This window comes from Nycticebus coucang, chromosome 22, assembly GCF_027406575.1.
Source record: "Nycticebus coucang isolate mNycCou1 chromosome 22, mNycCou1.pri, whole genome shotgun sequence".
Classification (NCBI taxonomy): domain Eukaryota; kingdom Metazoa; phylum Chordata; class Mammalia; order Primates; family Lorisidae; genus Nycticebus; species Nycticebus coucang.
The window spans coordinates 6,324,401-6,385,348 of record NC_069801.1 but is presented as its reverse complement, the minus strand read 5'-3'; the positions used below and the strand labels follow the sequence as shown (position 1 = coordinate 6,385,348).

Here is a 60,948-nt window from a genome sequence, read left to right as displayed (position 1 = left end):
GGTTACAGCAAGTGTGGAGGTGGGGGACCCTGCCTGTCTTGTTCACAGCTGGGCACCCACCACTCACCACCGTACCTGGCACTCAGTAGTTCCTTGCTGAATGAATGAATGAACCACTCTGTGATGGGGTGGCAGCACAGCCTCTCCCCAGTCAGAGACCCTGGGCTGACTCCCCAATGCCCCAAACCTCCCCAGCCCATCGCAGTGGGAGTCACTTTCAAGTAGCTTGTGTTTTATATTTGAAAGGAATGGAATTTTGCACTCTGCTTCAGATTTGCTTTATCGTAAAAATAATATTTTCTTTCAACTCTTGGGGTACAGTGTTCTGGGAAGTGGTGTCTCATTTGCCTCGTGGCTTTAGATTCCCCCAACTCTATGGAAGAATCCAGGCTGAAAAGCTGGGGCTCACCCAGGATAACATCTGAGCTGACTTTCAAGGCCTTAGGGGCTGGCTTAGAGTCACCAGCCTTCTCTCTCTTTCTCTTGTAGCAGCTGGACTCTGGTCCACAGTCAGCCTCTGTGTCACCTGGGGTCCAGCTCAGGGGGCTTCCGCCTCAGGTGACCAACCTCTTGGCATATGTGGCAGACTGTGGCTGGTCCATTTGCGTCCAAGTTGGGCTGAAATTTCACTTTCATCCAAGACACGACACCCTCTTCCCTGGCCCTCTGTACCACATTTTAGGATTTTGTGAAAACCCTCCACAGCAGTGCAAGAAGTCATAATATTTATAAGGAATCAAACCATGGCTGAATGCAGAAAGGCTTGGTGGTCCTGGAATTTTTGAGGCACTAGGAGCAATTTTAGCAGTTTATTGCGGGGGTAGCTAAGTCATGCGCTGCAGCCGTGTTGATTTTCAAGAACAGGAGGTGGCTTCTTCCCCCCCGGCTCCCCACCTCTCTCTCTCTCCTCCTGACTTTGGTCTTGAACACTGGTGGGCGGCGGAGCAGACTGTATGCAAGACTCTGGTTGTAAGCACACTCCTCGGATGGGTTTTCTTGAGGGGTGACTTGCTTCTGAAATAACTTTTATGATTAGAAAAACTTTTGGGTGGATGTTCCCTTCCCTGGAAATGGAATAACAACTGCTAAAGTTATTATTTCCACTAAACTGCCTTCTATGGACCAGTAGACATTCGGCGAAAAGTTCCAAGACCTTCCGTGTGGTGGACCCATGTGGCCCTGTGCCACTACTTCTCTTTCTGGGAGCACCCCACCTTGGGGGTACAACACCCCTGGGATGGATGACCAGCCCCCATCTCCATCCAATGACTGATCAGAGAGAGGCCCCGCCGGGATCCTCACAGAGAGAGACCGTTGAGGACGGACTAGGAGAGGATGGGTGGTACTTGCCTTCAAGCCTGAAACAAAGTTAGAGAAAGTCTCAATTGTTCCTATCTGAGACGTGGCAGGGCACAGGGAGGCTGCTGGAGGTGGGGGAAGTGAGAAGGTTCCCTGGGTGCTTCCTGGTGTTGCTACCACGGCGATCCACTCTGGACCTGACAAAGACATCCCTAGGATGTCATGGGCAGAGCCATGAAGCCCCGTGCTCTCTCTTCCTCTGGCATCTGGGGTCATCAGGATGCTGTTGATGACCTTCCCTCACAGGAACAGCCAACATTGAGGCCAACACACACAAGGCAGCCAAAGAAAACCCAGGAACCCAGGTAAACCTGCGTTTCAAAGAAACAACAGAGACTTTTTAGTATAAGTATGTCCCAAGTGGTGCACAAGACATACTTATACTAAAATCTCATTTGTTCTTTATCTGAAATCCAAATTTAACTGGGCATCCTGAAGATGTATTTGCTAAATCTGGCAACCCCAAGTGCAAAGGGAGCTGAACTCAAAGTTTCCTGGCTCTGTTGCTGACTTCCCTGGATCCAGTCACGCTGAAGCTGTTTCCACCCCCAGGACCTTCCAAGGAGATGAGCCAGGGCACTTCCTTCTTCTTTTCTCTCTCTCTCTCTCTCTCTTTTTTTTAAATCTAGCTCATGTTGGGTTTCTGTCCCTTGCAACCAAAGGAGTCCTGGTGAATATAGCAAGTGATGCCCAAATGTAATATGCAGCATGAAAATCTAGTACTTAGAGACCCAAAGTTTACAATCAGGGGCTCCAGAGCCCCTGTGGCCTCCATCCCTGGGAAGCCTCTTCTTTCTTCTGTCCTGTGGTGGCTCCCCTGTACCCCGCTGCTGCCTCCATAGTGTGGGACCCAGATGGACCACATGGTTCACGCCTCTTTGTCCTGAACCAGCACTTTCCTGGCCTCCTCCTGTGCCTGGATATACCATGTCTTCTAAACTCTCCCTTTCTTTCTTTTCTAGGCCATTGGTTATTATTGTGGTAAAAATCATCAGGACATCCATGTTTTTTTCCACTACAAAGTGGAAAATGACCATTTGCCAGGTCATTTTAAAACTCACACTTCCATCATTTAAAAAACAATAAAAAGGCCAGCAAGGGCTCATGTCTGTCAGCCTAGCACTCTGGGCGTCCAAGGCAGGTAGAGCCTTTGAGACCAGCCTGAGCAAGAGTGAGACCCTGTCTCTACTAAAAATAGAAAAACCAACCGTTATGATGGGCACCTGTACTCTCAGCTACTCGGGAGGCGGAGGCAGAGCATCACTTAAGCCCAAGAGTTAGAGGTTGCCGTGAGCTAAGTCATCATAGCATTGTAGTTGGGGTGACAGAGTGAGACTTTGTCTCAAAAAATAAAAAGATAAAAAAGGGTTTTTGGCCTATAGATGCCTTTTGTTGGAGCATTATCTCCAGCAGACTCAGACTCAGACTGAGATGTGTCGCTACAGAACACTGGCAAAAGGTGATGGGGAGGTTTTCCTCCGCTGGGGTGTCATACACATACTGGAGCCCGGAGCACAGGGACCCTCAGGCGGCATGGAGGACACACGGCACAGGAGACAAATAAAACAGAGCGGAATATGGGACTGTGGGTCAACAAAGACTGCTAAGACGTCACGCGCCCCAGGAGGGAGAGGAATCACTGAACGTGAGAACAATTCACGGGCGGAGCGGCAGGCCACGTGGGTAATCTCCCTCCAAGCCTCTTATGGTGCTTTTTATACATAAACAGAAACTCCAAGGGGAGAAAATTTGCCTTTTACAGACTGCCTTCCCTCTCAAGTAGAAAGGAGAAAGGGGACAAACCTCAGCTACTCCGCAGCTGAGATAGCTCTTTAAATTCACAAAGAGAATAAATGAAGAGAAACCCACAGGAGCCCAAGCAATAGAAACAAGTGACACCTGCTGGACCTGCTCTCAGGATGGGTGGACACTGTTCCAGTCTCCCAGAGTTGGTGGCAGACAGCAGGTCTTGGTGACAACTCCCACCCCAGCTTAATGCTACTCTCGGTGTGCAGGAACAAGCTTCCCGGAAGAGGAAGCAAGTTGGGCCAAGTAGGTCCTCAGTCTTGGTGGCAGCCCTGGTCTGGGGCCCAACAGAGGCTGGAGACACAGCAGACAGCCTGGCAGTGGGTCAGTCACTGGCCAAGAGTCACTGGTCTGGCAGGCACTTTCTCTCCCTGGAGCATCTGCTCCTGATATACCCTGTGGTTAAGGGAGTGGACTCTAGTGTCAGGCTGATTCTAGTGGTGTTGCTACTTGGTAGCTGTGACCCCTGGGCAAGTTAAGCGACCTCTTGATGCCCTGGTTTCTCCTCTGTAGACAGAGGGTTTCTTTCCTGAGCTATAAGGGTTAGCCGCTGTGGGGTGGCTGCCTCTTACCTTATTGTGGCATCAGCCTTCAAACTGAGGATGGGTCCAGTGGGGGTCAGTAGTGGCCTTCAAGAGAGGTCTTCTAATAGGACAGTGAGACAGAAGTAACCAGAAGGCCATGGAGGCATCCTTGTAAAACAGCCTTTGGGTGGAAATGCTAAGAGCTGGGAGAGGCAGTAAAGGGGAAGGAAGGCTCCCTTGACAATGGATGGACGAACCCCAAATAAGGGAGAAATGCAGGATTCAAGAGCAAAGTGCATAAGCCCAATGAGGACAGGGTCTTTAGTCCCTTGGTAGCCCCCTAGGCCTGGAACAGGGCCCAGCCCTGAGCTCGCAGTTGTTAGGGCCAAGCACCTGCAGCTGGCTGTGCGGGGCCAGAGCTCAGCCTGCCCGTCCACACGTGTGGGACCCGCACATGGTGGAGCCGCGGCTCCCACAAGAGAAGGACATGGAAAGGGAGGGTACACTCAGGCGGGAAGACAAAGGGGTCACAGCGGCATGCCTCCTTCCTGCTGGGCGGAAGAAGGAATCTCCAGTTTGGGCCTCAGCAGAAGCAGGAGGCAGCCAGTAGGAGCCCCCAGGAAGGGAGGTGAGGGCAGAGAGCCAGCAAGGAAGGAGCTGTTCGGACCCTGGACAAGAGCAAGGGGAGAACAACGCACCTGCGCAGACCAGGCGCTGGGAGCCAGGGGACGGAAGCAGATGGAGAATTGGAGTCTGCACCTGTCAAAGTCAATAAGCCCCAAATCAAAACTGAGGCAGGAAGTTAGAAATCAGGTTAAAACCCACCGAGGACTCCAGCCCCTCCGCGCTGTTCATGCCCTTCTAACCTTAAAGAGACCTTCTGGGAAATGGTAGTTATAGTGTGACAAAATATTCCTTTGAAGTTCAGCAATTCCTTCAGTTTCAAGTTAAATTACTAATGCACTATTAATATTAAAACTAGCATCAAGAGAAGGATCTCATTTTGTAAAATATTTTAAATTTCTTCTATTCATATCTAGATCTTAGAAGATGTTTAGCTGGGCGGCACCTGTAGCTCAAGGAGTAGGGCACCGGTCCCATATGCCGGAGGTGGCGGGTTCAAACCCAGCCCCGGCCAAAAACCAAAAAAAAAAAAAAAAAGATGTTCAGCTAATGCTACTGTGTTAATTTCTTGGGGGTTAGACTACTGTGTGTGTGTTTTAAAATATTCACTTGAATACATTTCTGCACTGTTTGCATTCATTTACAGTAAATTATGTGTGATTTTTATAAAAATATTTGTAACTTTGCTTTCTTTAAAAAGCAATAGAAGACTGGGTGAGTTGCCTGACTGCTGTAATCCTAGCACTCTGGGAGGTGAAGGTAGGAGGATTGCTTGAGATCAAGAGTTTGAGACCAGCCTGAGCAACAGCAAGACTCCACTCTAACAAAAAAAAGAAAAAATTAGCCAGGCATTGTGGCAGGCATCTTATAGTCTCAGCTACTCGGGAGGCTAAGGCCGGAGGATCACTTGAGCCCAGCAATTTGAGGTTGTTGTGAGCTAGGATGACACCATAGCACTCTAGCCTGATAAATAATATAAAAAGATCTTATAGTAGTTAATGCTGCATGGAGGTATTTTTTTTTTTTTTTTTTGCCGTTTTTTTGGCCGGGGCTGGGTTTGAACCCGCCAACTCCAACATATGGGGCTGGCGCCCTACTCCTTTGAGCCACAGGCGCCGCCCTAGCATGGAGGTAATTCCGATCTTGGTGCTTTTCTGTATTTTTTTTTTCATAAATAATTTTTTCAAAAATATTTTCACTTTTTTTTTTTCAAAAATAAAGGCTATGGAGCCAAAGGGAGGGCCTGACTGTATGAGCTTCGCTTTATGATTTTTATTTCCAACAATGCTCCTCCAAACAGAAGGTGTCAGGGTGGGTTTCCACCAGTAGGGGAAGGAAGAGGAAGTGGCTGCGGCAAGCGCCCCTCCAGGTGGCAGCGCGGCCGCTGGCTGCCCACGCCCACTGCACCATCCAGCTGCAGGTGCTGACCCCAGCCTTCCTCTCCACCTACAGCCAGTGGGAAACCGTCAGGTGTGGGGCCAGACTTGTCCCATGGTGCAAAGGAGGGTAATGGCCCCATCATGGCTGGACCCCCACTCGCTGTGCCCCTGGCCCCTGGGGGACACACTCTCTGTGTTCTCAGAACTTCCCTCCCCTAGAGATGATGCCACACACCAGCTCCCCTCTGGAGGCCACACCTGCCCCGTCTGCCACCCGTCCAGCCTCTCCTGTTGACCACACCCTTGTGGAAGCCTAATGCTTCAGCCACCAGCTCTTCTCTCCTCATCCACAGACACCAGGCGATTCTGTGCTACCTGCTCTGGGTCCCACTAGCAAACCTTGCCTGAGCTTCTCCTGGGACTCTCCTTCAGATGGCCAGGCAGCTGTCAGCCTCTCTGAAGACAGCCTGCTCAGCGCTGCTCAGCGCCTCCCTTAGGAGAGGGCACAGGGTTTTGGTGTCCCAGAAACCTGTGGATGACACCTGGACAACTCCAGAGCTCTCCCAGTAGCATCTGACAGTTCTCACTTTGCTTTCATTATTTCCATTCATTCATTCATTCATTGACTCACACGCTCACTGCAGGGTAGACTGTACTCGTGGAGTCTGCATAGTGTGGGCCCTCAGCCAGACAGGTGAGTGGGGAGGTGGTGCAGAGAGCAGGGACAGCTGGTGGAACCGCAGCCCCCTCCCCTTCTGCTGGGCAGGGGCAGGCCAGATGGCCCCACCAAGGCTCTGTCTGTGGGTCCAAAGAGCTTACAAGGCACTCTGGAAAAGGAGGACTCAGGCCAGCAGCTTCCGAGCTTATCTCCACCATGACTCTATGTTATTTGCACAACTCTCCCCACCCCCGCCTTTCCATCCTTCCCTGCATTTCAAAAACTCTGGCATATCAGGGAAATGGCTCCAATTAAGCAATATGAAAACAACTGAAGTTGCACAGCACTGACCTACCGGCTGGGCTGATAGGACCCTGCCCCAGAACAGAGTTGTGCCCTCTCCATTGGCCTGAGTCACCTTCTTTTAGGTCAGTGTGGGGTTTCCACTAGGCTTCCTGAAATCTGTAGGTCTGCTATCTGTTAGACTTTTCTGTTATAAGGGGCAGCCCAATTTTAACCAGTTTAGACAAAAGAAAGTCCTGCCAGCAGACTGCAGGCGAGACATGGCGCCTGGGGCTCTGCTCTCTTCAGAGGGCTGCCGGCTGCTCCAGGCCTACGTACCCCCAGGCCTGAGTCCAGACAGAGTGGCGTTAGCCTGAGTCTGTCGGTCACTCTGATTGGAACGGTTGGGCCCTGAGCCCTCTCTGATCCCACCCCTGACCCAGTGGGCACTGATGTCCTGACTGGCCAGCCCTGGGTCCCACGCCCATGCCAGCTGAACCCCCCAAAACACATGGACAGGGCGGCCCCGGGGGTGGCACCAGGGAACCCTCCAACGTTGCCCTCACAGACATGACTGGGACCCAGTCTCAAGCCCTGGGAGGCAGGGAGCCCACCTGCCATGTTCTGTAAGGGCCACAGAACCGACAGCCCTCACCAGTGGAGCAGCTCTGGGCTACTTCCCCAGGAAGTGCTTCCCGTCGGGCAGGACAGCCAGGGACGTCACTGCAGCTCCTGGTTGCTAGTTTCCATTAGCTCTTGTGCCTTGGAGGCTGGGTGTGTTTCACGCTTCCCATCCCCTTTGCTGTGGGGGTCCCTGCCCGGAGCCCCCTTTTCTGGGTAGGCATGCTACTCCTGTTACCACCTTGCTATGTCACCAAACCTGCTTGGGTCCTGCCTGCTGTTTGTGACAACTAGCAAATCTCCTGAAGCATTTAGGCTCCGGGAACATGACACAGGTTGGGGGGTGGGGGGGACTCAAGCAGGGACAGAGAAGACAAGCAAAGGTGTCAGGCACTCCTGCTTCCCAGGCCCCATCCCTGCCCTCCTAGTGTCCCCCCCAGACACCTGACACACTCCACTGGGGGGGCTGCTTCCCATCCAGGGGGCTGGGGGGAGGCGGATGGGCTCTTCTCAGGCCTGCTCACCTCACCCACCCTGGTCTCTCCCACCAGGCCCACGGACAGACCCACACTTGCAGCAGTCCTCCGGCCTGGGCCCACCTTTCCCCTTCCTCCAAGCATACATAGCATGCCCATCCCCCAAAGAAAGAACTACCGCATGGATTTTGGCGAAACAATTTGATTGTTTAGAAAATAAACATTACATTTCACATACAAAAAGGCATTCTAAAACTCTTTCCAAAAGGCACTTGTTAATGTGTCCCATCATCTCAACCATCTCTAAGTTTCCAGTATTTCCATACAAACCAGCGGTCTCGGTTCCCTCACTGCACAGAAGTGTTTCACATTCTTGCTGCTTGGTGGCGGTGGCTCATGCTCCTGTCTAAGCCCGGACCCCGAGTTCGCAGGCCAGGGCAGGGAGTGCAGGACCTGGATCCAGATGCACAAAGCCCCGTCCCTGTCCAGTCCTGCTGCTGCAACAGCCTCTCCACGCTGTTCCAACCTGACCCTCCTGGCTGGAATCATGGCTCTCATCCAGGCACAGGTGGGAATGGGCTCCTGGGACCCAGAGGAGGCTCTGCCCCTGGGGTCTGCTGTTAGCCAGCTCTTCTGGGTGGACAGAAGTGGGAGAGGCAGGCTGTACACAGAGGCAAACTAGGGTCTTGACTGCCGGAAAATTAATCCAGGGTCCTCTTCTGAGCTCATGAACCTCCTAAAACTGGGTAAAGCTAAGGACCAAAACACTTTATACTGTCAAAGCTAAGTACTGGCCATTCACACACACTCCTTACAGCTCTTAGCAAGGGACACAAAAGATGCAGAGACTGCCTTTAAGACACCTGAAAGCAAGGCAACAGTTCAAAATGAGATCATCCCGGGGAATCAAAGGATAGGGAGAAATGTAATTAATCCAATGCTCCTCATCTCCCCTCCCCGCACAGGGTCACATACACACACACATCCCCACTCTGACCTGCAAATTGGCTGGAGGGGAGGTTTCATCCAAGGGCCCATTTTGCCATGGCTGGCTGCAGTTTCAGAAACACTTGTCTTGTGCTGGTGACAGCCTGAGTTTACACCTTGCTTAACAAGAAGCTGAGGGACCCTCAGTTTCTCATTCACACCTGACTCTGAACAGCTGAGTCTGTGCTCACTCTGCTGTCCTGAGTCCTCAGGAACCTATGCGGACTGGGCTCCCGCTTTCTTTACCTGGGTGAAAACTTAGCTTGTAGGGAAGAATGGGGAACAGTGTAGAAAGGGCAGGATGGGGAGTTTATGCAGACAAGAGAAGCAAAGGACGCGCTGGTGTCCAGTATAAACCCTCATCAAGCAACTGCCGATGGAAACTGAAATGCTCGGAGTGCGGAGAGCAGAGCAGCGCTGCCCAGACAGTCTCTCTCACTGCACTCCCTCGGGCGCTGAGCAGCTGCCACAGGCTGGTAAGGTGGAGGAACTACTTTCTTCTCCGTGGAAATGTCACTTGAACAATGTGATTAGCATCTCTCCAAGCGCTAGGGCCTCAGAGTGGCTGGTGGTGCTCAGAGTGGAGTAGGGAATGCCTGAGGCTGACACTCCTCCTCTCCCCCAGTGGATGACAGGGGTGAATGGCCCCCATGGGCCATATGGCCCCAGACATTTGAAGGCAACAGACATTCTGAGGCCCTCTCCCCACCAGAGCTCATATGCAGGGTGGACAGGTGGGGAAGATGGCCTGCTACCACAGTCCCCCTCACCACTGGCCTTCCTGGGCTTTGTCCGTTCTCTGATGCTGGGGTGCTGCCAAGTCACTTTGTACCCATGGACTGAGGTCTAGGGGAGCCCCATCCACACAAGATAAAAATACAGCTGGGTGAAACTGCTTATGTGAGGCAGTGTATATCTTACAGGAAAAAAAAATTTGTTCCGGGCGGCGCTTGTGGCTCAAAGGAGTAGGGCGCCGGCCCCATATGCCAGAGGTGGTGGGTTCAGGCCCAGCCCTGGCCAAAAACTGCAAAAAAAAAAAAAAAAAAAATTCATTAAAAAGAAAAATTTGTTCCTGAAAACTAAACTCTAAGAAACAGCCCCTGGTGGAACCGTCTGCCTTTCTGCTCCGTCACACGCTCCCTGCTCCCCACCTGGGCTCTCTGAGAACTGGGACAAGAATAGCACCAGGCAAGGCAGGGGCACCCCACACACCAGAGAGCCGATTGCTGCCTATTTGGAATGAAAACCCTACAGAGAGTACATTGTATTCTGGGGCATCAGCACAAATGGTAGGACGCATTGATTATGCTGCTAATTTGGGGGCCCAGCGGTGGGAATAAAGCATGTCAGGAGAGAAACGTGCAGCAGGGAAAAGTTAACAAGATGAGACTATTTCAACTTGTAATCAGAAAATTGTGCCCCAAGTTTGGGAAACAGAGTCTAGCCTACAACAGCCTGGGGAGACCCTTGCATCTTTCTAAGCCCCAAATGGTGGGACTGCTTGCTCTGGAGATGCGACACCTGTCTCTCATAGGCCCCCAAGTGCACACTTGGGCTCCTCACACTGGAATCCCATCTGACAGGAACCTGGACTCTGGTGACAGCCGCTGGCAGGTGTCTAGGAACACAGCTCTGGGATCCAAAAGACATGGGTTCTGAGTGGGCAGCTCCTGTCGTCTTTAGACTGCAGTCCCCGAACCTGAGTCCAGGTTCAAACTCATCAGTTAACCAGGACCCCACTGCTCACCTTGCAGGGCTGTCAAAGATCAGACGAGACCCTGCTGCATGGTGTTTGGCCCCAGCCCCTCTATGAAGAGCACACCCCTTGTCACTCAGCCCCGGGGCATGAGCTGGGCAGCCCCGGCACACAGGCCTGTGGTGCCCTGAGGGTCTAGAGGCCAGTCCTTCCCCATGGGAGCTGAGCACAGATCAGAACTGGGTAGAAAGTGGGATTAAAGCAGCATTTTGCAAACTCTGTATCAAATCACTTCAGTGAATTACAAGCAGCATCTTTTAAAAAGGAAAACTAGAAAGCAGAGGGTACCTCAGGTCCTCTGGGTAAGAAATTCTTTGTAAAACTTTCTTGAGACAGAGATTTATATACAAGTGGGACTGAGGCATAACAGAAAACATTTCCTTGTGGATCATGATCTGAAAAGTGTGGGAACCCCCAGCCTGGGGGCTTCTGGTTCTGCTCAGGCTCTCTCCCTTCTAACAGGGGGTAAAGGGAAAAGGGGCAGGTGGGAGCAGAGGAACGTGGCTCCAACTTCCCCAATGTGATCTTAAGAGGGAAATGAGCTGGCCCTGACCCCTCTCCCATACACACGCTCTGCAGACAGATAAATGGTACATTCGGAGGCTAGTCATTCCTCTGAGTAAGAACAGGACATTCTAGACCCAGGCCTGGCAGTGACTCACTATTATTCAGAAAGGGTGACATCAGGAGCCTGCTCACCCTTGATCCTGGAGGGATATTCGGGCATGTGAAGGCCCTTTCTCTCCGGTGTTGCAACCACAGAGCAGCCAGCTCCTGAAAAACAGATGGGGAGTGCTGTGCCAGGCACCCAGGGAAACAGATCATGGACATGCGAAGAAATACGGCGCCAGAACCTGCCACCAGGGGAGGCGGCGGGGACAGTGCAAGGGCTCCCCCATGCGGCCGGCACCCACAAGCACCCACGTCACCCTGGGCACCGGCCCAGCCTGCAGACCAGGAGGGTGAGCTGGACAGACAGGGAGGTTTCTGGGCCCAGGCATTGTGGTTCTTTTCCACCAAAGGCAGCGCTCTGGGCATAAAGAGAGATGCCCCGTCTGGCTGGGGTCAAAGTCTATCCTGCGTGGGCTGGAGGCTCTGGAATCACCCCACAGGCACACATCTCAAATGCAAGCTGGATTCTGTCAAATCCAGAGCCTTGAAGAAAGTGTCAACAGTCCAAAGTGAAGGAACAGACTTCGTGACGCTCCTCCTCGCCGAATGAAAGCCCTTTCCTGGAAAATTCTGCAGGACATGAAACTTTGTATTTGCCCGACCCAGAGTGTGACTTTAAGATGTAGGAAGTCACACAGAAAAACCTGCCTTAACCCTTCAGGGACGCATCTTCTGGGGTACATGACTATGTGGGAAGTTGAACAAACAAAATTACATGTGACCTGAGAATTTTGCTTTTTGTTGTTGAGACGGAGTCTCACCCTGTTGCCCTGTCTGGAGTGCAGGGGTGTCATCCTAGTTCACAGCAACCTCAAACTGCTGGGCTCAAGGGATCCTCCCACCTCAGCCTCCCAGAGGGCTACGATTACAGGCCCAAGCCACCTACCCAGTCTGCTTTTTGTTGTTTTTTAAAAGAATTTCAGATCTCGGGCGGCGCCTGTGGCTCAGTTGGTAAGGCGCTGGCCCCATATACTGAGGGTGACCGGTTCAAACCCGGCCCCGGCCAAACTGCAACCAAAAAATAGCCAGACGTTGTGGCAGGCGCCTGTAGTCCCAGCTACTCGGGAGGCTGAGGCAAGAGAATCGCTTAAGCCCAGGAGTTGGAGGTTGCTGTGAGCTGTGTGAGGCCACGGCACTCTACCAAGGGTAATAAAGTGAGACCCTGTCTCTACAAAAAAAAAAAAAAAAAAAGAATTTCAGATCTCTTCTTGAGGGTTTCAGAAACAGGTATTAGTGGCCCATGGCTTCTGAAGAGCAGAGATCCCACTGCTTTAACCTGTGCTTGCAGAGAAGCTGCCTACTCATTCCCCTTGTGGGGCTGCTGGTGGAGAAGCTGGTAGGTTATAGGGCCACCAAAAGACAGAGTGAAGAGGGCTGGCTGCAGCCCTGTAATTTAGGTCCCAAAAAGGCCGTGGGCAGCTGCTGCCATCCTGCCCCAGAAGCCTGGGTCTGGGTCCTGTGTGGTCGGATTGCCACTACCTGGAGGGCCCTGTGTCACTCAAGGCACATGACTCTGCCATCAGTAAATGATTTAACTGGAGGCTGCACAGAGTGGAAATAACCTCCTGGGAGTCCCCTGAGGTGTAAATGGCCCTCTTAAATTAGGAATCCCTGAACCGGCCCTGACCATCTACACCCAATGTGCCCCAGGGAAGGAGACCAGAGAAAGGAAGGAGGGCAGGGGTCCTCCCCAGGGAAGCTGGGGAACTGGACCCGCCTTCTCTGGCAGAGCAGTTCAGCAACTAAGAAAGGAACCTCCAAACAGCAGCTATAGGATTTCTGGAAACTTCTGACTAGTATTTGCTGCTGTATTCTTCTATCACCCCTCATCTCTCTATAAATCTGAGGAACCCAAAATAGCAGGGAGAGGACTGGGAATACCCATGGCACAGTCAGGATGGAAGGGAGAGAAAGGGCCAGAGATGGGGAACAGGTGGAGGCCACAGAGAAGAGGCAGGGACAGAGGCTGACTGCAGAGGCTCTGGGAGGAGGGACGTCTTGGAGGAAGCAAGGGCCTGAGCTACTCGAGTTCTCAGGAAGGTCCCAAGCATCCCTGCTTTGCACAGCCTGCTGCCCTCCCTTCCTAGGGGGCCTTTGCATCCTCCTCTCTGTCCATCATACTCTTCCTTTCCATGGGCGCCAGTTCAAGGATAACCTCCTCTGGGAAACTCCCTGATTAAGCTCAGCCCTTATTCCCTCTGTGAACCTGGGACCTCTCACATTACCCTATTTTGGTTGACATCAATGTGTGACTACTGTAGGCCTTTTTTTAAGGGCTCTCTCTGACCCGGATTTGAAGCGTCTCCCTTGTTTCTGCACCTATCCACCACATCTAGCCATGATGACTGCCAAAGGCACTGGGACACTGGGGCCTGACTGTGGGGCCTCAGATCCCAGAGAGCCAGGGCACACTGGGCAGGTGGTGGGGCTAGGAGGGCAGGAACAAGGCTAGGGAGGAAAGTTCAGGAGTGGAGTGGGCAAAGGAAAAAGTTCCATTATCCCAGGAATGCCTCATAATCCATGTACCAAACCAGCTGGCCAGAACTGGGCAGGACACCCGAGATGGGCCACTTCTTGGGCTCACGGCCCACACGGCTCACCAGCAGGGTGATCTCACGCTTCATCCTGCCCATGACCAGGACTGCCACTTTCTTGGCACGATTGATGAGGGGCAGGCTGAGGCTCATGCGGAGGTGCGGCCGGAAGGGGCTCTTGGTCAGCACCACCAGCTGCTCCCCGTCCAGGCCGGTGGGCGACTGTGGGAAGAGCGAGGCTGTGTGCCCGTCGGTACCCATGCCCAGGAGCACCAGGTCGAAGCTGCTGTTGGTCACCAGGGCTGAGATCTCACTGGCGTAGATCTGGGTGCCCTGGTCCTCCTCGGCGCAGAGCCGCTGGCGCAGCTGCACGGGCATGGGATGGATGTTATAGTAGGGAACCCTGACATGCTGCAACAGGTGAGCCTGCAGGCCGTGGAAGTTGGACTCTGGGTCTGAGAGTGGGACGCAGCGCTCATCAACCAGCCACAGATGTGTGTGGGCCCAGGGGAAGCCATAGTGCCCCATGGCCAGCTGTTGGAACAGGGCCACAGGACTGGAGCCACCTGAGAGCGCCAGGTGGAACTTGCCGAAGTGCTGCACGGCCCGCATGGCCGTGGCCTCGATGTCAGCGGCCAGTTTAGAGATCAGCTCCTCAGGCCAGGCCGAAATCAGTGGGCTTTCTCGGTATTCGGCCCTAAGGACCTGGAAGTCACTGGGCACTGGGGCAGACCCTGGCCCAGGTACCAGCTGTTCCAGCTGCTGCTGGGAAAAGAACAACTGGCTGCCACTGAATTCAAAATCCAACAGATGGCCATTCTCAGCCCCTCCCGGGTAGAGGCGCGGGACCTCATGGGCCAGGCTGTCCAGCACAGGGGTCCAGAAGACCCAGGAGGCCAGCAAGTTCTCTGTGGTGATGAAGAAGTCCTTTCGGCAGTGGAAGATGTGTGACAGGAGGATGGAATAGGCATCCTGCTCCTTCACGGGGCTGTAGGCATAGTAATCGGACAGAGGGCGTCCAAAAAGGCGAAGCCCAGGCTGGTCCTTCATTTCCGTCCAGCTCTTGGAGGGTAGGAAAGGCCTGAACAGGTTCCGGCTGACCAGCACAGCAGGGCCGCCCAGGTTGCCATGCCCGATGTGGAAGACCACCTGCCGGGGCAGGCACTGGCTCTGAGCCTCGACCCAGCGCCTTTCGCTCTGCACACAATGTGCCTGGTTCTTGAACAAGACCCGAACGTAGCCCACTCTCTCGTCCAAGGCTTTGCCAGACATCAGGATGAAAGGAACACCCTCCCAGCGAAGGTTATCGATGTGGACGAGGATGCCTGAGGTGAGGGGAAGGGCAGAAGGTGACGCTCCCGCAGAACCAGGATGCCCCAGCCCCCTCCAGCCCCTGCTCTGGGTACCCACCACCTTGCCAGCCTCTGCCTTGCTGTCTCACCCCCACCTTCTGTCCACTCCATCATCTTCTCTTCCCAGTGTTCAGAAGCCAGTCATTAGGGCCATCTCTGTGGCATGGGCATCTATGTCTCTTGATGCCTCCCTTAGAGTCATGGCCCCTGGGCAGAGAAGAACAGGGCAGCCTCCAACCCAAGACTCTGAAAGGGAGGTTGGGGGGTGCCACAGAGACAGGCACTTCCCTCCTCTCCCTCCTGTTGTGGAGCACACAGGAGGCACCTGAAGCAAGCTCAGGTACAGGTGGAGGGCAGGGCCCTCACAGAGGCCCAAGCAGTGTGCAGAGTAAGGCGGCTGAGGGGACACAGGGCCAGGGTGGTGAGAACCAGATGTTGACTGGACCCACATCCAAGTTCTGAGCCTTGTTTAGTTTCCATAACTTCACTAAAGCCTCACACTTCCTCACCTATAAAGGGGGACAATAACCATACCTCCCTGTGGTTGTGTTGAGGATTAAGTGGGATAAAGTGCCTAGTGTGTGGTCATTACCCGCTGAGGAGCTTCCCTTTCTAAGAAAGCTCTGAGCTTTTGGAACCGTCCAGGGGACGCCCTGGTGGGCATTAGCCTGACCAGTGTGGTGCCTGCCCCCTGGAAGTGTCTCCAGTGAGGCCGGGCAGGTTTGCAGCCTCCCTTGGGAGACCAGAAATGACCCCTGTGAGGGCAGCAGCTGGGGCTGAGCCTTACACAGCAAACTCTCAGGACACATCTGCAGCTGCTGACAGGAGAAGGCAGCCATTTGGATGTCCCTCCCCCAGAGAGCACAAAGCAAGTGACCTGCAGCTTTAGGCTGCCAGATGGCCAGACAGGCAGAGGAATGTCATCCTTGTCACTGAAAACCCTTCTGAAAATCCCAGGTGACGTCCCTTCCACCCCAAAGGGCACCTGGGGCTGGAAAGCTGCTTCCGGTGGGGATTGAGGGTGAGACCAGCAGCCCCTGCCTGGGGCCCAGGCCCACCTGCAAAGGTTGGCGTCAGGCTGTGGAAGCTGTCTGGCTTCTGCAGCTCTCTGCGCACCTGCTCACTGTAAGTCTGGTACTGGCCCATGACGGCACTGCCCTTCTGCAGGCCCCGCAGCGCCCGGAAGACCTGAAGCTTGTGCTGCAACACGGCCTCCGTGTTGCTAACGTTGTGTGGCAGCTCCATGGCCACCAGGGTGAGGACCTCGGTCAGGTGGTTCTGGAGGATGTCTCGAATGACGCCGTACTCCTCATAGAAGCTGGTGCGACCTGGGCAGGGCAGGGGTGGGATGTCATAAAGGAGCCAACGCCATCAGACAGCCCCATGCTGACAGGCACCAAGACTCTAAGGCCCGCACATGTCCTGCACCCTCATTCCCCAGTCCCAAGGGTCTGCAAACACTATACAACATGGGAGGCAACCTCAGAGAAAGGAGGGACATCTTGGAGCCTCCTCCCTTCAGTGAGTACTATGCTCTTTTTTTTTGAGACAGTCTTACTTTGTTGCCCTGGGTAGAGTGGCCATCGTCATAGCTCACAGCAACCTCAAACTGCTGGGCTCAGGTGATCCCCTTGCTTCAGCCTCCTGAGTAGCTCAAACTACAGGTGCCTGCTATAACACCCAGCTGTTTTTAGAGATGGGATCTTGCACTTGCTCAGGCTGGTCTTGAACTCCTGAGCTCAGGCACCTCTGCCTCTCAGAATGCTAGGATTACAGGTGTGAGCCACTGTGCTGAGTCAACAAGAACTATTCTAAGAGACTGTGTCAGATCCTCAGTAAAGGAGAAGAAATGAGATAGAATTTGGGGAGGGACACACAGGAGATGATGTTCTTTTTTAAAAACTGGGTGGTAGGCACTTCAGTGTTTATTATATCATATATTTTTTTTTATTTTGTTTTATTTTTTGAGACAGAATCTTGCTCTGTTGCCCAGGCTGGAATGCCTGGCAGTCAGCCTTGCTCACAGCAACCTCAAACTCCTAGGCTCAAGTGATTCTCCTGCCTCAGCATCCCAAGTAGCTGGCCCAGCTAATTTTTTCTTTTCTTTCTTCTTCTTCTTTTTTTTTTTTAGTAGAGATGGGGTCTCACTCTCACTCACTTGAACTCAGGAGTGAGTTCCACCTTTCCACCTCAGCCTCCCAGAGTGCTAAGATTATAGACGTGAACCACTGTACCCAGCCTGACGTGCATTGTTTAAACATTAGTTTTACCCAGTATCTAGTTCATATTTAATTCAAACAGATAAAAAATAATGTTTCAAGGCTTATCTGTGTCATACCCATATCCGTCATTCATTCATTTTTATTGGCAAATAATCTCCTGATATATGGATATGCCGCATTTTGTTTTATCCGTTCATCAGTTAGTGGACATTTGGGTCACCTCCATTTTTTGGCTATTACAAATAGTGTTGCTATGAACATTCTTATACAAGTTTTTGTGTAGACGAATGTTATTTCTCATGGGTACGTTAAGTGAAATAAGGTGGTCACAAAAGACCATACATTATATGATTCCATGTATATGAAATGACCAGGATAGTCAAATCTACGAAGATACAGAGTGGGCTGGTATTTTCCTAGGACTAAGGAGACAGATGGGAGAATTGGGGATGACAGTTAAATGGTATAGGATTTCTTTTGAGGATAATGACAGCATTCTAAAATTGGTGGTAGTGACAGATGTACAACTCTGTGAATATGGTAAAAGACAAAAAACCAACAAAATAGATTAAAAAATAATGGATCCTAGTTCAGACCTGAAGAAGGGACCAGCATATTCCTTTACAGCAGCCACCCTGGGTCCTGGGCACCAGACCTGGGCCACCTGCCCTGACGGGCTCCCTCAGGCCACTGCACTGCCAGGAGGACCAGGCCAAAGCTGGTGGAGCCAATTGCCCCCAATTCAGCCCAATATGCCGTTCCCAACAGTAGCACCAGTGTTGAGGGGCAAGAAATGAAGCTGGCAGCTGCTGGTAGGAAGGTGCCCTCACTCCCGAGAGAAATCTGACTGCTCAGTTCTCAACCAGAGCTTGAAGGCACAGCTTTGGCCAGGGATGTTCAACCCTGAAAGGAGCAGGACAGTCCACCCCAACCGGACTGCGCACCCAACATGGCAACCGTGGCCCTGGGGAAGGAGAGAACAGCTGAGCTCCCCTCACCCCATGGTCTTCAAAGTTCTCACGATGTTGCTGAGAAGACATCAAGAAAAAGATAATAATGATAGTCACATTGTATTATGTTAATCCATCTATTTCTCACAATTAACAACATACAAGCAAGATCTACTAACACCCTCATTTTTAAATGTAAGGAGTGTGAGGTTCAGAGAGTTAGGTAACTTGCCCAAAGTCACACAACTGGTAAAGGGATAAAAATGAGATTCACACTCAGGCTGTTGGCCCCAGAGCTTGCGATCCTTCCCACCAAGACATCTCCCTCTTAACTTCTACAACTCATCTGTACAAAGGAATAGTGAACTCCGCGGAGTGTGGACACGTGGTGACCAAATCTTTCAGTTTTTCAGGAGAATGTAAACATTTGTATTGTTAAGTATAATCTCGTGATCCTTAAATGTGCACAAATAATTCAGGTGTTTTAAAATGCTGTGTGTCTCAAAGTAATGTGTGTGGGGGCTGACTTTGCCCCCGGGCCACATCCTAGCTGGGTGGCCAGCATGAGCCACACAGAGGCGGCTCCTCACATGTTTAGGCTACCGTGGGGTGTGGCTGGCAGGAAGACCCTGCAACACAGAATCATAGGAACTGAGAACAGATGGAAAGGGCCTTGGAAACTAGACTGAGGAATTAAGGAGCTATTAAGACTTCTTGGCTTCAAACAGTTAAACGGAGTTAGGATCCAACAACTCTGTTCTCAGGTTTATACTCAACAGAAATAAAAAGGTATGGCCATGTGAAAACTTGTTCATTGCGACATTATTCGTAACAGCCAAAAAGCAGATACCCAAATGCCCATAAGCTGCTGACTAGATAAATAAAACACGGTATATGCCTACAATGAAATATTATTCAACAACAGAAAGCATAATGAAGTCCTAATACATGCTACAATGTGGATGAACTTTACAAATACCATATCAAGTGATAATAAGCCAAACACAAAAGTCCACATATTGTAAGATCCCATGTATACAAAATGTCCAGAAGAGGCAAATCCAGAGAGAGAGAATGTACATTGGTGGTTGCCAGGGGCTGGGCAGAGGGAACTTGGGGGATGACAACTCAGGGGTACAAGGGTTTTTTGTTTTTTATTTTTTTTTGAGTGATGAAAATATTATAAAATTGGAATGGACGCACAACTTTGTTAATAGACTAAAACCCATTGGATAGGACACTTTAAACAGGTGAACTTTCTAGCACATGAGTTATATCTCAATAAAACTTTTAAGAAAAAGGTTTAGAGCACGGAAGTGGAAGTGCAAAGAGTTTTGGGAAAATGAAGCCATCTGAGGTCTGCAAGATGAACTGACAGAGATGGGGTCAGTGGTGCCATAATCAACCAGCCAGCCTTTGCTGCAGATCAAAGGAAGTAACAGCAAAATGCAAAGACATTACTTAGTAGGCTGGAAGCATGAGCGGTGGTACAGAGCCAGGGTCGGAGTGTGGTCTCTGAAGCCAGGCTCTGCCATCTTTCTGCCCTGTGATCTTCAGCAAGGGACACTACCTCATGTATGAAAGGGCAATAATCAATATCACTGTACCTGCCTTGTAGGGTGGGAGTGAGGATGGAGGAGTTAATAGACGAAAGGGGCTACCAGCCACGCCACTCAGAACACTACTTTGGACATAAGTTAATAGAAGTAGTATTTCATGCGAAAAGGTAATAATGTTTTTGAGACTGCCCTCTATAAGGTAAAAGGTCAGAAGGTGGGAACTGTAGTAGGAGTTAGACCTCTGCAAAGGCACAGGCACAGACACAGTTAAAACATACATACATACAACCAGCCATTGTTCCTTCCCTTGCTTCCCTATAATTGCTTCCCACCCCAGGAATCAAACATAGCTGGTAGTCATGAAAATTCTTAGCTTTCTTTGTTGCTCCTGTAGCAAACATCACCCTTGTGGAACCTAAGGCTAGTTTTTGAGGGATCTTTCAGACCCTGCATTCATGTGGACCGACGGACCCAACCCCAGACCAGTGGCCTGTGCCAAGGAACCAACTCAGCTGGAGTTGCACTGCATACAACAAGTCTACAATTTCTGTGTTCATCCACAGCTGCAGACCCAATTTCCTATCCCTGTGCCTGCCAGACTATCTTTTAAAACCCTGGCTACCAAATTCTCAGAGAGACGGGGATTTAAGAATTCCCCCTGTCTCTTTGCATGGCGCCTGCGACATTAAACTCTTCCTCCACAGTAACCCCTGCTGTCTCGGTGTATTGGCTTCCTCTGGAGCAGCAGGAAGTGAATCTGGTTGGGCTGTAACAGTTTGAGTTCTAAATCTGCTGAATCTGAAGTAACGATGTAACATTCCAGGAAAATATCTCAAAGACAGCTAGATGTGTAAGTCTAGGGCTTGGAGAGACCATGGAGGCTGCAGATAAACTAGACTTCCTTAAACCTAAAATACCATCAAGGGTGAAAACATCGATGTCCTACAAGCAATACAAACGCGTCCACCTGTTCCACCATGGCACCCCATCAAGGGTAAACCTGACTTCAGAGAGGTCCAAAGATAAAAGATGTGTGCTTTAGAATCAATGAATTTAGCAGATCTACATAGAAAGAGGATAGCTAAAGCTTTCAAAACAGATGAATTTTTGATGGAGAGAAGGCAACAGAGTCTTTATAAGCCTGGTTATCTGCTTACTATTCATTAATTTAGCAAATCCCTAAGTGGCCCTTTTCCTATTTTTATCCTCTCTCAATTCTCAAGGAGAATGCATTACCCAGGTTTACTACCCGCTGAGTAAAAGATGGCTTCCTTTATTCCTTAATTTCAAGCTTCAAGGGGTGCGCCTGTGCTTAATACAGACATAGATTTATGGACCTTTCTCCTCTTCTGGTCAGCTCTGTCTTCAGAGTTTAAGAGCAGTGGCCAGGCCTTGGGGAAGAGGCCACACCTGGACATAGGAAAGGAAGTTTCGGGCTAATCCTCATGTTGACGACCAACGTGATGATTTCTTCTAGTTACTGCCAGTTATTATAACTGTTTTTTCCTCTATTGGCTCCTGGCTCCTATCTTTTCCTAGGTTGAAAGTTGAGGGTTAAAACCCATCAGTACATGAAAAGAATTTAAAAAGCACAACCAGGCAGGACAATCAGAAGAAAGACCCCCATTAACTTGACCCCAATCTGCGCAAATCCAGAGCTGGTTCATGGCAAAGGATGGCAAAGCAAGGAAGACCCACTTCTCTGTCCCCTGGTCACAGGGCTTAGCTAGAAAGTACTGTTTACCCTTTGGCCTAGAAATTCCACTGCAAAAATATCCTTACAGGGAAGATTATTGTTTTAATGCTCATAAATGTTCTAGAATTTATGGGTGTATAGCTTCCTGAATATACTATAAACTGTAGAATTTTATACTATAAAAGGGTAAATTTTATATGAATTATATCTCAATTTTTTAAAAAACTCACAAAATACCATTTAAAATAGCAAAAAATTAGAAACAAACAAAATGCTTTGTAACAGAATTTATACCATATATTGTGTGGTCTGAATTTTAAATACGTATATAAGAGTGTGTGAGAGAGAGAAATATTAGGTGAAGCATAGACATAAAAAAGTATTACAGACCATGACAGGTCTATATATAATAATCTAATACAAGTCACAAAGAAATCAGAGTCGCTGGAAGAACACTGCCAGCTACCTCTCCTTGCAAACTTGGAAGGGGAACAACATTTCCATTTGTAAAGTATTTCCGTGTACATTATCGGACTTAATCCTTAAAACCACCCTAGAGGTTATCAGCATTATATGGAGTTACGCTGAAGGTCACAGCCTTCAGAACCAGGACCACATTGCCTCCACATTATGGGAGATCCAGGTTTCTCCAGCAAAAACAGATTTTTTTTTTTTAAAGCAAAAGAATATAACTAAAAGCCAGCTGCAATCCCTACCAACACCTTCTGGGATTACTAAAAATAAAAAGAGGTGAGGGCCAAGGAGAGCACGGGTGCACCGGCCGGCCGGCTGTCTGGCATGCTCTGTGGACAGGAGGCCAGGCAGCTGCCCTAGGCTCGCCTTGCAGACAGATCTACAGATGGGGCAGGAAGGGGAGCTGGCCCTGCTGAGCGAGCTCCCAGCCCCTGCTGGCAGGCCAGGATGGAGGGGAGGACAGCTGGTGTGTGCCTGGGAGGATCCTGGCTGCCTTGGTCCCTTGGTGAGAGGCACGGAGCGGTCACTCCAACCCTCATAGGTGAGCATGCATCAGGCTCCTTTCCCCAGTGTCCAGACAGGGACCCTCCCACACACAGATACCCTCAGGAAGTCTCCCTCTTTCCCAGAGGGGAAATTAAGGCAGCAGAAAGAGAGACTGTTCTTGAGCACATTCTGCTAGAAAGGCCAACTGCTGACGGCCTGGCCAGAATGAGAGGCTGTGCTGCACTGTGGTTAGAGTGCCGGAGACCTTGGTTCCAATTCCAGCACTCCCAGAAGAGGTAGCCCAACCCAGACAGCTGAACACTTGCCCATTAATGACAAGGTGCCTCCTGTCTGCAGAGCCTTTCCCAATGCCATGAGGAGGGCCAGCTGGGGTCATCTCTTCAAAGAGGCAAAGTGACCGTCCTTCTATGGCTCATGCTGCTGCTTCAGGAAACCCTAGTCAGGTACCCAGGGTATCTGTGACTCCCAGGGGCTCACTAGACGGGGACTCATGGGAGGAAGACCCTACGTCAGACTCAGAGGGCGCTGAGTGCTGGATCACTTCTTCTTTCCCTCCCCCCTCCAGCCTATGCAGCAGCCTTGACTCTGCAACCAACTTCTCTGGGCCAGAGGCTGCAGCAAAAAAAAAAAAAAAAAAAAAAAAAAACCCTCAGCCATAGAGGGAGGGAGCTGGGGAAGCAGCTTCCACCCATTTGTGAATGGGGGTGGGGTAAAATGTTCAAATGACCTTGCAGCTCAGAAGTTCCGTCCCAGAGTCTACAGCATCTCTGGGCCAGGAAGGCTCCATTTCCCAGGCCTGGCTTGTGGCCCCCCTCCCTTCCCAGCAACCGGGGTGGTGGTCTGCCCTGCCAGCAGGTGCCCAGTTGGTCCGGGGCTACCCCTGCACAGGAATCAGCCAGGGGTGCACATCTGCAGGGCAGTGTGCCAGCTGGGGGATCTGCCAGACCATTTGGCTGGGTCACAGAATGAGGGCTGGGGGAATGGAGGGAGAAGGGCTTGTGTACTTTGTCCTGCTTAACTGTCAGACTGCAGGGCTCCGAGTCCTACAGTGGAAATGCTCTGCCCACTCTGGCCCACCATAGGGGCTGCCAGAAGGGCAGTCTCTGCTTCAGCCTGCTCCCCCTACCCGGACTTGCTGGGCACAGCGCTTCTGGCTGTGCTGGAGTGTGTTGTAGGACTGCAGCTCCTGTCCTCTCTCTAGCCTGAACCCCAGACAGGGGGGCCCCTGACAGTGTGGAGCAGGGCTGAAGCCACCAGCAATGCGTCAGACTACCTTCTCAGGCGATGCAGATGAAGGCGTGTCCCCTGGCACACAGACACACTTATTCTCTTGCCAAGTGCCCACCATGTCCGGAGGCCCCACTACTGTGGGGGGGGGGCACAGTGGCAGGTAGTCACCCCTTTTTACCAGCCATTCTGGGCCACTGTACACAACTGGCAGGTAAATAGCCACCCAGGGAAATCCAGATCTCAGGACAGCTGCAGTCCTGCTGACCACTCTGACAAGGACACCGAGCTGAACTAGCTCACCCTGGAGATACCCTCAGGACGGGCAGGCTCTCTGCTGCCTGTCCTGTGCCTGGGTGCCCTTTGCCTCTGGGCTAAAGGCACAGAGCCCAGCTAAGTGGAAACACATTGTGCCCTGGGGCTGAGGGCAACCCTCCCCCTCAGAGCCCCACAGTCCAGAACCTACACAGCAGCCTTGAAGACAGAGCCCCAGATGCCTTTCCCTCCCTGACCTCGGGGACGGCCAGCCCCAGCAGTTGTGTTCAAATAGCAAACAGACCTGCCCAGGCTTCTGCCTTTCTGCCTTGTCTTCGCTATTCTTTTCTCCGAAAGACAAAGGCTAGAATAATCAGGCCTGCCGTCTGCCTGGCCCCTGCCTCCACAGGGGCCCTACCAAAACCCCACAAATGACATGAGATACCTAGAAGGAAAGGCGGTGGGAGGGTTGAGAGAAATAAGAGGTGATTGTGCCAATGAGTAACTGGACATTATGGCTCTTCTCCAGCCCAGGGTGGGCACAGGAAGGGAGGCGGAGAGCAGTCCATGGCTCCCATGAATAGGCAGAGAGAGGTGCAGGCGCCCACCACTGGCCCGCAGCAGGGTGGCAGGGCCACACTCCTTTTCTGCTCCACACTCTCCCCTGTCTGCAGCTCATCTCTCTGCAGATGAAGCAAGGACAAGGTGCAGCACACAGGTCTACGGGGACATCAGATATAGGAAGAGGAGGCACAGGAGGAGACCCACGGCCTGGCCCTTGCTGGGGACCAGGACAGGAGACCAGGAAGGGTTGGGGGAGGGTTCCTCCAAGGCTGGCTGCTGGGGGACAGGACCTTTTTTCTGATGTGGGTTCTGAGTGGAGAAGCCAGACCCTTCTCGAGCATGGCCACGTTCAAGGCCTGGCTCAGGAAGTGCTGCCTGGTTGCTTGCCCCCCAAACCACTGCCTGCCTGGAGGCTGTGTCATCATCTGAGTGTGATCATATTGTCACCCCTTCCGACTCAGAGAATCTGTGCAGAATTAGGGGACAGAGGCTGCGTCTGAGGTCTCATTGCAGCACTTTGGCCCTGCAGAGAGCTTCTAGTACTAAATACATTCAAAGAGGAAAACAGAAAGCTGAAGAGAGTCAGGAAGAGGAAAAGAAAGAAAAAGAAAATGGCAAAGAGAAAAAATGAGTTAAAGAGAAAGAGACCGGCCTCCTAGTCCCCCTGGGTCTGAGGGCTCTGAACCCTCCCCCCAGGCCAGGTGCACACTGTGGGGTGGGCGTAGGGCCACGGCCTCCACTGCTCCCACTGCAGCTGCAGAAAGCAGTCATGGCTTTCTGGGATGAGGGGGACACTAGCACCAAGCTGGCAGGACCACCCGACAGTGCCAAGCCTGGGTGCTGAGGCCAGACTGCTGCCCCAGGGTGATGTGGCCACAAACCTCTTCTGTAGGTGGAGCCCACCTCACACAGCTGCCAGAGGATTAAGTACATGGTAAGAATTAGCTTTCATCACCATTAAGAACCAACGCTTTACATATACACAGTCACTGCTCAGAAAATGTGACATCCTGCATGCCAGAGCTTCAAAGGCCCTCAGCTGCCATCACACACACAACCTGCTCACCTCACAGATGAGGGCAGTGATGTGCAGACATGGCCTGATGCTCGGCCCTGACTCACTGGTCAGTGGTGCTCCTTCTGAGTTTATTCAACACTTCTGAGGTGTAGGGTAGGGGCCAGGGAGGAAGGTGCCTTCCTGGAACCCAGCTGGTGGGAGAGGCAAACCGGACAAGGACAAGTCAAGGGTAACACAAGGCAGAGAGGGCGGGTGAGGGGAATGCGGGAACAAGGGGAGCATCCCAGGCAGGAGCCCCTGCAAGTACAAACGTCAGAGAAGGCCTCTTGTGGCTCTGATGGTGCCCACCACAATCCTGGAAAACTCAGGGTAACTTCCAGCAGTGACTGCCAACTGCACCCTGCATCTGCGCCAGGTTATTTCATGGGGCCACATGCCCCCCACAGGCAGCCATAGCTATTTGGGCTTTGCCAGCAGGCACCCTGAGGTTTAGCCTGGTTCAGAGCTGGGCACGCAGCAGGCCCTGGACGGAAACCACATACCAGCAGGAAACTTCCCTCTGAGAAGCGCTGGCCAAGGCACAGAGGGCTGGCCAAGGCTCTGGCCCTGCAGGGCCCAATGCCTTGCCGCAGATAGAAGGCGTGCAGGAGCTACTCACATACCTGCTGCGTCCACACTCTCCTTCACGACGATCTCCACCCGCTCCACGTGGTGCCGGTTCCAGAGGCCGTCCAAGGCCTTGCGGTTCTGATCTCGGAAAGGCAGGATCTGAGCCACCGCCTGTCAGGGAAGAGGACTGTGTACTGCGGGTTTTTCTCACAGTGAAGAGAGAGCCTTGCCTTGAAGGGCTGCAGACCTCTCTATTCCCTCCCCAGAAGAGAAGACGCTCTCTGAGCAACAGTTCCCAGACTTCAGGGTTTCACAGCCCAGGGGAAGACTCCAAAAGCTTTCCAGTGACCTCCACAAGGTTACCAACTTTGCCAAGAAAGAAAATATTTTAAATTACCTATCTTCTGTTCTTATTAACGCGTAATAAAATTAAAGTAATACCAAAAATGTAGCGTGAAATGTTTCAAACTGAACTCATTCAGTATTTTTTCTCATTTTGCCATAACCAAGTGACAACCTCACCAGGACTGGCACTGCTCTAAGCACCACTAAACAGGATGGGACAGAACATGATGCCTCTGTCCTCGACAACTCTCTGTAGCCACATGGCCCTGGGCTCGCCAGCCTCTGGACCCAAGAACACAGCTGCTGGTATACTCTCTGCGGGGGTTTCTGGGACTGGGTGCCCAGAAGAGGCTCTGAGCGATGTCCAAGTGAACTGGCCAGTGACCTGCACCACCTAAGAGGTCAACCCCACGCTCCCCTCCTGGGCCTGGCTGAAAAGTATAGCCTTAGAGTCCCACTGCTCCCAATTTGGTTTTAAAGATTTTGTTACCAGCCTGTGGCTCAAAAGAGAACTTGGGAAGACTTTGAAAAAGGGCAGGTGGGTGCAGAATAAGAAAGCTAATTCAAATTCCCAGAGCATGCCTAACTAGAAGCTGTGTGCAGACACCGGAACCCCTGCACCACCTGTGTGGAGGATACGGGTAGTGCTGAGACATCAGAGCCCAGACCCTGGCTGCGAAACAAAGAGAACCAAGGATCTACCGAAAACAGGAGAGGCTGGACGCACAGACAGAGACCACACACTCCTGCTCCTCTCACCCACTCACTCCTTCTCCTTTGACCCTTGCCTCCTGCTCACCTTCGAGGAGGCCATGGGAGCACAGATTTCACTATGCCTTTAGGCCTAATTCCACCGTTGGTGGTGTGGCCCTGTTGATGGGGTCCACTGGCACCCAGCTGACCCCAATACTGGCAGGCTCCAAGCCGATGCTCACCTGCTTGCCCAGGTAATGGTCCACCCGGTACATCTCCTCCTCCTGGAAAAAGCTCCCGAGCTCTGTGGCTAGCTGCTGGGCTGAGTAGTGGTCATGGCCAAAAGGTTTCTCAAGGACCACGCGCAGCCAGGTGCCCGGGCCTGGACGGCAGCTGCTGTTGATATTACGGGCAATGTCTGCATAGGTGAAGGGTGGCACAGAAAAGTAGAAAATCCTGCCAGCCTCCTGGAGGCCTTCGTGCTGGATCTGTGCCTCAATGTCCTTGTTCAGAGTCCGGTAGTCCTCAGCCGTCTTCAGCTGGCGGTACTGGCTCAGCTGCAGAAACTGATCCTTGCGTTCAGCACAGTGACTGGGTGCCATGTCCTTGGGACAGGAAAGGGTTTCGAGAGCCTTGGCCATGAGCTCTTGGCCCTGCTTGGGGGCCGTCAGGGCAGCCCCATGGAAGCTAAAACGGTGGCCCTTCCCTGCCTCATCCAGGTAGAGATGGAACAGCCCCTGCCATAAGTACTTCTTGGCCAAGTCTCCAGTTGCTCCCAGCAGGATTACAGAAACATGTCCCTGGGGCTGCTGGGCCTGCAGGCAGCCCAGAAGGGCCACGCACACCGCCACTGTGAGCATCTTCCAAGAGCCTGGGTGCCTGGGGTGCACATAAAGACAGACAAGGAATGAGGAAGTATCAGACATGCTTCTGGTGGCTGTGATACCGAATGAATACATTTCTTGGGCATCATACATTTCCTGCCTGGCAAGAAACAGCCACGTTTCTTGGGAAAATGTCACAGGCCCATAGCTCCCCCATCCTGGGCAGCTGTGCCAGGAAGTCAGTGAGTAAGGAGCCTGCCTCACAAACAGGGACAGTGCCTGGGGAGGCCATAGGCCACTTGCTAGAGATGGACCATTTGCTGCCAGGGGCACAGGAAAGTGGCACAAGCCACCAGGGAGGCCCACAGGGCTGGGAGTGGAGCTGACCATTCTATGACAAGGCCAATCTCATCCAGGGGTAGTACAGGTCACCAGGACCAGCAGGGCAGGCCACAAATGACAGCTGGCCCTGCGAGAGGATCCCATCACCTCATCTCAACTCTTGCTCGCCTTTTCCCCACATGCACTAGGCTTCAAGTACAAAATCTCCAAGACTAAGACTTGCTGTAGCATAGCAAACAGACTGTGGAACCAGCTGCCTGGCTTTGAATCTTAGCTCAACCCTTAGTAATGGAACAATTATTTAACCTGGCTGTACCCCAGTTTTCTCATTTGAAATGGGGGTAAGAGTGGCACCTACATAAGAGTTGTTACAAAGATAAAATGAGTTAATGTTTAGAATATACTTAGGACTGTGCCCATCACCTATTAAGCAGTATGAAGCTGTAGCTACTATCAGCCGGAAGCTACCTCAAATATAGTCATAATAGTAGCAAACAATTAACGTTAGTATGTGCCAAATGCAAGTATGTATGTGCATTAGTGCTCCTTGCATCCAGACAAGAATCCCAAACAGAATGACATGGGGTAGGTCCTATCACAGCCCCCGCCTTTTACAAAGCTGAGGTTCAGACAGATGTCAGTCCCGTGATGAGGAAGTGGGGAGCTGGGCTGACAACAGACCCTTGGCTCCTGAGCTATGCAGGCTGCAATTATATGCTACAGCCTCCAAGGTAAGCCCATGGCCTGGCTAATTTCCAATTTGAGGCAACTACTGCGTGTGAACGGCAGGGGCCCCGGTCAGGCCACACACACACTGGAGAATTTGGGTTTTTTTCTGGCTTTCTGTTCTGATCCAGTTTGCAGGGCTCCCTGTGCTGAAGTCCTCCTCCAGAGCCCTGCAGTTCAGTTTACCCCCAAGGCCAGGGCTATGAGAGAAGGGTAGAAGTGAGGAGGAAGGCCATCAGATAGACAATGCAGCTCAATTTACAATGGCCAGGATGTGGAAACAACCTAAATGCCCACCAACTCAGGAAAGACTTGACAAATTGAGGTATCTGCACACCATGGAATACTATTAAGCCATAAAAAAGATGGCAACTTTACATCTTTCGTAATATCCTGGATGGAGTTGAAACACATTCTTCTTAGTAAGTATCCTAAGAATTAAAAAGCAGGGCGGTGCCTGTGGCTCAGCGGGTAGGGTGCCGGCCCCATATGCCGAGGGTGGCGGGTTCAAACCCGGCCCCAGCCAAACTGCAACAACAAAATAGCCGGGCGTTGTGGCGGGCGCCTGTAGTCCCAGCTGCTCGGGAGGCTGAGGCAAGAGAATCACTTAAGCCCAGGAGTTGGAGGTTGCTGTGAGCTGTGTGAGGCCACGGCACTCTACCGAGGGCCATAAAGTGAGACTCTGTCTCTACAAAAAAAAAAAAAAAAGAATTAAAAAGCAAATATCCAATGTACTCAACACTAATATGAAGCCAGCAGACAATTTAATGCATGCCCAAATAGGAGAAAAACTCATTTCAATTCAAGTTGGGATGAGGGGTATTGAGGGAGGGTGAAGGGTTTGGGGTGCTCTCACTGAATGGACATGGGGTGGGTGAGTTTGCATACCTTTTGAGTATATAACCACAAGACAAACTCTACCTAACAAAATCAATTACTTTGACCTGGTTGCTTGTACCTTCTCATTAACCTGAAATAAATTTACTTAAAATTAAAAAAAAAGAAGACAGTGGAATTGGGCCCCACCGAGGGGTGGAGTAGGGAAGAAGGAACTAAGATTACTGGTTGAGCACCTATTACCTGCCAGGCATCCTAGCAGTACAGGATTAACAAAATCTTCAACAACCTTAGGAGGCTGTAATCTGGAATACCAATAGGGAAACTGAGTTTTAAAGAGATATCAGGACTTATATTAACAAAAGACCCCACAGAATGGTTGGCTTACCTTCTCCCCACCACACCGTAATACAAGGGGACTGAATCTCTGGACTCGTCATCAGACCTCCTCGCTCTACCTCTCTCCTTGCCTCTTCTAATCTCTCTGCAGATCCACCCCTAAGGGGGCCCTAGCGCATGGCCAAACCAGGATGAGGACCTAACCACCGTGTGTGCCAGTGCCTGCAGGACACCTGACCTGGAGGGGCTCCCCAGACTGCCTCCCCACTCTCTTTTCCATCTGCACTCACCCCCAAATACACAAACGGGCCATAAGACCATTCTATTATTTTCTGCTTTCCAATCCCTGTCCTTGGTCCTTGAAGCATTTTTCTCAACTGGTAATCACCCTGTCGGGAGGGAAGGAAGAGCTGCAAGGTCAGTGCGGGAGCGAGGCAGTGAGAAACCTGAAGCTCAGAGAACAGCCTGGAGAAGGGGGAGCGGCCAGCTGGCAGGCTGCATCCCAGAGCTGCTGATGGAGCCTGGTAGCCGGGGCCCTGGATGTGCCTGGAACAAGAGAAGGAGCCCAGGCACCTCAGAGTGCCAGGACAGGCAGGTAGGGGAGCCTCAAGGGCCAGCACCTCTGCCCCACCCCAGACCACAGACAACTGTGCTGCGTAGCTGCCTGGCCTGAAATGACTCCAGGCCCTCTGATTACTCCTGTTCTGACTCTTGAAGACTTATGGCAACCCTCCCTGACCAGTCCAGCTTCAGGTCCCCAGCTCTAGGTTAGCTTCCATTACTTATCTCCCGATTTATGTTCCCAGCACTCCTTTAAACAAATCCAGGATATCAGGTATTTCAAAATGGTTGTTTACTCTGTGGTTGCAAAACAACTCTTTCTTAAATGGGTGTGGGTGGTATGTTGTGCATTTGGTTTTATTAACAAGTTTCTTAACCTTAACAGTGCTTTTCAAACTTGATCGTGCATTTGAATTTCATGGGTTCTGTTTTACAGATTCTGATGCAGAAGACGGAGGAAGGGGCTATGGTGCTGACAGCTGGTCCAAAGAGCACAGTTTGAGTAGCAAGACTCCCGAATACTTAACAGAGTTCTAGAGCAACGAACAGTATTTAAATCAAGACACACACCTACCCTCCTCCTCCTTTCACCAGGAGAGAGAAGTTCTGATTCAGCAGGTTCAGGGTAGGTCCTGGCATAAGTATTTGAAAACAGCCTCAGATGGCTTCATTTGCCCATCCCCCTGCAAAAACTGGTTTACTACCTACTGATGACAACTGCTTACCAATTATCTCCACCAATCCTCACAGCATCCTTGTGAGAAAGGTTCTATGAAGAGTCTCATTTCACAGCTGAGGAAACTGGGAGGTGAAACAAACTGCCAAGTGGCGGGGTGTGATGGCTCACACGGTAATCCTAGCACTCTAGGAGGCCGAGGCGGGTGGAATGCCTGAGGTCAGGAGTCTGAGAACAGCCTGAGCAAAAGTGAGACCCCCGTCTCTACTAAAAAATAAAAAATAAAAAAGTAGCAGAGGGTTGTGGTGGGCACCTGTAGTCCCAGCTACTGGGGAGGCTGAGATAAGAGGATCGCTTGAGCCCAAGAGTTTGAGGTTGCTGTGAGCTATGATGCCACAGCACTCTACTGAGGGTGACAAAGTGAGACTGTGAAGTCTGAGAAGCTGTAGGAGAGGTCAGAGTATGAGACTGGGAATGAAATATGTGGTGATCTGGGCAGCTCCTGTGGCTCAAAGGAGTAGGGCGCCGGCCCCATATGCCGGAGGTGGCGGGTTCAAACCCAGCCCCGGCTAGAAACTGCAAAAATATATATATATGTAAATATTAGAAAAGAAAGAAATATGTGATGATCCTTGCCCGAGGCCTCCCTACAACCACATTACTTTGAACAAGTCATTTAACCTGGCTGGGTCTCTGTTTCCTCATCCAGAAAATAAAAGTCTGAGCTAAAGGATCTCTGTGATATTTTCCTGCCCCCAAGGCCTAGGTCCTCCAAGGAAAGGAGACACCCACCCTGTTACACCTTCCACCCCTGGACCAATGAAGCAGGGCAGGGAAATAGCTAAAATAGGAAGCAAAAAGCTGACAACTGCGTGTCACTCAAAGTTAAGACAAAATTCTTTGAAGCTTATGTAAGTGTGTGGAGGATGCAATTTCATTTACAATTCTTATTCAAAGTATGTGCCAGAAATATACTCACTACAAAATACTATGCTCTGGGGGCTCCCTTAGGTAGATGGAAAAGACGTTCTTGTGACAGGTTCATCTTAAGAGTTAGGACTGGACTATGGGGTAGCCAGTCCCGAGCACCCTTCACTGTCCCCAACTCCATGCCTCGGAGGCTCCTGCCAGTCCTCATGGGAGAGACTCACCTGTTAAAGAAGGTCTCTGCTAACATCCCAGAAGGTGGGAACACTGGCCTGGCCAGCCAGGAAGTTTGGAACAGAATCCAGAGTCCGATCTGCTTCTGCCCAAGCGGAAGAGGCAGATCTGGTCTCTTCTCCATGTGGCTATCCCTGCCCAGTCCCTGTGCAGACAGACCCAGCTACAGCTTCCACCCCAGAGAGTTTCTGGTAAACCACTAGAGGAAGCCGTTCTAATCTTCCATGCCCAGGAAACAAGTAGGAGCCAGAAGGTAAAGGTCAGTGGCAGCTGCAGCCCTGTCCCCTGTCCCAGCCTTTCACAATGCTACCTTCTGTGCACAAGAGAGGAAGAAAGGCAATTTTCTTCAAGTCATGACCCATGAGTTTGGAATTTTTAAAAGAGCATGTGGGAGTAAAAAAAGAATTCAAACTAAATACCATTTTAAACTGAGGTACAAAGTAATGCAGCCAGTCCTTTTACTAACAGCCAAGTATTTTCCTGCACCCCTCCCTTCTTGTTCTGGTCCCTCTGTGCCACATGCATCAAGGCAGGAGCAAACCATTCCCATCTGCAGGTCTCAATCCTGAGTCGCTCAGGATTGAGTCCAGCAGGAGCCACCCTGTACCTGCACACAAGATTCCAATGCTAAATTTCCAGGAATTTTTCAATCCGGCTGTTAAACACAGTCATTATTTAAAATGGAATTATATACATTTATAATTAAATTATATAAAAACAGGTAATAAATACTCAAAACTCTCACTTCCTAATCATTTGACTACATTTTACTCATATCTATGCTCTTGACATTGTTTCCATCGACTGTATCTATGAGGTGAAGATATTCCATAAAGGTGTGTTTGAAAATGGCCCATATGGGAATGCTGACACCACAGAAACTGGCAAAGATTTTAAATCAGGCTTCTCACCACCAACCCCTACCCCTTGCAGAGTCAGTGGTTAAACATTCGCCAGCACACAACTGCATACACACGCATCTTCATTTCCAGCCTGGATTTCTCCCCTGAACTCCAGACGCACACATTCAACTGCTATTCCAACAGCATTTGTTGGATGTTTACAGACTTGTAAAAGATTGAACTGACTTATTTCCCAACCTACTTCAAATGCAGTTTTCCCCATTCTCAGGGAAGGGCCATTCTATCCTTCTAAGCGTTCAGGTCATCTGATCTGTCAGCACATCCCAGTTTCTACCTTTGAAATTTATCTAGAATACAAGGCACCATCATCTGCCTGGATTACTGTAAGACCCTCCTAATTGTCCTCCTGTATCTACCTCTGGACTCTATAGTTGAACCTCAACTCAGCAGAGTGACCTTTGTACAGTGTTGGCTGGATCACGTCACCCTCTGTTTAGAGGTCCACAGGGCCTCACACTCTGGCCTCCCGTAACCTCTCTGTGCTCCTCTCCTCCCATTCTGCCCCTCTCTAGCCCCATTCGCCCATCCTCCTGCTGCAGGGCCACCAGCTGTTCTTTCTGCCTGGCCTACTCCCCACCCACTCTGTGCAGATGTCCACATGGTTCACTTCCTCACGAACTTGACTCCTTTGCTGAAATGTCACCTGCTTAGTGAGGCTTTCTCAAACCTCTCTGCAAAACTGTAAACCTCCCCCTCCCATCCTGGTTGACTTTCCTCTGGAGTCCATATCACTTCTTGCATACTGTATGATAATTAATTTATTTGGCTTATGGCCTGCCGCTCTTTTCCACAGGAATGTTAAGTGGCAATGAAGACAGTGGTTTTTGTGTGTTTTGCTCTCTGCAGTACCTCAGCATCCAAAATAGGGCCTGGGATATGGAAGGCGCTCTATAAATATTTGCTCAATGAAGAAATAAATCCCATTTGCACAGGACCACTGTCATTTCTGCAAAGGAATGATGGCACAAAGGAATAACTCTAATGGCAACTTCAAGGAAGGCCAAGGCCAACCCGGCAGCTTACCACCTGTAACAATACTACTAATAATAAAAGAGTTATTTATAGAATATTTAACTGCATGCCATTGCTAGGCTAAGAGTTTGACATGTGCCTCCTACCATTTAATTCTTGGCACAATCCTATGAGGTAGGTACTATTATTATCCTCATTTTAGCAATAAGTAGAGAGGAAACCACGGTACAGAGAGGTAAAATAACTTCCTGAAGGTCAGGTATCTTAGAAGTGATAGGTTGTTAATACAGGCAGTCTGGCTCTAACCTCCCACCTTGAAGGTGTGACTACATCCTCAAATGGCCAAAATGTTTTTGTTTTTTGGTTATTTTGAGACAGAGTCTCACCCTGTACTCTGGGTAGAATGACATGGCATCATAGCTCACAGTAACCTAAACCTCTTGGGCTCAAGTGATCCTCTTGCCTCAGCCTCCAGAGCAGCTGAGACTATAGGTGCCCACCACAATGCCTGGCTATTTTTTTTTTTGAGACAGAGTCTCACTATATCGCCCTTGGTAGAGTACCATGGTGTCACAGCAACCTCAGACTCTTGGGCTTAGGCAATTCTCTTGCCTCAGCCTCCCAAGTAACTGGGACTACAGGAGCCTGACACAATGCCCGGATATTTTTTTGTTGCAGTTGTCATTGTTGTTTAGCTGGTCCAAGCTGGTTTCGAACCCTCCAGCCTTGATGTATGTGGCTGGCACCATAACCACTGTGCTACAGGAGCCAAGCCAACGCCTGGCTATTTTTAGAGATGGGGTCTCCCTCTTGGCTCAGGCTGGTCTTCAACTCCTGAGCTCAAGCAATCCACCTGCCTTGGCCTCCCAAATGACAAAATGTAAAACATAGTACTAGATATTGGTCTACTTCTTTAAAGGGCTGGAACAATAGTGGTTCAAGCCAGACAGGCTCTTTCTCTGCTCCATGAGGTCAAGTTGCTCTGAACACTAACTGCTGTAAGTGGCCTCTGCCTCCCAGGTCCACTTGGCCTAATTGTGATTCACTCTCCTCCCTTCCGAAATCAACTAAGACATCATGCTTAGGCCTGAGCTGCCCTGTTAAAACCTGGAAAACCCTCAAGGGCTTAGTTTCTAGAGAAATGGCTAAGTGATTAAACTCGGGATTCAAAACTTTTCTGTGACCTCAGACAAGTTATTTAACCTCTCTACTTCAACCACAGAATGGGAAAGTAAGTCGATAACAAACGCAAAATGAGATAATTGACGTACAGCATTTAGCACGATGCCTGGCATACAGTAAGCACTCAAAAAATGTTAGCTTTCATCATTAAGCCTTTGGCATCGTGAACCAAAGCCTTCTTGCTAGCTTCTTGGAACTGCTGTAAAACCAATTAACCATTCAAGCCAGAAAAAAAAAAAATGCCAAGGAACAACTAAGTCATGGGCAGTGTATTCAATCATACTGATGAAAAATTAAAGGGATATAATGCATAATTTAAAAGATGACTATTCTACGCCAGTTTTCCCTTATCTGCTACCCTCCATAAGCCATGGGCCTATTAGGGTTGGGAAAGGGGGTGGGCAAGAATCTTAGACTTATGATCCTCCCAGAAGTTCTCATTTCTGGCTAAGCATTTCAGGTTGGGTGAGCGGATTTTCGGAGATGCAGATTGCTTCTGGAAAACCATTCACCGGATTGGTGTATGGGAAACGCTTTTGAAACCCGAGAGCGAATGCCAAAGACTAAGCGTATCCCAAGGGGAAAGGCACGAAGTTCCCACTATCCTTCAACTCAGTTCCAGGACGCCTAGGAAAAGGGACGCGTGGGCCACGGGGCTCCCTGGCGGAGGCCTCGCTGCCTCCTACTGAGCCGCCACCAAACCGCACCGCCGCCCCGGGCGTGCAGGGCAGGAAGTGGGGGCTCGTTGACTCTGCGCCAGGACGGCCGCCGGGGTATGCGAGCAAATCGCTGGAGGCTCCGGCCACCACGCGCGCCCAGCTCCCGGGCCAGCCGCGGGCGGGCGGGCACAAACGCCGCGGCGGCGGAGAGCGGCCGACGGCAAGCGGGGGTGGCAGCTTACTTCATCTCGCTCGTCAGAGCCGGCCGCTCCTCCGGGAAAGGCCGGGCGGCGGGGGCGCGGCGCTGCGGGCCGGGCTGGGCCGGGCCGAGCCCGCTCCAGGGGCTTCCCGGCGCAGGCCTGAGACCGACCCGGGCCCGCGCCTCCTCTTCCGCGGGCGGCCGACAGCAGAGCAGCCGCCCCGACAGGTGCGCGCGTCACGCGGCCTCGCGCCTCACCGCTCGGATTTCGCCCGCGGAGACGGGGACGGCGAGAGGGGAGGGCGCGAGGCCAAGGCCAACAGGGCGGTCACCCCGCGCCAGGGCTCAGGCCACCGCGGCCTAGCCCCACGGCCAGGGCCAAGGCCAAGGCCAGGGCCTGAGCCCGGGCGCGCGCTTGCTTAGGCCCCGGACGCAGGGCGCGCGCAGGAGGTGCAGGCGGAGCCACGCCCCTTCGCGGGCGCCGGGGCGGGGCGGAGCCTCGGGCTGCTCTCCCAGCGCAGTCCTCCTCTCGCGCCTGAGGGCCTGCTGTGCTCAACAGGGGCTACCCTGCTGCGTCAGAGACGCGCGAGTGCCCCAGAAGCTCACGAGGAGCTCCCCTGCCCCAGGAGCTGGCACCTGCTCGTCCCCAGGCCTCGCTCTTCCCCATGTGTAGAATGAGCGGCTTGGTCGTCCCATATTCAATACGCAGAGGGTCAGAGCGCACCCCTCCCCTGACAGCTTCTCGTTTCTGTTACATTGTAAATGTAATTCTGCTTATGTCACTGTGCGGCCTGTAGACTCAGTTTCTTCATCTGTATGTAAGGACAATGGGAGTGTCAGGGGTTGTCTGACAAGGGATAAATGCATATTAGGTGGTAGCTTGTACCTGTGAGGCTTTAAGAAAGGCAGCAAATTGAATAAGGCCGTCTAGTTAGTGCGAGAGAGGTATGTAAGTGAGATGCAACTCAGCGGCCTCTCAGCATTGGGTGGGTGGTCACTCGGTCCTCCATCGTGTCCTTGTGGCTTTCAGGCAGTGTGTTACCCTCACCTTGCCCAGGCTCGTGCCCGTGCCTGCTTTACTTGGACCCTTGGTCTCTGCCAGTGCCCTATGCAGCCCTGGCTGTTGAAGAGGCTTGCTTTCCCTGTGGTCTTTCTCAGCAGAGCCCAAGTGACCTTAGGTTAATAATCCAGGCTCCTGATGTAGGTGTCCCGGACACTGCTGGAGTGTCCAGGTTCTGTCCCGTCTTCAGACCCACTTCCAGCCTCCTTCACAACAGAAGAATGCATGGTCACCTCTGCTGAGGATCACTGGACCACCCAAGAGGGGAGATTCTGACCTGAGAGAGAAATTTTGCCACAGCCTTCTATTTCCTGATGGTTCCATTAGAGGTGGTAGCGTCAAAAACTAGCAGAGGGAACTTGGCAGTGGCCAACAGGACCGTGTGGGGCCAACAGGCATGATTACCACACAGGATGTTGGGCAAGGGGTTCCAGGAAGGCTGGGGAGCCAAGGGGGGTTGGGCCTCACTGTCGCCAAGGCTGGGGCCATCTGGGCACCTGCAGAGGGCTGCCTCCCCTCAAGAAGGATTTAGGGCCTGGAGGGGGAGGGCCAAGGGCCAGGACCCTCTGGGCCACCACCACAACTGGATATGAGCAGGAGGATTCAGGGCAGGGGCCAGCCAAGATGGACTCGGGTGATGCCAAGATTGTTGGCCTGGAGCCTATCCCATGTTCCCTCGTCCTGGGTGCATCAAGCACCCACACGCTATGAGAACCAGGGCCAGGGACAGCGCAGATGGGAGTGGGCCGGTGCTCAGAAACCCAGAAGAGTTGAAGGGCATTTCTCAGACTTCTGTGCAGCCATCACAGGGTGACTTTCTGTTACTTTGAGAGCATCTTGTAAAATACCCCCAAACCAAGGCAGCTGTAACCAGCTTACAAAGAAAATGCCTGCATGTCTATTTATTTAGGTCTCCTTGGGGTGGGGTCTGAGGAGGGAATGAGCCTCCAGTGTCATCTTTGCTCTCCCGACTCCTACGGTCACTCCCATACCACTTGGAGAAGTTGCATTTCTCTGCCCTTCCTTTCCTCACCTTATCTTCATCTCAGTCTCATCCTGCCTCTGTACCTTTTAGTCTGATCTGAGCACTTGCTTTGCTTTCTTTCCATCATGAAAACAATTTGGTTGTGCTAACCCCCCATCATGAAGGTGTGAGAGTAGTATTCTCCCAAAACAAAAATCTAAAACCTGTCCATATGGGCCTATAGGGTTGGTTCCAGCATCTTTGCCTATCTGAATATTTTCTCACTTCTGTGCTAACTGCAGCTACGGGAGACCAGGTGTGCCCAAAACCCCATGAAGGAAGCCAGAAGAGAGGACAAATGCCCCATGGGGGTGTCCTGTGACCAGAATAGTGTCTGCAGTTTATCTCATGCCTAATAAGGAATACCTGAGGGCTGTATTTATGGGAGCTATTTTTGTTTGTTTGTTTGTTTTCTAATTTTCTTCCTGGTCCTTAAACTGTGGGGTAGGCAGAAGTCAGGGTTAATTCAGCCTGCTCCACAGACATGGAAAGCGAGACCCAGAGAGATGAATGACTCACAGCGATGTCTATGGAGTTAGAAATAAAATCACGTTGCAGTTTCTATTTTCAGGTGCCACTCCCCAAGGCAGCTCTCTGCTTCTTGATTTTCCCAAGGAGTGGGGGGAGGGAGAGAGAACAGGTAGGTTTTCAGCCATGAGTAAATCTTTTCATCCCCAGACATGAGGAGTCTCCTTTTTATTTATTAAAGATTGGCTTCACAAAGTAAATATGTAATAGTTTTCTAGTGCTGCTATAACAATTTACCACAATTTCATTGCTTAAACGACATAAACATATTATTTTACAGTTCTGGAGGTCAGAAGCTGACTTGGGTCTCACTGAAGCCCAAGGGACTAAATTAATGGGTGGATGGGACTGACTTAATGGGTGGATGGGATTGAATTCCTTCCCAGAGGAGCCATTTTCTGGCCCAGGCAAAATTCAGCGCCTTGTGGTTTTAGGACTAAAATCTTCCTTTCTTTGCTGGCTTCAGCAAAAGGCCATTCCCAGCTTCTAGAGGCCACCACATCCCTTGTCTCATGGACCCTTCCTCCCACTTCAAGGCCAGCTGGAAGAGACCCAGGGCCTTGTGTCCCCCTCCCTTCTTTTTCAGGGTTATCTCTCTGAGCCAGGTGGGTCAGGGTCCCTGCTTTTAAGATGTGCTTTAGATTGGGGACACCTGCATAATCCAGGATAATCTCCCTACCTCAGAGACCACAACCTTAATCACACCTGCGTGGTCCCTTTGGCCACATAAGGTAACACAGTCACAGGTTCCAGGTATCAGGGCCTGGATATGTTTAGGGAGCATTCTTCTGCCTACCACAAATTATAAATTTGCAAATTCTCAATCCCTAGATTATCTAGATTATTTATCACATAATTGTTATCATGTAATAGCTTTATTCAAATTTAACTCACATGCTATACAATTCACCCATTTAAAGGGTAAAATTCTGGCTTGGGGCTCGTATCTCATACACCGGGGCTGGAGGGTTTAAACCTGGCTGGACCTGCTAAACAACAATGACAACTACAACAAAAAAATAGCCAGCATTGTGGCGGGTGCCTATAGTCCCAGCTACTTGGGAGGCTGAGGCAAGAGAATCACTTAAGCCCAAGAGTTTGAGGTTGCTGTGAGCTGTGATGCCACTGCACTCTACCAAGGGTGACATAATGAAACTCTGTCTCAAAAAAAAAAAAGTGTAAAATTCAATGGTATGTGCAGAGTTGTGTACTAATAACCACCATCAATTTTTTTTACACTGATTTCATTTATTAGGTAAAGTTCCTCTTACAATCGTGTCTTGCTTCCAACCACCATCAATTTTAATACTTTTTAAAAATCTACTGAGTGGTATCATACAGGGTATATATATGAAACTTTCTTCACTCAGTTGTGAGTATTTGAGATCTATAAACATTGATATCTAGATCATGTATTTTTAATACATGTCATCATCCTATTAGAATATTCAATTTTTAAAATCCATTCTCCCATAGACACTTAGATTTTTTTTTTTTTTATTGTTTGGGATTCATGAAAGTACAAAGAACTAGGTTACACTGATTGTATTTGTTAGACAAAGTCCCTCTTAAAATTGTGCCCCACCCCCAATAGGTGTGCCATACACCATGACCCCCCCTTTTCCCCACTACTTTATTCCCTATTCCGTGCCTTGTATTAGCTCATCTACTGCCTTCATATTAGAATTGAGTACATTGGATTCTTTTTTTTTTTTAGAGACAGAGTCTCACTTTGTCCTTGGTCTTAGGCAGTTCTCTTGCCTCGGCCTCTTGAGTAGCTGGGACTACAGACACCCACCACAACGCCCAGCTATTTTGTTGGCTGGGGTCGGGTTTGAACCCACCACCCTCGGTATATGGGGTTGGCGCCCTACCCACTGAACCACAGGAGCCGCCCCTAGTACATTGGATTCTTGCTTCTCCATTCTTGCAATGCTTTGCTAAGAAGAATGTGTTCCACTTCCACTGGGTTAATACAAAAGATGTAAAGTCTCCATCTTTTTTAGTGCCTGAATAGTATTCCATGGTGTACATATACCACAGCTTGGTAGTCCATCCCTGGGTTGTTTCCACATTTTGGCAATTGTAAATTGAGCTGCAATAAACTTTTTTTTTTTTTTGCCTAGACAAGAAACCCTACTCCCATGAGCAGTCATTTCCCATTTTACCCCAACCCTCTGCATCCTAGGCAATCACTAATCTAGTTCTGTCCATGTGGATTTGCCAAAACTGGAACTTTGTATCAATGAACCATACAGCACATGACCCTTTGTGTTTAATTGTGTTATACAGACATGCATATATATGTGTCTATATAATGCTTTAAAGTTTATCCCTGTTGTGGCATCTATCAGTGCTTCATTCCTTTTTATTGCTAAATCATATTTAATTATATGAATACACCAAATTTTGTCAGTCCATTCGTCAGTTGATACACATTTGGGTTGTTTCCACTCTTTGACCATTATAAATAATAGGGTTGTGAACACACGTACATTGTTTGTTTTGTTTTTCTTTTTTTATTTATTTTTATTTTTTATTATTTTATTTTATTTTATTTTATTTTTGGAGATAGAGTCTCACTCTGTTGCCCTGGGTAGAGTGCCATGGCATCATAGCTCACAGCAACCTCAAAATTCTGGGCTCAAGAGATCCTCTTGCCTCAACCTCCCTAGAGGTGCCCGCCACCACACCTGGCTAATTTTACTATTTTTAGTAGAGACAGGGTGTTTCTCTTACTCAGGCTGGTCTTGAACTCCCAAGCTCAAGCAATCCACCTGCCTTGGCCTCCCAGAGTGCTAGGATTACAGGAATGAGCCCCTTTGGCCACATACATGTTTTTGTGTACGTGTTTTCACCTCTCTTGGGTATACACCTAGGAGTGGTGGAAGAGCTGGGTCATATGGTTCATTCTATGTTTAACCTTTTGAGAAATTACTAGACCATTTTCCAAAGTGGCTGCACCATTCTCTGCTGCCACCAGCAATGTACAAGGATTCCAGTTTCTCCTCATCTTTGCCAACACTTGTTGTCTGACATTTTTATTATATCTTCTGAAGGTTTGCCAAAAAATCAACTAACCAAAGGCAGATTAATTGGCGAAAAGGCATAGAAATTTATTTAATGTGTATGTGCCGAAGCCTTTGGAATGAAGACCTGAAGATATAGAGGAAATAGTCCATTTTTATCCTTAGGCTCAACAAACTGTGGACAGCCATGTAGAAATAGGATTGGGTAAAAAGAATGTGACTTAATGCTAATCCGAAAGGGGTAAAACCATGCAGGCCTGTCTGTCCAGATTCTTACATGGCCTCTCAGAGCAGTATTCCTTCCTTCTGGGAATGGGGCAGGACCCTCCCTGGAATTGGGGGTCTTATGTCCTGTAGCCAAATAAGGTGGGTCAGATAATTTCTTTATGGGGAGTTTTAACACAGAAAAGTGGAAGGAAAGTAAAAATAATATGTTTAGGTTTTATAGCTGGTTTTGAGGACACAGGATTCGGGGTTCTGTGCCCTGCCTTAGGGAAAAGGGAATCTTGTTTCTATGGCTAGCCTTGGGGGGAGAATTGGACTGAGAGAAAGGAGGGACAGGAGAAGGTCAGAGAAAAACTTTTGCTTCTGAGGCTGCTTCTGAGGTCTTCTTTTTGGAGTATTATTACCTGAGTCCCAGCATAGCAGTCTAGTGGGAATGAAGTGGGAGTTCATTGTAATTTATTTATTTATTTATTTATTTTACGGGGGAATCATTGAGGGTACAGAGAGAAACAGGTTACACTGATTACATTTGTTAGGTAAAGTCCCTCTTATAATTATATCCCACCTCCAAGAGGTGTGTCACACACCATGAATTCATTGTAATTTTGATGTACATTTCCCTGATGGCACGTGACGTTGAACATCTTTTCCTGTGGCTTATTTGAGGGGAGACATGTATAGACAAGTTCTTTTGCTCATTTTTCAATTGGATTATTTCTTTTTTATTGAGTAATTCAAGTTCTTCATGTAGCCTAGATACAAGTCCTTTACCAAACATACGATTTGCAAAAATGTTCTGCCGTTGTGTGAGTTGTCTTTTCAACTTCCTTGATGGTGTCCTTTAAGACACAAAAGCTTAAGTTCTGATGATGTTTATTTATTGATGTTGCTCATGCCGGTGGTGTCATAGCTAATGAGGCTTTGCCCAACCCGATGTCACAAAGATTTATGCTTGTGTTTTCTTCTAAGAGTTTAATAGTTTGGGCTCTTACATTTAGGTTCTAAACATTTTCAGCTAGTTGTAAATGATGTGAGGCAGGGGGTCTAACTTCCCCCTTTTGCGTGGATATCCAGATGTTGAACTGTCACAGGCAGGGCTCCAAAGCCTGTGCGTGGCTGGGCATACAAGGTGGATGTGACCGGAGAGCCTCACTGGGCCAGATGACCAATGCCTAGCGAATAACAGACCCTCAAAAAGTGCCAAATGAACATGGTACAAGCTGAGGAACCAGAGCCACCAGGTTCAGGTTCTGGAGTTCCCTTTGCCCTGTACGTGGCTCTGAGTGATTCTGACTTGGTATCCCCTCGGGGACAGGGGACAAAGCCCCAGTGCTGCTACGGTCTGAGTCCCAGATATTTTTTGAAGGCTACCTGAGGGAGGGAGCATGAAGGGGAAGGGAACTGGGGAGCAGCCGGCCTGGTTGTGAACCAGGATAGGGACCCTTGAATCACAAAAAGAAAGGTGTCTGTACTCAAGGTTGACATTCCTTGTCTTAAGCTTCAAGAGGCAAAAGCAGGGAAAAGCTCTTGGCTGGCAGATAAAATAAAAAGATAACAGTGCTGGCAGCCACCCCAGACATCTCTGCACCAGCAAAAGCTGCATCGTATCCTTAAGGCCATGTGGAGATGCAGCCTGGGGGACAGCCAGGCTATGGATGAGCCTAGGGTCTGGGGGAAGGACAAGGCACCCTTGGAAGGGAAATGTGGTGATCAGCAGGACCTCACGAGACAGAGGCTGGCTTCCCGTTCACTTCTCCAGGAAGCGGGCACTGTCTGTCTTTCCCCAGCCCTGACACTGCAGTGGCCTGGGCTGGGGCCAGGAGTAGGGAAGCCTCTAGTGAGCTGGCAGTTCCCAAGTGGCTGCAGGGTCAGGGCAGAAGAAAACTCTGCGTCTGTGGGGCCCTTGTCCTCCTCTGTTCTCCAGTCCTGGCAATGCAGGTAAGATGCCCCTCGGGCATTCAACCCACGCTGTGTACCAGGCATGGTGCCAGGCTCAGGGGTGACAGCAGCAAACCAGGCCCCTGCTGCAAGTGGCTCATTTTCTATGCCAAGGAGGTGTGCATGATGGGGAGACAGACAGTAAACAAGTGGGTGAATCATTGCAGAGAGCCACAAATGCCACAGAAAAATTAAAGCCCAGTAAGGGAATAGGATGTCTCACTGGGTCCTTAGGGATGGCCTCTCCAAGAGGTGACATTTGACTGAGACTAGAGAGAAAGAGGTCAGTTGTGCAAGAGCTGGAGGAAGAGCGTTCCAGGGAGAGAGAACAGCGCGTACAAAGGCCCAGAGGCAGGAATCAGCGTGGCCTGGAGGGAGAACTGGAGGCAGGTCAGCGTGGCCAGAGTGCCCAGCAGCTGGCCGACTGAGCCCACAGCACCACGCAGGCCACGGTGGGAAACGTGGGGCTTTGTTCGAATATGTAACAGAAGGTTCTGCAGAGTTTTAAATAAGTGGTGTGATCAGTTTTCACCGTAGAAAGGTCCTTCGGCCTCCTGGGTCACAGAGGAGAAGCATGTTGGGCGGGCAAGGAGGCCCTGGCAGGGTCCCACTGGCAGGTTGCATAACGGTGAGGTGTTTGAAAATGGAGGTTTAATTATTATCCAGCAGATCAGGAGATGACCGCTGTTGAAAGGTGGTTTGTTAGACTCAGAAACTCTAAGAAGAGAAAACACAGCACGCCACGGGCAGGGGCGCCCAGGAAGCACCAGAGTGGGCAGGAGGTGGGAGGTCAGGAGGGGGACACATGGACATGGCCTCTCTTGTGGTTTCTGTGGGAAGGGAGGGCGAGGCAGGCTGAGCAGGCTCGGAGCTGGATGGCAGGAGAAATTCCTGCAGGCAGAGGGGTCACCCATGGTTGTCTGGTATCTGGCCCTGGGGTGATCAGGGCAGGTGACGGTAGCCTTGAGGTGAGAGACACCCTGATAGAGGAGGTGCTGGATGTGGGCTCTGGGTGGGGTGGTTTGAAAGGGGGTCCCCAGGCAGGTCATCCGTTGGCTCTAGGAGTTAGCTAATCACTTTTTTTTTTTGAGACACAGTCTCACTATATTGCCCTTGGTAGAGTGCCATGGCGTCACAGCTCACAGCAACTTCAAACTCTTGGACTTAAGCAATTCTCTTGGCTCAGCCTCCCGAGTAGCTGGGACTACAGGCTCCTGTCACAACGGCTGGCTGTTTTTTTGTTGTAGTTGTCATTGTTGTTTGGCAGGCCCAGGCCGGGTTTGAACCTGCCAGACCTGGTGTATGTGGCCAGAGCCCTGACTATAGGGGCTAAGCCAGAGTTGGCTAATCTTGAAAGGGACAGTCTGTCCATGGTCTACAAGGCCATAGATGTCAAAGCACCAGAAACACAGAGGACACCTGTTTTCTGTGGACAGAGGTTACAGGTGGAAACTGACAATCTCTGCTGCTGGGTTAGATGTGGGTGACCAGGGAACAGGAAGAATCAAAGATGCTGCCTGGGCTTTTGGCTTCAGCTATCGGGTCCTCTTATTCTTGAAGCGAGTCTCTGGGGGCCAGAGACATAGATACCCTCAGGGCACTTGAGCTTCTCAGGGGAGCTCAGCTTCATGTAGGGAGTGTAGGCAAGTCAGTGGCACTAAGCACCTTGACGTAGAAGCTTGCCTTGCCTTAAATAACAGATATGCTGCTAAAACATAATGCGGAATTAAAAAATTCATTCCAACCATTTAGAAATCACATTCCCTCGTGTACTTATATTGACATTCCAGCAGCCATGATTCAGGTTGTTTTTTCCTTGTTTAAAGCCTACGTGGCTTCCATGATGAGGGAGGGTCTCGGTTGCTATAGTCCTGGAATCAAATCCCTTAAGAAACAAATCTTATTTGTGACAGGGGCTCTCTTCATTGGAATTTAAGATAGTCTTTTAAAAACTATAGACTCTTTTGACCATTGCCTCTAACATTTTTCTTTAGTTGGATCTTATTTTATTAAATTCAATTATATGTAACAGTAGATAACTGTTATTATTTTTTGAGTCAAGTTTAAGGAAACAGATCACCCATATGACATAAAGCTGGGGTGCCCAATCTACTGGCCCCTGGGCCACATGCAGATTCCGTGAGGACTTTTTTTGTTTACCTTCAGCATCAGATATAACAAAAAGCATGCATGGACTTTTTCTTTTTTGGCTGATCAGCTTTTGCTACATTTGTGTATTTAATGTACGGCCCAAGACACTCTATTTCAATGTGCAGCAGAACAGAAAAAATGGTTGGACACCCCTGAGTCATAAAGTAAGTGCTCAAGAAAAAGCGTTCCTGTGATTTGTTTTGATGGCACAGCCTCCACAAAAGGCAGGACTTTGTGATGTCTTTGTATCTATTGCAAAGCTGCAAAAGAGTCCCTTCCCTAGAACATAACCTCAGCCTTCACCTGGTGAGGGACTTGTGGATGTGTTCTGACAAATTCAAAGGCTCTTGATTCTTGCTAATTAAGATGTCACACAGAATCTGCTGTGTGGATGGAACTATCAATTGCTGGTGAGAAATCGGATTGTGTGGTTTGGGGCAGGGATGAAGGACTTTCCCTGATCAACCTCCCTTCACCCTGGAGCCTTCTCTGGAGTCACAGCAGCTGAAATTCATACCCATGAAATGATCACAGGGTACCTGCAAACATCACTGCTACTGTTTCTCAGCCTTTCTATTTTGAGGGGAGTATTTTGTCATCTGGACTATAAACACTTTGCAGGCAAGATGTCTGCTGGCTACTGTATCTTATTAACATTAACCCTCCTTTCCCAGCACCCAGCCCAGTCACTCCTTGATATATGTTTATTGGTTAAATGGATACATTAATTAATACAGCATAGTTATCAGCTGGCAGATCTTTGTCAGACCAACTTTTATTTTTCACAAATGCAAAAAATCACATTTGGTTGTACATCAAAGGACGCTACCAAGAGAGTGAAAAGACAGCCCATACATAGAACGAGAGAAAATATTTGCAAATCATTTATCTGATAAGGGATTGACATTCAGAATATATAAAGGACTCTTTTTTTTTTTTTTTTTTTTTTTTTTGCAGTTTTTGGCTGGGGCTGGGTTTGAACCTGCCACTTCCGGCATATGGGGCCAGGACCCTACTCCGTTGAGCCACAGGCACCACCCTATAAAGGACTCTTTCAACTCAACAGCAAAAAATATATATATATATATAGCCTAATTCAAAAATGGGCAAAAGACATGAATAGCCTATTTTTCACAAAAGATATTCAAGTGGCCAATAAGCAACATGAAAAATGCTCAACATCATTAGTCACTGGGGAGATGCAATCAAAGCCACTATGAGATACCACTTCACACCCACTAGAGCAGTGCTTCTCAACCTTCCTAATGCCCGATGTATTTTCATTGTTACACAGGGGTTGCGACCCACAGGTTGAGAACGGCTGCACTAGAGTAACTATGAGAAGGACAAACAAAACCCCCATGCACAGAAAATAATCCTTGTTGAAAAGAATGTAGAGAAATTAGGAACCTCATACCTTGCTGATAGGACGGCAAATGGTGCAACAACCGTAAAAACTATTTAACAGTTCCTTAAAAAGTTAAATGTGGAATTACTATATGATCCAGTCCCAGGTGTGTACCCAAAGGAATCGAAAGCATGGACTCAGATATTTGTACACTAATGTCCATGGCAGTGATATTCACTACAGCCAAAAGCTGGAAGCAACCCAAGTGTCTGTAATCCGATGAGTGGTTATAAGCATAACCTGGTTCATCCATAGAATGGAACACCATTCAGCCACAAAAAGAGACAAAATTCTGACACGTTATAGCATGGATGAAACTTGAGAACATTATGCTACGTGAAAGAAATCAGTCACAAAAGACAAATACTGCATGATTCCAAATGTTGCCTAAAATATGCAGGCAAATTCCTACCAACTGACACTAGAGTGGTGGGCACCAGGGGATGGGGGAGGGGACAGATTTTCTGTTTGGAAGATGAAACAGATGGATGGCATAGATAGATGGTGGTGATGGTCACTTAACATCATAAAAACTTAATGCCCACTGAATTGTACACTTAAAAAAAATCAACATGGTAAATTTTCTATTTGCATATTTCATCACAGTAAATAATACTTATAATCAAGATTCCTGCCGGTAAAAAATATTTTTAGAAACGACTGAAAAGAAAAGACAAGACAGGATGGGGGATGAGAAGTTGAGCATCTCACTCAGGATGCCTGTCTGGCTCTCTCGGGATAAGGAGGTGCCCAGCTGGTCATCCTCCACTTCGCTATGGGGGAGTTTGGGCACAGGGAAGTTTGATCACCGTGGCTGACACCCATCAAAGCTGGGACAGCAGCCAAGTGCACACGGTCCAAACAGGAATCTCTTCAAGGACCCAGATCACATCTTCATTTCTGTATCCCTCTCCACACTTCAACAACACCTGTCCATCTGCAATTTTATTGTAAAGGGGTAATTAAGTGTCAGCTTAACTCAGACACTTTGGCTTCATTACAAGTCCAGCATGGGAGAACGTTGAGTTTGTTTAACATAAAAGGCGAACGCGATTCGAACATATGCCTGGATCTCTGAAATGCTTTATCTCCAGAACCCTGGCAGTTAGGTAATATACAAGTCATGTTTTCCTAACTCTTCTTGTGTGAAGCGTCCCTGGATGAGACTCCAAATGAGCTTATCTGTACTACCTTCCACCTTCCACAAGGTTCGGTAAAGTTAGTGTGAGGTTCCCAGGTACTTGAAATCCAGAGTCACAAATAGAACTCTAATGAATGCTGCAGTTAGAACTAGTTCCACACAAAGAGGTATTTAGAGGTGAGGCGGAAGTACAAATAGAGTCCTAATTAATGCATGTGCTAATTAGCTTCCCTGCAATTGGTGGGTTTACCCTGAGGGGATACACACATGTATGTGTATATACATATCTTTATTTTATTGAAACAGCGTCTCAGTTTGTCACCCTCCGTAGAGTGCTGTGGCATCACAGCTCACAGCAATCTCAAACTCTTGGGCTCAAGCAATTATCTTGCCTCAGCCTCCTGAGTAGCTGGGAATACAGGCGTCCACCACAACACCCGGCTATTTGTTTTTAGAAACAGGTCTGGGGAGTCTCACTCTTGCTCAGGCTCTTCTCAAACTTCTGAGCTCAAGCAATCCACCGCCTTGCCCTCCCAGAGTGCTAGGAACAGGTATGAGCAGTCCCACCCTGAGGATATTTTCAAAGCTCTTGTGTGTAACTGGTAAGTTGAACAAGCAAGAGTCCTTTGGTGCAAAAGAAAACTTCATCTTCCCCTATTCTGGCTCAGACCTGGTTGAATGTTCTTATTTGCCCCCTGGGGAAAAAATCTAAGGCAAGTTCCTGAGTCTCCTTAGCCTCTCTCTAGTACTTAAAAGATCTGTCCCGTGTCAGAGTCAAAACCCCCAAATTATGGCTTCTCCCCACCCTCAACTCCCACGGGGAGGGAGCAGGGAGTTTGGGGCTGCCCCCCACCCCTTGCTAGCTGCACTTTCTGGCTCTAGGCTTTCAAAGGCGAAAGGGACAGACGAGGTTTAATTGGACTCTCAGGTCCAAGGGAGCTGCTGCTCCCTAGGTTTGGCAGAATTTAAACTTACCACACAGGTAATTTTCAAGACTCCTTCAAAACACAAAGCTCTAGCAGCTGCTGTTCTTTTGATTCCAGTGAGAAAACCTCTTGTGGATGCTCTTTTATCTGTACTTCCACCTCCAGCTCCCGAGAGGTATTAAACCCCTAAATTCTCCTCCCGATCCAGGAGTTTTGGTTGGGAGAATCTAAGACACTCCCTAGACCAGCATCTGGTTCATGGCGCCTCCCACCTGGGACAGGCTGTCAGGGAAGGAGTGTTACCAGCAGGGGTGTTTCTGGCTGGGGTCTCTCCGGTGGGAGCACACTCCAGGGGCCATTGCCCATTTTGTCCTGGGCCAACTAGAGGTAAGGAGGCAGCATCCTCCTCCTTCTCCTCCAGGGGTGGGGGTGGGACATACTAACGACACACCAACCACCTTCTCTGAAAACATTCTTTCCCTAATCTCAAATGTGCTGGGTCTTTTTTCTGCCTCAAAGTAACAGCTGAGCTCATGGATATAAAACTAACTGTCCCTTGACCTCTCCCTTTTGCTGGCTCACCCACACCTTCCTCTGGAACTGGGAATGGCTGGTGACAAAAGACCAGGACCTCGACTGACGTGGAGGCCAGGCCCCATTTTAGTGTCCCATTACTTATGTGTTTTAATGACCAAAAGATGGAGCGTGGAGTAAAGATTTCCTTTTTTCAAAAAAAGGTGAAAAATTCTCGGCAGACCTCAAGGGACCCATGTGAATCGCTGAGCAATTTCGGAAAGCCTACAAGATTGCTCAGAACCACAAGTCACTGTTTAGAGTTCCTGCAGCTAATAAAGGCCTTTGCAGCTCACGTGGTGCCTCAACCAACTGGAATTCTCCTCCGTTGGATAAGTTTTGTCAGCAATATTCGTGATCTCCTGGGTGCCCTTCTCGATACTGGAATACAGGTGTGGTCTCTTTCCTCCCCTAACCTAATTACGGAAGAGGCTGAGTACCCTCTCAGGCCACCCCAGCACTCTTTTATCACACTAGAGACCCAACACGTGTTGGCAGGCCTCCCTCACCCGTGGTTATATCCTCCCATCTTAGCCCTGTGCCGGGCACATAGCGGGGTCTGACAAAGCCTGATTTGAATTACAACCTCAGGATGAAGCAGAGAGATCCACAAAGACCAGGAATTTATTCTCCAAGGAGTTGACTCTTCTCCTTAAAAACATTCTTTTTAATTAGATTTTAGATTTTTAAAAAAATTAATCTCTGCTCTTTTATTTTATTGCTCTGCTGTTATATTAGATTGGGCCCGTGGTGCCTTAGAACTGTAATGAGTGAAGTCAATAAAACAAACTAGCAGGCACATTAAAACTGCCTGGATTTTTAAAAAGTGGATCCCTAACATCCTCTATTGGAAAAGGCCAGGTTTTCTAATCTATAAGGTAAGAGGGCCTAGTGTTCTGTCGAGGCTATTTGCCTATTCAATAGCCATTCTTCCCATCTTCATTAGTAACAGACCCTTCATTTTATTCAGTATTACAGTGTACACAAGCATCTCTTAAAGCTGAGCGTGGCTATGTGGCTAAGTTCTGGTCAATACAATTAAGCCGATGTCATCAGACAGAATTTATGAAAGGAGGAACAGAGAGCTGGTATGTGCTTTTTAAATATTCTTCCTGCCCCTACCTCTTGCTTTGTGCCTGAGATACTGATGTGATAGCTGGAGCTCCAGCAACTTGATGGGCTCATGAAGCAACTGTGAGAATGGAAGTCAGAGGTTAAGGACGGAAGAAGAGAAAGCTGAGGGAAGAACCAGACTCTCTGATGACACCAATAATACTAATAGAGCCACCACAACAGTCAGGGATCTCTGACCTCCAGAATACTTTTAAGTGAAAGAGAAATAATTCTATTTTGTTTAAGACTTTACCTCTGATTTCTCGCATTTACTCAGTTTAGTATGGTTACCTCTGTTATAAAGAATTGGCTAGGCAGCAGTCATTTTATTTTACCCATTGTGGAAGGAATTCTCTCTACAATGATCTGAACACTCTCTTGCTTTCTTAAACCAATCATGTCGCATAAAACACAAGAGGCTCAGTTAAACTTGAAGTTCAGATAAACAACAAATAATTTTTTAGTAAAGCCATGTCCCGGATATTGCATGGGACATGCTTATACTAAAAAATAATTCATTGTTTGTCTGAAATTCAAATTTAACTGGGAATCCCTGAATTTTATTTGCTATCTCAGCCGACCCTAACCGAACAGACACTTTGTCTGCCATTTCCTATGGTACTGTGTATAGTGATCCATAGGGATCCTATTAAGGGACACGAGGTCAGACAATTAAGTTCATAAACTCATCCTGGAAGAAGTACTCCATGCTTCATTGTTGACTGTCACCTTCAAAGCACTTCCCTCAGCCATTCGGTGACCACAGTGATCTTTTCACTCCTATGTTCTTATTCTGCTCTTTGTAATATTTCTGTCACTTCCTTCATTGTCACCTATCAGTCACTCCATCTGCTGCTGCCCCCCACATGCCCATCCATCTGCAGTAGCCTCTGCCCATTTGCAATGTGCCCTGGTAATCTGTGCATGAACAGTGCTCAGAGCTTGTGCTCTGGAAGCCTGGTGGACTCGTGGTCCCGGGTTTGTAGCTTTGTGACCTCAGGCAAGTCATTTGACTATCTGAGCTCATATTCCCTTGTGTCCAATATGAGGGGGAGAGTCAGAGCTGCCTCATGGGTTATGTGAAAGTTAAATATGTTTAATATGGAGAATATGCTGGGGGCGGCACCTGACCCTTAGTAAGCACTCAGCAAATGGGAGCAGTTGCTATGCGGTGAGCTTAGCCACCGGAAAATTAGGCTGGATAAACAGGATCTAAGGAGAGGTCTTTTATGAGTAAAACATGAGCAATAGGGGTGTTGAGGTCCCTGAGAGGAAGGGACGGAAGGGAGGCCAGGAACTGGGCCCTAAAATCTGGAGAGAGCGGAAGAGTACAATCCAAGCCAGACCGTGATGGGAAGTGGAGTTTAAGTGGGTACCACAGGTGTCGGTGGTCATGGGCTGAGTCGTGCCCCCCAGATTCATATATTGAAGCCATAACATTTAGTACCAGAATGTGACTATGTTTAGAGACAGGTCTTTTAAAGAGGCAATGAAATTAAAATAAGATCATGAGAGTGGGTCCCAATCCCACATGGCTGGTATCCTTACAAGGAGAGGTCAGGACACAGACGCACATACAGAGAAAACCACGAGACCCAGGGAGGAGAAGGTGGCAGCTATGTGCCCAGGAGAGAGGCCCCAGGAGAAGCCAGCCCTGCAGACACCTTAAGCTTGGGCTTTCTGCTTCCAGACTGGGAGGAAATGAACTTCTGGAGTTTTGTCACCCAGCCTGGGGGGACTTTGTTATAGCAGCCCCACTGACACAGCGATAAAGTGTCAAACAGAAGGTTGTGGAACCACAGCAGTAGACACAGCATCCGAGGCAGGCATCTGTCCCTTTATCCAGTGGATGTCACTTTGGTTGTTTATTGATGCCAGGTGCTTTCCCGGCCCAGGTTGTTTGGTGACAAAGGCAGCAGTGGTTCTAGTGAGAGGTGGCAGAGTACACAGTGACAGGAGATGTGGGCAACTGGGCTGCCTGGGAGCAGGTGGGAAGCAGAGGAGAGGCTTCTCCGAGAGAGGGTGGCTGACACCTGGACGGGAGAAGGGGCCAGGTCGATGTTTTAAAGGACCCGTCAGAGGCCAGTGCTGCTGGAGCTGAGCACATGAAGGAGAGGGCAGCCCAGAGGCGGCACTGGTCACTGCTGGACCTCCCAGCCTCATGGCCTTCCCAAGGTTTCTGTGTTTTACTCTAGGACAAGGGGCAGCTCTGAAGGGGCATAGACTTGAAGAGGTGGGGGTGCTCAAGCCAGCCTGTCCTTCCAGCCCGTGTGCTATGGAACGCAGGTGCCACTTCCACAGACCGATGCAGAGAGCTGTAACTTGGGCTTGGGAAGCCACTTTCACTTATTGGGGGTGGTGGACATGAGAAGCCCCCAAGTGACAGAGGGTTGCCTAGAATTGATGAACGATTCCACTGGGCACAGAGAAGAGAAGGAACGTGTTCCTTCCTTCACTTACAGCACACTGGGCGGATCCAGTGCTGGGGACACCTCAGAGAGTAGGGCGGCCACCTCCTCTGCCTCCAGGAGGCTGCGTACAAGTGCAGGCAGGCACAGTGTCGGGTGCTGGTGAACGTGTGCTGAGCAAGGAACAGAGCAAAGAATACAGACTTGGACAATCAAACCCAAGAACTCATCCTAGAAAAAGTGTGACACACCTCATTGCTGAATGTCTCCATGGCCCACCTTTGAAGTACTCATGTTGGCCTCTTGGTGACTATAGTCATCGTCAGCGATGAGATGTATGGCACTTTTTAGAGGATGAGTTTGTGAACTTAATTGTCAGGCCATTCCAGAAAAAGAGTTCCAAAATTGCTTTGAAGAGTGGACTAGGCACAGACAGCAGTGTATAGCTTCTCCAGGAGAGTATTCCTCAAAGGGACCACAGTGCTATTCAGCAATGGAGTCTGTAGCACTTTCTCTAGGATGAATTTGGGGAGGTAATTGTCAGACCTTGACCTCACAGAGTAGAGTGCAGGGGCCGGTGGGCTGTGTTGGGTATACACCATGAGGTGTGGGACCTGTGGACAGAGTGAAAGGTGCTTGTGACTAAGGGGGGTCCTTGTCAAGCCCCAGGAAGGCTTCTCTGCAGTGGAAAGATTTCTCATGCCAGGACCTGAAAATGCGCTTGTCATCCCTTTGCAGCCAAAGCATCTTCATTCTCCTGTTCAACACAGATACCTTTGGGAAGAACCTTCACTGAAGCCGGTTAACTCCATTTAACTCCCAGCACCTTAGAAGGATACATTAACAGTCTTGATTTGATTTGATTCGGGGGAAAGAGGAAGGCAGCAAAGACTTCATCCAGGGCGGACGGAATCGCACCTCGCCACGGCTCATAACAAATGCTCGAGAAATGAATAACCGAGCAAACCCGGAATGTGCAGACACAAGCTGGCTGATCTGGCATTTGAACATTTGTGGGTCTGCTAAGTGCACCAACAGCCTGACTGTGAGGATAGGAGGTCGCCATCCCATAGCTGAAGATGACGAAGAAGCAAGAGGAAGAAAGAATGTAAGTGTCTTGGGTTGGAAGGGTTTTTACTAATCACGAAATGCGTCTGTGCCCCCACTTGCCGTTGCTCAGAGCAGAAGGAACTCAGGGTGGGCGCAGTTACCAATGAGCTGCGTAAGGGATGCAAGGTGGGGAAAGCCTTCATCTTCTGCTGGTGGCTAAAAGCGCCATCTCATCCCCCTCCCTGGCAACTGTGGTTTTGTGTTGGTGGAGAAAAGGCCATGTGTGTTGAGGTCATCGAAGAAGGCTTTACTCATCCGGAAAGAAAAGCCACCATGATATATGCAACTTTCTCCAGCCTCAGTCCAGATGTTTTGCATCTAGAAGTCCAGGGACTTTTTATGATTTAAGACCCAAGGACTCTCCTGAATTGATGGCAACATTGAGCTTCTCCGAGCCAGCCTTTGGAGTTGAGGCAGCACCACTCCCAGACATTCAGGGGCTCTGCCTCATCCTAAAAAGGCAAAGACTGAGCAACCACCTCTAGAGGTAATATTTTAGAACCACTTCCAGACAGAACCTTGCCCAAGGTTTAACCTAGTTTTCTCCTGCTGTTACTGAAAATAAAAGAGACAGTGGGATCGTTGCATATTAACCCCTCAGGGGGTAGGCAATGGAAAGACGTGGGCCATAGCTGACTTTCACCTCTGTGTGTAAACTGCTTGCTGCCGGTTTAGGAGACTGAAACAGGAATTAGACTGCATGCGTTTCTTTAAACATCGAGATCTAAATTAACAGGGTCGTGTGATGTCATGACCGGGAGGAGCTAAGAAGGTATCAAATATTTGTTAGAAATTTGCTCTTAAAGGAAGGCTTGACCAGATTTGTCAAAACATGGCATTGGAAGGGGGAGGTCAAATTCAAGGACCTGCAACATTGACAGTGTGCAAAATTCACTGTTGTCCCTAAGTTTCTTCTTTCTTTTTGATTTAAAAATGAATGCTTCTTTCCTGTTAATTATCGCCCTAGCAGATGTTCCCTTAAACGTGCCTGACCAAGGTAGATGGGCAGCAATACCTCTTCGTCATTCTGTTCTGCAGAATTAACTTTGCTGACTCTTCCCCTACATAAAGGCAGGAGAGGCCAATCCTGGTGAGGATAGCAAAGGAGGATGCCCAGAGTTAGGTCAGAATAGAGCATGCATCCAAAAACACACACACAAAAAATACCAGTAAATCAGAGACGTGGGTTGGATAGAAAAATCAATGGTGTAAAGCCAGGCGCGGTGACTCACGCCTGTAATCCTAGCATTCTGGGAGGCCAAGGCAGGTAGATTGCCTAAGCTCATGAGTTTGAGACCAGCCTGAGCCCGAGTGAGACCTCAGACCTAAAAATAGCCAGGTGTTGTGGCAGGTGCCTGTAGTCCCAACTTCTCAGGAGGCTGAGGCAAGAGAATCCCTTGAGCCCAACAATTTGAGGTTGTTGTGATCCGTGATACCATGGCACTCTACCAAGGACAACAATGTAAGACTTTGTCTCAAAAAAAAAAAAAAAAGAAAGAAAGAAAGAAAAGAAAAGGAAATCAATGGTGTAGAGTTAAGATGGAGATGAATCTGCAGCCCCAGTGTGATTAAACGGTGGGATCAACAGTACGAATTCTGGAGCCAGACCACCTAAATCCTGTGGCTTGCTAGCTGTGTGACCCAAACCTTTTTGCACCTAGTTTCCTCAACTGTAAAATGGAGGTGATTGTAGTACCTGCCTCAGGAGGTTGCTATAAGAATTAAACGCTAAGGGCGGCGCCTGTGGCTCAAGGGGTAGGGCGCCAGTCCCATATGCCAGAGGTGGCGGGTTCAAACCCAGGCCCGGCCAAAAACCAAAAATAAATAAATAAATAAATAAAAGAATTAGCGTTTAAAAAAAAAAAAAAAAGAATTAAACGCTAACACAAATGAGAACTAGAGAAAGACATTCTATATATGTAGCTACTAACGTCTTAGAGCCCAAGAAGCCGATGTTCTAGCACCTCTAAAGACTGAGGTGGGGGTGGTGGCCATCACATTTCATTGTTGTTGTAATCACATGAAAATCATCACTGGGCGGCGCCTGTGGCTCAGTGAGTAGGGCGCCGGCCCCATATGCCGAGGGTGGCTGGTTCAAACCCAGCCCTGGCCAAACTGCAACAAAAAAATAGCTGGGCGCTGTGGCGGGCGCCTGTATTCCCAGCTACTCGGGAGGCTGAGACAAGAGAATCACGTAAGCCCAAGAGTTAAAGGTTGCTATGAGCCGTGTGACGCCACGGCACTCTACTGAGGGCAGTACAGTGAGACTCTGTTTCTACAAAAAAAAAAAAAAAAAAAGAAAATCATCACTGGATGATGTAGTGGGTTGAAGGAGAGACCCCAAAAGATACGTCCATCTAGAACCTGTGAATGTGACTTTATTTGCAGAGGTAATTAAGGATCTGGAGATGAGATCATCCTAGATTAAGGTGGGTCTCAAATCCAAGGACAAGCGTCTTTATAAGAGAATAGACAAAAAGAGAAGGGAAGAAGACACACAGGAAGACCTCACATAAAGACAGAGATTGGAATGATGTGTCTACAAGCCAGGGGTTGCTGGCAGCCACTGGATGCTGGAGAGAGGCCTGGGACAAATTCTTCCTCTGAGTTTTCCAGAAAGAACCAATGCTGCCCATACCTTGATTTTGGACTTGTGGCCTCCAGAACTGTGAGACAACAAATTTCTGTTGTTTTCAACCATCAAGTTTGTTGGTAATTTGTTAGGGCAGCCCAAGGAAAGTAATATAGACGATATTCTGGGTGTCAAAATTGGAGGGGACCAAAGAAATTAGCTTCCTCTGGATTGTAAGGCTTGTGTCTGTTCTGGCTTCTGGATGCAAGAACGTGACTTGGTATTTTCCTCCACCTTTTAAGGGTTGAAATTCCTTGGCTTAAGTCTGCATATCACGTAGGGAGAGGAAATGGAGTCACAGAGCAGAGAGGTGATTGTCAAGGTCACATGACAGGGACAGAGGCAGACCCCTTGCCTAAGAGGGTGTGACGACAGGTACCTCAAGAGGACCACAGGATGAAGAACCTGAAGACACAAATTGTAATCCAGGCGCTGCATCTTACTGGCTGGTGACCTTGAGGAAGACCCTGCCACTTCGCAGTCTCAGTTTGCTCATCCTTGAGACAGAAGGATTAGGTGACATGATCTCTGGGTCCCTTCCACCCAAATACCCAGCGAGGGGGTTGCAGCTGGTCCTTGGCTCTGTCTGCCAGCATAGCACAGGCTGCACAGCCTCCCCTGTCTGCCAAAGCCCTCAAGTGAGGAAGGAGAGTGAGGGCAGCCGGCAAGACACTGTGCCCGTGTTGGCCGTGGTGCACTGCAGCAGCAAGGCTGTGTCCCAGGCAGGGTGCGGGCAGCAGAGCCTCCCCACGTACTCTGTTTGGAAACAAGTCACACACTCTTGGCCTCACTTTAGTAATGAAAAGTACACAGAATTGATGCAATTGGTCCTTCTCAACAATTTATTTAGAAGGGGAATTTTCATCTTCCTCCAACGGCAAAAACCAGACACACACACACACACACTCTTTCTCCTTCCTTGTTCTTTCTCAGACTCAGAGTTGGCAATAAATTCAACACCTGGGAATACTTCCTCCCCCCCTCACCCTCCTCTACCTCTCAGTATCTATTCCTCACCATCCCTTGTGTATTACGTTAGAATGCGCTATTTTAACCATATCTGCATTTAAAGTGCTTCTCCTCTCCCAGAATTTTCTCAATTAAATCCCTGTCTCATTCAATCTTAAATGATATTAACTTGCATAGAGGCAGGAGGACAAATGTTCAGAATCACAGACATGTCAGGAAAAAATTGACACTTGGTGGCCATCTCGCATGTTTCACAGGCAAGCAAATTTTTTAAAAACGGAGTTTTCTTGAAGGAAAGCAAAAAAACAGAGACTTTCAAACCGTTGAGAATTTGCCAACGGATGAAGAGGAATTTTCCTCTTCTTTTCACCCTGGGTCTCCCTGTGTTCTTCCTGAATAAAGTGATGGTGTCAACTTGCCTGAGGCAAAACAGGCTGTGGTGTATTGCCTCTGCCCCTTCCTGGGAATCAGGTTACAATTCTCAAACTTCCAAACAAGTCCCACCTTCTCCAAAATGAAAGATTAAGGATTCTGCAGAATCTCAATCTTCTTTTGTGCAAGAAAAGCATCTTCAGGTGAACAAATCTAGGAGGTGAGGCAGAACCTTGGACCTAGTTGTGAGGGAGGAGGCTCTTTGGAGATGTGTCCTGCAGTGTCAGAGGTTTAAATTAAATGGAGTGGGGGGGGGGATCATCCCTGCCACCTGCAGCGTTGACTCCCGGAATCATTTCGGTGCAGGGACCCAGCTGACACTTCTTATTTCGGGTCCTGCCTCTCCTGCAGCAGTCTTCAACTTGCCAGCACCCAAGCAGAACAGCAGCAGCTGAGCAGAAGACAGAGGTAACTTTCAGGGAGCGGTGTATTGGTTTCTGGGTGCTAGACTGGCTCACTTACTGGCTCCTGGGCTCCTCCTCAGACAGACAGCCTAAAGATTCCTTTTCCTTTGCATTTTAAAAAGCTTTCTCCCCTAAGAAGCTAGAGCCCTCTCCCTGCACTTTGCAAAAACTCTGAGCTCTATCAACTCCATCCAGGTCCTTCCCCTGATGGCTTCCCAGCAGAGCAACAGAGGGAGAGCTGAGTCAGTTGCTCATGGGAGTAAATTTTTAGAAATAATTTTTAAATGCCGTTCGAATTCTTTCTTTAAAAAAAAAAATTTGCGTTTCCTTATGTGGGCTTTATGTTTGCACTTTGTGTTTTAATTCAGCTACAAAGAGCATAAGTTTGTGGAGGAAATTTTGGTGGGGGTTTTATGATTTAAAAAAAAAATCTACTCCATTGCAGTCGCGCTGCAGTCCCAGAAACCTGGTTTAACTGCAGAGGCTATCACGGTGCAGTCTGCCTCTCCTCTTTACCCTTGTCGGAGTCTGAGCGTCTGGTTCCCACCCGCCCGACTGCTTCAAGCTCCCCCCCACCTATCTCCTTGCCCACTCAGCCTCCGCAAAGGACCCCGGTAAGTGTGTTGATGTCTGTGACAGTTGGGGTTTGAAGGAGAATTTGGACACTGCAGCTTTAAGGATGCCGTACTGCGAAATCTTTCTCCTTCAAGTGACTGCAGAACTGCAGCGGCGGTGGCGGTGGCGGTGGCAGCAGCGGGAGGAGGCTGCTGGAGGAAGAGAAGGAGGAGGAGAGAGGGAGGGAAGGGGATGCTGCCCACTCTGGGTCCCTCGGACTGGGAAGCGCTCAGTCCTGGGCAGGACGTTGACTTTCGGTTAGTTTCCCTGTCCCACATGGTGGGGGCGGGGACCCCTCAGACTTGGGGATGAGTTTAAGCTCAGTTCCTGCCTTGGTGCCTGCTATCCTGTCGTGTGTGTTTGTATCTGGTTAACTGGCTCTTTAAGCCATGTGGAATTGGGCTGGAGGATGCAGGTCTGATCTCTGCTGTGATTCTCTCCCCAGCCTGGCTTGGACCCTGGCAACAAGATGCAGCTGTCACTGCCTTATTAATTGGGGGAGGAGCAGGAGGAGGTTTTCTTCTTTTGGATTTATAGAGAGAAGCTTTGGAGGGAAACTCGAAATAGAGTGATTTGCGACTGCAGGGCAGAGGCTGCAGCATTTAGAACAGGATGAGCCCCTTCCGTGTTGGTAGCAGATGTTGACTGCTGATGCATTGGGTGCCAGGCAGTGGGAGAGGGGGCTCCACATCAGGCTACTCTACAGGACTGG

The 60,948-nt window shown here is 49.5% G+C and overlaps 1 protein-coding gene across 5 annotated transcripts; it reads right to left on the bottom strand.

Annotated features, from left to right (window-relative positions):
- Positions 1-251: 251 nt before the first annotated feature.
- H6PD (hexose-6-phosphate dehydrogenase/glucose 1-dehydrogenase) lies at positions 252-36,973 on the bottom strand. Of its 5 annotated transcripts, XM_053576098.1 has the most exons (8): positions 32,606-33,274; positions 27,392-28,028; positions 26,165-26,282; positions 16,089-16,358; positions 13,745-15,003; positions 11,172-11,246; positions 4,388-4,448; positions 252-1,670 (listed from the first exon to the last, which is right to left on the bottom strand). In XM_053576098.1, exons 1-8 carry the CDS (start codon positions 32,737-32,739, stop codon positions 1,600-1,602), a joined length of 2,625 nt encoding a protein of 874 aa, XP_053432073.1. In that variant the 5' UTR covers positions 32,740-33,274; the 3' UTR covers positions 252-1,599. The 5 variants fall into 5 exon arrangements, with proteins under 5 accessions (XP_053432073.1, XP_053432070.1, XP_053432069.1 ...); XM_053576095.1 differs by lacking the exons at positions 252-1,670; positions 32,606-33,274 and adding an exon at positions 36,594-36,973 and having other exon boundaries at positions 4,095-4,448; XM_053576094.1 differs by lacking the exon at positions 252-1,670 and having other exon boundaries at positions 4,095-4,448; positions 32,606-33,280.
- Between the last annotated feature and the right edge of the window lie 23,975 nt (positions 36,974-60,948).

What these genes read in the sequence shown, in the direction of transcription:
- H6PD (XM_053576094.1), bottom strand. Translation starts at nt 32,739, where the DNA reads ATGGAGAAGAGACCAGATCTGCCTCTTCCGCTTGGGCAGAAGCAGATC. An exon ending in AGCGTGAGATCACCCTGCTG is followed by an intron (nt 11,247 to 13,744) that starts GTGAGCCGTGTG and finishes TCTGTTTTTCAG; the next exon opens with GAGCTGGCTGCTCTGTGGTT. An exon ending in ATATCCCTCCAGGATCAAGG is followed by an intron (nt 4,449 to 11,171) that starts GTGAGCAGGCTC and finishes TGACTTTGACAG; the next exon opens with GTGCAGACTCCAATTCTCCA.